Source organism: Sciurus vulgaris (genome assembly GCF_902686455.1).
Source record: "Sciurus vulgaris genome assembly, chromosome: 12".
Lineage (NCBI taxonomy): Eukaryota > Metazoa > Chordata > Mammalia > Rodentia > Sciuridae > Sciurus > Sciurus vulgaris.
Window position 1 is genome coordinate 77,320,326 of NC_136473.1, and position 72,089 is coordinate 77,392,414.

The 72,089-nt window shown below is 46.0% G+C and overlaps 1 protein-coding gene across 2 annotated transcripts; it reads right to left on the reverse strand.

The window, feature by feature from the left end:
- Positions 1 to 17,542: 17,542 nt before the first annotated feature.
- On the reverse strand, positions 17,543 to 60,219 carry MAPKAPK2 (MAPK activated protein kinase 2). Of its 2 annotated transcripts, none has more exons than XM_079107895.1 (10): positions 59,716 to 60,219; positions 21,691 to 21,830; positions 21,432 to 21,505; positions 21,078 to 21,157; positions 20,503 to 20,629; positions 19,743 to 19,818; positions 19,219 to 19,343; positions 18,791 to 18,876; positions 18,605 to 18,685; positions 17,543 to 17,958 (listed from the first exon to the last, which is right to left on the reverse strand). In XM_079107895.1, the coding sequence occupies exons 1-10, from the start codon at positions 59,998 to 60,000 to the stop codon at positions 17,815 to 17,817; spliced, it is 1,218 nt and encodes a 405-aa protein (XP_078964021.1). In that variant the 5' UTR covers positions 60,001 to 60,219; the 3' UTR covers positions 17,543 to 17,814. The 2 variants fall into 2 exon arrangements, with proteins under 2 accessions (XP_078964021.1, XP_078964022.1); XM_079107896.1 differs by having other exon boundaries at positions 21,441 to 21,505; positions 59,716 to 60,218.
- Positions 60,220 to 72,089: the final 11,870 nt, after the last annotated feature.

The window sequence follows — 72,089 nt, forward strand, 5'->3', positions numbered from 1 at the left end:
AGTCTCTGTAGGACTGCAGGATTACTAGAAAATATTCTTCTTACTCTTAAAAGCAAGGAAACTAGGCTTTTTTTTTTTTTTTTTCCCCTGCCTCTGAATGTTGTTCACAACTGAAGCCTGAAATCACTGAAGGACTCTGGCGACCATGAGGGTCTAAGCCTAAAAGGTTGAGTCAGCAGAAAACAACAAACAAAATAACAGAAAAAGGTAGGACCTTGATGACTTTGTCAAACCCATGATTTAGCTATTCCTAGATCAGAACAACCTCCACATGTTTGATATGTGTAATAATCATTTCCCTCTGACAGAGTCATTTTTAATTGGGTTTTTGGTTTCTTGCAGGCAAAAGTATATACAAAACAGATAAGTGACCTCTTGGGCTGCCAAGAGTGGGGCAGTCAATCTGGGGGCTTCCCCTACTCCCTTCCTTCTCAGCAGCTGAATCACTTCTGACTCATCCAGTGAACCCCTAATATTTGAAGGGGTTCAGGAGGCAAGGAGCCCAATCCCTTTCACCACAGGACATGACTCCGAGTTTTAGCAAATTTTCAGGTCAGTCCTCTTAGAATTCTTTCTTCTCATTTTACAGTTCTACAGAGTTACATATAGGCTTTGAGACTGAATGAAAGGTATGGGGAGCACCTGCTAGTGGACCTGGCTTCTCTCACACACCCTAACATAGGTCCCCTTCCTCCTGAGAAGGACCCTCCTCTCCAGCTCTTTCTAAGGTCCTGTCCATGCCTGTCATTTCTAGGAAGTCCTTCACCACAAGACAAGACCACATTCTGTGCTACAAATTTAGATGCCCACTGATATTCTGCAATGATTCTAATCATTCCCTGTGAGCTTGACATTGTCTGCCAATCCTGACTGTGCACCTTTGAATGCAGCCCCATGTCCCCAATAGTACCACACACACAGAGTCATTGAATAGAGGCTTAAGTTCAACTTCTCTATAGTAATAAAAATCACAGACATTTTGAATTAGATCCTCAATGGCTCTCTTGTCTAACTGCTGCACACAGTGATCCTACAGATGGACATCTAGCTCATACTTCAGCATGGGCATTGAAAGGATCCATTACTTGTGTGTCACCTATTTCATTTCCAGACAGCTGCCATTATTGAACACTTCTTTTAATTTTACTATTGGGGCCAAATTTACTTCCTTATAACTTGCCATCAGTATGTCTACTTATCTTTATGGGATAAAATAAAAAGATTCCCTGTGTTCACATAATAGTCCTACACTTACTAAAGTCAAATACTACATCTCTTCTACATCTTCCTTTATCCAAACTAAGGATAAATACTAAGTATTTTCAGTTAAGTTGTTCCCAAAAAAAAAGGTGTAGTTTCCAGATTATTTTCCATGTTTCTTGTATGAATTCCAATTAACCATTTATCTCTTAAAGCTTCACTTATTAAATACAGTTATCATACTAGACAAAGGCACCAAAAAACATACATTGGAGAAAAGATAGCCTATTCAACAAATGGTGCTGGGAAAATTGCAAGTCCATATGCAACAAAATGAAATTAAACCTCTATCTCTCGCCCTGCACAAAAATCAACTCAAAGTGGATAAAAAACTTAGGCACTAGAACAGAGATCCTATACCCAATAGAAGAAAAAGTAGGCCCAAATCTTCATCATGTCGGCTTAGGACCGACTTCCTTAACAAGACTCCTAAAGCACAAGAAGTAAAATTAACAATCAATAAATGGGACGGATTCAAACCAAAAAGCTTCTTCTCAGCAAAGGAAACAATCAATAAAGTGAAGAGAAAGCCTACGAAATGGGAGAAAATCTTTACCACACACACCTCAGGTAGAGCACTAATCTCCAGGATATATAAAGAACCCAAAAAACTTAACACCAAAAAATCAAATAACCCATTCAATAAATGGGCTAAGGAACTGAACAGACACTTCACAGAAGAAGAAATATAATCTATCAACAAACATGAAAAAATGTTCATCATCTCTAGCAATTAGAGAAATACAAATCACAAATCAAAACTACGCTAAGATTTCATCTCACTCCAGTCAGGATGGCAATTATCAAAGAATAATGAGTGTTGGCAAGGATGTGGGGGAAAAGGTATACTTAAACATTGCTGGTGGGGTTGCAGATTGATGCATCCATTACAGAAAGCAGTATGAAGATTCCTCAAAAAACTTAAAATGGAACCACCATTTGACCCAGCTAGTCAGCTCCTTTTTTTATACCCCAAAAAACTTAAAATCAGCGTACTACAGTGACACAGCCACATCAATGTTTATAATAGCTCAATTCATAATAGCTAAACTATGTAACCAAACTAGCTGCCCTTCAACAGATGAATGGATAAAGAAAATGTGGTACATATATACAATGAAATATTACTCAGCCTTAAAAAAAGAATGAAATTGTGCCATTTGCAGGTAAATGGGTGGAACTAGAGAATATCATGTTAAGTGAAATAAGCCAATCCCAAAAAACCAAAGGTCAAATGTTTTCTCTGATAAGCGGATGCTGATCCATAGCGGGGAGTGGGTAGAGAAGAACGAAGGAATTTTGGATTGTGCAGAGGGGACTGAGGGGAGGGGTGGGGGGATGGGAAGGATAGTAGAATGAGACAGATGTTACTACCCTATATGTATGTATGATTACACTACTGGTGTGACTCTGCATCATGTACAGCCAGAGGAATGAGAAGTTGCGCTCCATTTGTGTACAATGTGTCAAAATGCATTCTACTTTCATGTATAACTAACTAGAACAAATGTTAAAATGTTTTTAAAGTTTAAAAAAAGCTTAAATTATTAATTCAACAAATATTGATGAAGTTTGGCCTTGCGCTGGATTTACAGCAAGGAAGCAAGTGTGGATCTTGTAGTCCAGGAGAGAAGACCATTGAACAGTGACAATAAAGAGCAAGGTGTGCTAGGTCACAGCATCACATGCACAGCTCCCAAGGTGCCATTCACACATAGCACAGTGTAGATTCCCCGCCCCAGAGTCAGGCAACTTGGTAGCAGCCACAGGTAGGAACAAGCAAACTGTGGATCAGGAAAGGCCTCTTTAAAAGAAAGAATATTTAAGTTGATATCCGAAATATCGGTATCAGTTAATCAGGAGAATCAAGAGAGGAAGAGTGTGCTGGTCTAAGAATCCAGCATATGAAAAGACATAGAGGCAACAGGAAGGGGAGAGAGAGGAAGAAAGTGGAATAAAGCCAAGCGAGGCATGGGGATCATAGAAATCAGACCTTGCAAAGTCTTTTAGGCCATGTTAGAAGTTGACTCATAGACTGGGGTTGTGGCTCAGTGGTAGAGCGCCTGTCTAGCATGCATGAGGCACTGGGTTTGATTCTCAGCACCATCTTATTGATATAATAAGGGACTTACTGATATAAGTCAATCAACAAATAAAATAAAGGTTGGTCAAGAACTTAAAAATATTTAAAAAAAAAAAAGAAGTTGACTCATATCCTAAAGAGGGTGGGAATCCACTGGAGGGCTTTAAGCAGGGAAATAGCTTATTTGCATGCTGGTGGCTATGTAGAAAGTGGATTAGAGGAAAATAAAATCAGAGGCTGAGACACCAATTCAAAACCTGCTACACACATCCAAGTCCAACAAACAAATCAAGACAGTGGGCTGAACCAAGATAATTGCAGTAGAAATAAAATGTGAATTACATAAACCTCTTGTGAGCTAGTCAAAATGTAAAGTCAATTTGATTTGATGACTGACTGGATGTGGAGGATGAAGGAAAGAGAAATCAAGGCCCTCTGAGACAAATGGGCAGAGGGGCCATCGGTTGAAACTGGAAACCCAGAAGTATACCCAGGGTTCAGAAGATGACGAACCTAATTTTGGATATATTCAGTTGAGATACTTGAAATATCTAAGTAGAGACGTCTAATTGAATTCCAAGAGACATCTTCACAAGATACTGGAGTTATCAGTACTAAAGTGGAAACTGAAGCCATGGGAAAGGATGTCAACTCAGAGAAAAATAAGGACAATGAGAAGAGAAGGTTTAAACTACCAAGGAATATAATCACTTGCTGCTTGACTTCAGGAAGAGGTATCAGTAATGGAGGCCAAGGAGGAACAGCCAGAGAGATTAAAGGGGGGAAATGGGACTGTGGCGGCGTAGAAGCCCAGGGAAACAGGAAGAACCTGGCGTTGCTGAGAGTCCGCTAGCTGTGCTGACCTAGGAGGATCAGGAGGCCCTCCGTCCTCTGGGATTACCTGTCATGACACAGCCTCATTGCTCTGATGCAGACCTGTTAGCAGCACCCGCACCATGCTGTTGACCATTCTGCGTGAAGTAGGTTGAGCTGTGTCTCCCTGAAGTTCTATCAAGTCCTAATCCCAGCACTTGTAACTGGGATCTTATTGGGAAATAGGGTCGTTGCAGTTGTCATCAAGTTAAAATGAGGTCACACTTAGGGTAAGCCTTAGAGTGACGCGTGTTCGTATAATAAGACAGAAATTTAGGTACAGAAACATAAAGCACATGAGAAAGATGGCCACATGAAGATAGAGGCAGAAGTGGGAGTTACGTTGCCACAAACCGAGGAATGCCAAGTACTGACAGCCACCACCAGAAACTGGAAGAGGCAAGGAATTCCTCGCCTCCAGAGGACACGTGACCCTGAAGACACCTTGATACTGGATTTCCAGCCTCCAGAACTTAAACTGTTGGTTTAAGTCATCCAATTTGTAGTAATTTGTTAGAGCAGCCCTAGGAAACCAGTACCTTAGAGTCAGTTAAAATCTTGAATCTTCTTTCTTTGTGTTATGACCAAGTTATCTCACCTCATTCTGTATTATATGCTGAGATTTTTTTATACAGATGACACCACACTGGCATTGAGAGAAAAATGAAAAGCTGTTTTATTTGCATAATAAGGCTTTCTGGAGAAAGCAGGGCAGGCTCACCAAGCAAGTCTAAAAATGGCTGGAGAGGGCACAGGGAGGGGTGACTGACTTGGGGTTTGGAAGGGAGGGTAAGGATTCCCAGGTACCAGCGGGACTTTCATGATTTGAGCTTCCTACCAGTGCGTAAGGAGAGAATACTCCGACTTTCTCACCAGCTTTGTGGGGCAGGAAGGGTAAAAGGAGAGGTGGGCTTGAAAACTGTCAGCAAACACCAAAGATGGAGTCAGAGCCGATCACACTTTGTTATCGTCAATGCAGGGCTTCCAAGATTGCCCTTGGTTCCAACTGCACCCAGCAGATAAGGAAAGAGGAGATAGATGGGAAATTCTAACAGGTCCGGCCTGGGAATGGTGGTCGTACTGTTTCCACCCACCCTCCATTAGTCAGAACCAAGTCACCTAGATGCAAGGGGCTGGGAAACGTAACCAGCTTAGCAGAAGGGGAGGAATCTTGAGTGTGCATCAGCCCTCTCTGCCACAGGTGCACATAAGCAGCAATGGAGCCAGGTTTTCCAGGTCCAAAGTTTGAATAATTTTGGAGGCTGTCTTTAATAAATAATACAAATTACAGATAAAATAATTAGCAAAGGGTCATTGCAAGTCAAGGCTCTTAAGTTCAAGGTGCATTAGCTTCCCAGTGGAGGCCTCCTGCTATAAGTTATTACAGATGACTCCAAACAGGCCATTGCCTGCCACTCTTCATGTTCAGTAAGGACCAATCAAGAAAGGAATGTGGTTTCTGATGTGGCCATAGATCTCTTTACTGGAAAGGGACAAATTCTGGGATTGGTGGCCTCAGTTATAGAATCCATGGAAGTCTAGTCTAGATCCTATTAAAGAATTGCACATGTGCCACAAGAATTGGTAAATAATACTATTATATATTTTTAGTTAGTAGAGACAAATAAAATGTTACCTCTTTGCAACCTCAATACCTAAAGAAATTATATCTCCTTGTTTTTTGCTCTGTACGTGGCTATTCAAACAGTGGAGTAACGTCTGTTTTAAGTAACAGATTTATAACAGTGAAGTATGACAGGTATGATCCATCGGTGTTCTGTGATTTCAGAAAGTTTGAGAAACACCAATATCCCTTTCTGGGCCTCCAACCTTCAGGTTCTGTGGTTCAGAGAACCCAGCACATCAGTGCCTCAACCTACTCTCTGGCATGCTAGGTAGGCAGATGTGATACCAACCCAGAGGAGAGATAGGACCCATAGAACTGTGACACTCCAAACCCCTACAGGCCCCAGGAGCAGGGAACATGCCCCACACCTACAATAGGGTGGCAGGCCTAGCTTTCCCTCAGAATGGCTCATTGGAACAGGAAGACAGGGGCTGGAAAACAGCAGGGCTTCTGTGTCAGTGTTTCTGCTCTGCCCAGCTCCACTTGGGAAGAGCATTTTGCACTTACGTGCCTCCTTACATTTCCATTTTTATTTTCTGATTTTCTTTGTTCATTTGTTTGTTTTGGTACCAGGAATTGAACCCAGGGGCATTCAACCACTAAGCCACATCCCCAGTCCTACTTTGTGTTTTATTTAGAGACAGGGTCTCACTGAGTTGCTTAGCGCCTTGCTTTTGCTGAGGCTGGCTTTGAACTCGTGATCCTCCTGCCTCAGCCTCCCAAGTTGCTGGGATTACAGGCATGTGCCACTCTGCCCAGCTAATGGTTTTCTTATTTATATGTAACTGTATTGTAGCACATTGAATACAATTTTGGTAGCTTCCGTGTGGGGAAAAGTGGCATAAAATAAAATGCTAAATACAAATAATAAAGTTAAAAAATAAAAATTTTTAAAAAGTCAAAGATTGGTTTAAAGGATGCCCCTATCGTGTCCAGGCAGAGACTGGGTGATCGTTAACACTCAGCTTCCTTCATCCCCTGGTCCATTATCTATTGAGTATTATCTATATGCTTCCCTGCAAGACCAAGGATAAGGGCAACCTTACTCCAAGGGCAAACTGTCCTCCATGTGCCCCAGCCAGGCTACACAAGACTGTGGGCAATTTGTCTGCAGCAGCTCTTGCTTAGCCTGCCAGGGGTGGGGTTGGGGAATGAGATGGGTTGGAATGGTTAGTGTGGTAACTGCCACAGGACCCACTGAGGGCAGAGCAAGAGGAAATGGGCTGAAGCAGCAGCAGGGGGGATGGGGTGCGACAGAGGGAAGCTTTCTGCTTCATCAGGAAAGGAGGAGCGTCTCTGGCGACAGGAGAACTGAAAAAATCAGTGACATCCAAACTCCTCGGGAAGGTCTTCCCCAGTCTCACTGATCTCTGGGGACCTGCTCCTGGCCTATGAGAACACACTGCGGTCTCTAGCACATGCTTTGACACCTACTCATTCAGTACCTGGTATCCTGTCCATCTGCAGTCTCTGCAGAAGACTGGATGCTAGTAGGTGTCCACCATACTGCAGCACGTATTTGAGAGCCTGCCATTGTAGGTCCTGGGGATGTGTCTATGAATGAAGCAGACACAAAGTCCTGTCCTAGCTAACATTACAGGCATTATAAATAAGTTATGCATATTTCTAAAGAAAGATCAGATCTATAGGGGAAAACTTAAGTTGGGAAACTTTATATATATATATATAAAATACTTCAGTGAAAATGGTTTCTAAGAAGAGAGCCATGAAGGAGTATGGAAAGTGCTTGCATGAGGAGTGAGGGGAGTGTATTAGTCAACTTTCTGTTGCTGTGATAAAATACCTCAGATAAACAACTTAAAAGGAGGAAAGGTTTATTTGGGTTCATCATTTCCAAGGTTTCAGACCATGACTGCTGGACCCTGTGCCACACTCTGGGCCTGTGGCAAATCTGGACATCATGGCAAGGAACACATGGTAGAGCAAAGCCACTCACATCATGGTGTGTGGGAAGTGAAAGAGAAAGAGGAGGGTAGGTGTCCCAATATTGCCTTCAAGGACATGGCCTAGCAACCTCATTTTCCCCCTAGGCCCCATATCCTAAAGCTTGTACCATCTCCCATAGTGCTAAGGACTGACAACCGAGTCTTTAGCACATGGCCTTTGGGGACATTAAGATCCAAACTATAATGGGAAGAGCGGAAAGACTGCAATTTTAAGTAGGGTGGGCATCACTACAATTGTGACACATGAACAGGACTTAATACGATCTGTATGGGTATCTAAGAGAAGAATGTTCCCTCTTGGAGACTTGGGGGTGGACAATGTGGCTTACACTGTGCCCTTCTGGCCCTTTAGGCCCAGGAACACTGTAGGCCCCAAAACTGTGGCTTGGCCTTCACAAGGACAAGGGGCCCAGAGCTCCTGAGCCCTGGAGGCTTCTCCTCTTTGGCTATGGGAGGTGTTCCAAGAGGCTACACACTCTGCCAAAACTCGGGGTCCCATACTACCAAGGATTGTTTCCTAGATACTTAATGGAATTCACTCACAGTCTAAAAATCTACAGAATGGGGTCAATACAACTCCCTCGAGGGTCGTTTGGATTATTGAGGACAATAATTCAAAAGAGAAGCGCACAAACGGAAGTGGGCTTCCTGAACTAGCTGAGTCTCTGGGCATGTTTGCTATGTGTCAGGGCTGGGTCAAGGGTGAACCCTGCTCAGCTACCTCGGTCTCACCACACCCAGGCGAAGATGCTCTCAAGTCACTGTTTCACTCACCAGAACACTGCAGCCTCTGCATATTGTGGACTCTGAGCTGGTAAGTAGCAACACTGGAACCTGAGCCCCAATCTGCAGGACTCCAGGGTTCCAGCCTGTACCCCACTGTAGGCCTCTCTGGGTCTCTGGAGCCAGATTTTCTTAGGTGGGGTGAGCAGGAAGAACCAGGTTCTGAAACTCAAATTAAACACACCCATTCTCACATTTCCTTTAAGTCAACCCAAATCTCCGCCGCCTCCTTTGCAGGGATGTAACCTAAGAGTTTTCTTTGCCAAATTCTTAAAAGAGAATAATATCCCCAAAGCCTGATTAATTTGGGCAACCATGGGAGGAAGGGAAGGGGGCATTCTCAGAACCAGGGCTGGGGCCAGCGGGCTCCACATTCAGCTGGTTCTAGAGACCATGGCCTAGGGGTTTGGGGAGAAACCCTGTGACTCACCCCGGCCTCTGGTGATGTTTCACTGGAAGGCACACTCTTCCCATCATCCCCCCTTGCTCCCCCTCCGCCAGCTCCACCTGGCTACCAAGGTCCCTCAGCAAGCTGCCCATCTGCCACGCGGGTTCCCAGCAAGTCTACACCTCTGCAGGGCCCCAGTTCTCCCCGCTGGGCTTAACAGCCACAAGTCCCATGGGGTACATTTCCCAGAAGCTGACCCTTGTAGCAGCCTCCTTTTTCAACCAAGCCCATTTGTTTACAATAAAAAAATAAAAAATAAAAAGCCACACGGTGTTGTTAATCCCCTTCTCCTGTACTTGCAGAGTCGGGGCCAACCCAGCACATTTAAAGCGACAACTACCACTGTAATAGAATGGGAGACGGAAGAATGGGAGAACTCGGAGGTGAGGGAGCAGCGGAGGGATTCCCACATCCAAATTCCCTTAGAAATCCGTCTGTTCATGGTGGCCTGATAATGACTACTTCCTCTGGTGCTTGATAATATGGTAATAGCAGGTGCTACGTGCCAGGCTAAGGCATTGACGGGATTTTTTGACATGGTTTAATTATGCTGAGGCTTTTACATGATTTTTCATTTCTTCCTCACAATAACCCAAGAAAGCAGGTGATATTAACGTGAGTCTGGGTTCTCCATGAAGTAGACATCAAAATGGGATTAAAGATGCCAGGGTTTTATCAGTGGAAACATCTTTATTTGAGAAAATAGGGAGTGTAAAGTGAAACTGGGCCAGCCATCAGACCATGTCTCAGAGAGAGGGAGAGAGGGAGAGAAGGCACTGGAGTCCTCGACTGCCGTGCAGGTTGGGCACTTCCACAAAGTCGCAGGGCCTCCGGAAGCTAATGCTGGCCATCACTGCATCCTGGCTCTCCCAAAAATAGGAGTGCCTTGGGATCCCCATGGTGCTCATTGTTTGAGAGCAGGAGGAGAAAAGCATTTGACCATGGATTTCAGAGCACAGCAGCTGGGGCCCTCAGGCAATTAAGTTCCCTGAAAGAAAGTTTCATGGGTACCTCAACAATTATTCCCATTTTAGTGGTTGGTAAACTGAGGCTCGGAGAGGTCAAGTCACCTGCACGGGGTTTGAACCCAGTGTAGTGTGATTCCTGTGTGCATCTGAACTATTGACTGTGATATAAGCCTGACTCCTCAAACTCAGTAACCAGCAGAGGGCTAGGGCCACATTGAGGGTCTTATAATGGTTTCTTAGGAGGTAATGTGGTTGAGCTCTTGTAAAGAAGAAAAAATGCTTGTCTGTGTCTCCACAACAGCTAGGAGCAAGAACTTCTTGACCATATGCCTTTCCTGGATATCCCTAATCAAGGGGTGGTCCTCTCCCTACAGCCTCCCACAACACCCTGGGATCTCTTACACCCCCACGAGTCTGTCCAATGTTGAAGTTATACGCTCTCTTGTCATCTCCTTGATGTCCCCCAGGGTCACTGGCACTGCAGTGTGAGAAGCAGACCAAGTTGTCTGTTCAAGACAAACAGGTAAGAGGTTAAGGCTGAACCTCAGATTTTTGCCTTCAAGCCATTCTGCCAACATGCCCACAACATATGCAAATAACCATAATTGAGTGAGCAGAGTCACTGTGGGGAGAGGTTGAAGGAATCCCCTTCCCCTTTCTAGATAGGAATTTATCAGTTGCCCATGACTTGGCCGAGGTTATGCATCTATAGGTTTTGGGAAGTGCTTCCAATGTCTTCTTCCAACATCCTCTTATTCTCAGCTGACTTATTCTACCCCCAGATTGCTCCATTGCTGACGGCAAGTCCTTTCATAGACTTTTCACTCAGAAAGCGACGTGCAAAGTACATTCATGCATGAATGAACACTGACTTTTTGGCAGTACCTATCAAAACCTAAAAGATATATAACTTTAAATCTAACTATTCCACTTCAAGGAATCCATCCTACAGAAATCCTTACATGTGTGCTCAAAGATATTACATATCTGCAACATCTATATGATCATTAAAAAAAAGAAGTAAGAAAACAAAATACCCAACAATAGCTGGGTACTGTGGTACATGCCTGTAATCCAGCAGCTTGGGAAACTGAGGCAGGAGGATCACTGAGCTCAAGGTAAGCCTCGGCAACTTATGGAGGCCCTAAACAATTCAGCAAGACCCTGTCTCTAACAAAATACGAAAAAGAGCTGGGGATGTGGCTCAGTAGTTAAGCACCCCTGGGTTCAATTCCAGGTACCAAAAAAGAAAAAAGAAAAAAAATACACCAATAGTAGATTTAAAAAAAAAAATTATGGCACATCCATACTATGGAACACTCTGAAACTATTAAAACAGAAAAAAAAAAAAAAAAAAAAAAAAGAATATGAGGACTTGGGGGAGGGGAGTGTGGCTCAGTAGTAGAGCACCTGCCTAGCATGCATAAGGCCCCAGGTTTTATTCTGGAACTGTAAATCAAATAAATAAAAAGGAAACAATAGTTCTATAACCTTAGTCACAGAAACTCCCTGAGCTATGCTAAGTTAAAAAGCAAGCTGTGGGCTGGGGATATAGCTCAGTTGGTAGAGTGCTTGCCTTGCATGCACTAAGGCCCTGGGTTCAATCCCCAGCACCACGCACGCACACACACACACACAAAAAAAAAAACCTAAGTCGAATGTTGTTTAACAGGTAGGAGAAAATCCTGGGTGTTGGTTATACACCACCATAAATATGCTATTGATCAATACACTTAAAAATAGTTTCAGTGGTAAGTGTGGTGTTGTATTTTATTTAAAAAAATAAATTGCAGAATAATATGCCTAATTATTCCTGTTATACTTGTTATAAACATCAAAGAAATTTATCAGCTGTGTTCATAAGTATGTTATGTATCTGGCTAAATTAACCAAAACTTCTTAAATAAAAATCAAAATAAAATCAAACTGTTAAAAGAAGTTAACTCCATGAGTGTGAATTGCACTGTGGGGTGAGAAGTTATAAAGAGGAACATTCAGACATCCCTCTGTGTCTATCAAAGTGTATGTGTAATTTAATGTTTGAATTACTGATATTACTTGTGTTCATTTCTCTTTAAAATGAATTCATTCATCCCCCAGACACCAAGCACCTATCCCTAGTCTATCCCTAGTTGGTCCCTAGTCGCTGTCACTTTCAGGACCTGGAATAATCAGGTAAGATGAATTTCTCAACTCTCATTCTCCTCTTCCTCACAGAGGGGGTCAAAGAAAGGCCTGCCCCCTCAACCCTTGCCCCTCCCATGGGTAGGTGGGCGGGTGGGGTGAGAGGTAGATTTCTAGTCTCACTATGAGGACCGGTTTCCTTAGAACGGGTTTGTGACCAGAAAAGGAGACAGTTGAGTGCCAGAAAACCATAGGCCCCTCTGGGCCTTACTGCAAACACCAGCTCTATCTGCACCACAGACTCCCGCCAACCAAAGTCTAGGTTGAGATCGTGGTTTCTTTGAAAAGTAAACCTTTGACTGGTGAATTCAGAACCACAGGCCTTCAAATCAGAGGCTGAGGGCTGGGAGAATTCAGCTCAATCTGAAACTTGAGGCCTTGTTACCCCAAGAGGCTATAGCTGTTTGAGGAACAAGAGAGCCACAGCAGCCTGGTCCCAGCAAGGAGCAAGATCACGTTTCACATGGACTCAGCCAGCAGTGGTCAGACAGGGTGCTCATTTGCACAGCCTTAGTGGACACTTTGCATATCTATCATCCTTGGGATCAGAGAGGTTAAGACTAGTTAGAATTGGGTCACACAGGGTCTGAGGGACAGAGAGAAAGGAGGAAGGTAGCAAAGGGGAAAATCTAGTCCTAAGATTTCACTTGCAAATCCAGGCAAGTGTGTGAGATGAGGGTAGGAAACTTTACTGACCCTGAGACCAAGAAAATTATGCAAATGAATGCATTTGCATGACAGTCCTGGTCCCTAAAAATGACTTCACCCTACACAGGTTCCACTGCCCCAGAGACCCCACCTGAGATCCCGTAGGCCTGATGACCACAAGCCTTCCTGGTCAAAGGTTCTGGGTAGCAACTCACCTTCAGAGGAAAACCTTCCCCTTCAGAGGGCACAGGTGCATTCCACGTGGCCCAGGTTTAATATGTCAGTGTGTTGAAAATAAAAAGGATGAAGCTTAAGCACATTAACGTCAGAATTTGCCCCCTGGAGACTCCAAAGGGCTTCGGATCCATTGACAGGCAGTAGAGGGCACACTAGGACAGACCGGGAGGAAGGCAGCAGAGAGGTGTGGCTTTTTAGACTCAGAGGAGAGAGAAGCAGGAAATGGGAAGACCAGTCCCCCACTCTCTTAGGAGGCCTCCGATGCCACCTAGAGCCATTCTTCTCTATAGTGCTTCATAAGATGGAGAACTACAAATGATCTGATTTTTATCTTAGATCATTTAAATGATCTAAGTATCATTTTGTAATGCTTTTTCAGAAAAATGAGCCAGGTGTGGTGAGGCACACGTGCAATCCCAGCAACTCTGGAGGCTGAGGAAGGAGGATCACAAGTTCCAGACCAGCCTCAGCAACTTTGTGAGATCCTGTCTCGAAACATAAAATAAAAAGGGCTGGGGATGTAGTTCAGTGGTAAAGCACCCTGGGGTTCAATCCCCAAAACTAAAAGGAAAAAAAAAAAAATGAACTGAAAAATGGATGGGGAAATCCCTGTCAGAGTATGTTCCCAAACTTGAGTTTGGGGAGCAGACATTCTTAATGAGGGTAACTCAGGTTAGAGAGTCAGGAAAGAGAAAATGAGCAGAAAGACTAAGGATACCCCACTAGGAGGGGCAAACCAGATTTCTCTGGCTAGAACCCATGGGGGTCAAAGGTTAAGTGAAAGAGCTGAGCAGACAGAAGTTCAGAGCAGAAGACAGAAGGGGCGAACCCACAGTCGAAGGAAGGATCTGGCTCTAGCAGAAAGAAACCAGAAAGCCAATGGGAAAACCTCCACCATACTGTTCCACCATCAGAACTACCACCTCAACTGCCAGCTCAAAGGGCTGCTAGGAAGCTCCCCTGGGTCTCTGACAATAGGTTCGCCTCTGCACCAAAAGAGCTGCTGCTGTTTGGACAGCTTGGTTCTGACAGAGTATGTTCATCCACTCTCGTGCACTGAGCTCCAGGAGGACCACACCCTCTGCTTTTCCTCATCTACATCTCCCCAAAGTCCTGAGCACCGCACAGCAGGTGCTCAAGATGAACAGAATCGAAAAGTGGTATCTTTACTCTTGGATGTGGCTGGAAGTTTTCTCACTGAAGAGGCCACACCACTGACGTGCCTAAAGGGTTATCGGGAGCTCAGTGGGAGCAGCCCTAACCTTACCACCCAAGAACAGGGTTTTTGAAGTCTTAGCACAACTTACTTAATTCTCGTGTACCTGGTTGGGGCCAGGAGCAGCATCACCCTCAATCAAGGCAGAGATGTGAGGGCTCCATCCAAACGGAGGACGAGAAGCCAGGGTCCCCTTCCTTTGACTTCATTTCTCCTTCCACAGCCCTAAGAGGATACAGTGCCATCTGGGGAGGAAGACACGCCCCTCGCTGTTTGGAGCAGCTTCTGTGTCCAGACACATGGTGCAGGGACAGGGAGGGCAGGCTCATTGCTGCACACAGGCACCGTCTCCCGACGGCTCCTCAGGCCAGACTGGTCTTGCACCTCCTCTGTCCCCAAGCTCAGGGCTGATATAAGAGCTTGGATGTTCTGTGATATAGGACATTGAGTAGCCTCCACACTGGCCTGAGTGCAGAGGGAGGAGAGGTGGGGGAAGTCACCAAAAAGGTCCCCAGAGCTGGCGCCTGATGTCTCTTCTAAAGAGGAGCTACTCTCAAACCCAGCCAATCTCACCATGGGGCATCTGAGGCATCTAATTGTAGATATCAAGAGATGGCAAGGTATTCTGTTCTCTGGGCCGAGGGCACAGAGGCTGCCCCCAAATGTCTTCGGTCTCCACTCCTCTGGGTCCCCCAGCAGTCCTCGGCAGAGTTTGTTTACATCCACCGCAGTGGGACACCCACTTTCCCCAGCCCTACCAACCTCATCCTCCTCCCTTGAATAACAATTTTCTTCACACCTTGAGCAGACTTGACCTACCCACTCGTCATTCACAGCCCTCTGCATTTCCTGTCTCCAACCCAAAGGAAAACCCCAAATTTACTGTTATTATTTACCAACTCGATTGCCCCCTTACCCTAAGGTATGGAGACTCACCCCTGCTCTCAGCAGGAGGATGGGCCCAGCCTGGATCACTGCCTCTACATTTACTATGGTAGCAACAGGGATATAATAGCCTCTGATTAGAGTGTACCTCTGACAATGTCCTTCTCCCTTCTCTCCCCACCTCCCCCACCTCTCCTTCCTTCTTCCCCTTGGATTCTTATCGCTCTGATACTATAAATACAGACAAAAACCTCAATTTCTCTGAAAGTTAAAGTTCCAGTTGGTTGATTCTGAGCAGCGCTCTCTAGAGTTATGGGTATGTCTCCAGGCAGAAATCAACCTCCGCCCCCAATTCAGGAATCACAAGCTGAAGGGTGGGACATGATAACTTTAGCCTCTCCTCCAAGGAAGACACTGGTGGAGCAGAGAACTTCCAGACCCTGGGATCCTGGACTGGGTTCCAGTCCATACCAACAGTTATGTGACCTCCAGTATCTCCCAGTCTCAGATCATTTCCTTGCCCATGAAGCAGAGATTAAAAACCCATCCTGCCTGGTCTTTCCTCCCCTGCCAGTTCTGAGGATAGGGTAAGTCAAATGATCTGGAAGAGAAGCAATGGGGTCAGTAGACCAGGTTCTACTCTAGGTCCCACCATAAATCAGGTCATACTGTGATTTTTGAAGAGACTGCGTGGCTGGAACAAAGGTCTCTTTCAGCCCTGAGGTAGGGTACCTAGATTTCTGCCGGGGCCCTATCGCCCCCTCCTGGAATTATCAGGTATTACACCAACCTGCTCCCTTGGTCTCTCCCAGGATTGAAACCCAATTCATCACCACCCCTTCCTCCCAGGGCCCCACATCGGTGGTTCCCCCCAGATCGAGGATGCCAGCGCCTGACTGTGGCTATGAAGACCAAAGAATCATGTGCTGAAAAGCAACTCAACTCCTGAGTCAGTATTTGGCCAAAGAGGAAGGGTTTCCCAATCCTCCTTGTCCCCCAACCCCCAACCCCCAACCTGCCTCCAGCTCTCAAAGAGGCAGTAATCATGGCCCCCACACCAGATACCTTCCTAGGCCCTCCCCTTCCCAGGCACCACACTCTGCCCCCAGCGCATAAAACCTCTCTCCACAGGTTGGAAGAACAGAGGTGAGCAACACGGGCCTGAGCCTCAGGAAGAAAGAGGAAAACAAACTCTCAACTATTAAATCTGTTTAGTAAAGACAAATTCGTTCATACAAAACAACAGTTTACAACAGTCTGAGTGCTTGACACACCATCACAGACAAGGGCGGTGTTGTAGGCACCCAGGGCCCTGCCCCCAGGCCCAGAGAAGACCCAGAGGCCCTCCACCACCAGCCCCTGAGGGAGCCGCTCCCTCCTCCAGGGGGAGGAAGGAATGTGGGACCATGGCACTGAGGACTCTTCCCACGATGCTGCTCCTCAATACTGGGGCGCCCCCTCTCCTCACAGGCCGAGTCAGGGGGGATACAGTGGCTAATGGGCAGGGGGCAGAGTGGGGACATCTTTGGTGCGAAGACTACCCCCACCCATTAGGCCACACAGTGGAAATTTGAGGGAGGGCCACAAAAGTGGTCCTACCCTTGCCCACAAAGAGTAGCTGGCTGATGCCCCAGAGCCCAGGAGACACCTGAAACACAGAAGCTCTGCAGTCTGACCTACCCGGGCTCACCCATGTGACCTGAGAGGCTGCCCACTGAGAAATAACTAAAAATTTAAGAAAAATAAACAAGAATGGGTTAATAATGGCAAGAAGGGGAAACAGAGGCTATTCTGGTAGGTCAGTGCCTCAAGAGGCCCGAGGATCAGCACTACTCAGGCAGGAGTCCTGAGGGTCCATCTTCACTCCTTTCTGCCTCCTGGAACCCAGCTAACAGGCCACGGAGGCCTGGCTCTGGGTCTGGACAGGCTTCCCAGGCACTTCGGCAGGCTCAGCACAGGCAGGGACGGGAGGTTCTGCAGCCCCGCCTGCCCGGCCCCTTGAATGCAGTCCCAGGCACAGATGTGGGCACGCGCACATGCGCGCGCACACACACACACACACACACACACACACACACACACACACACTCCTATCTGTCCAGCACACTGGTGACACCTGAGGGCTCTCCAGTAGAGGAGGTGGGTGGCAACCCTTCCAAGGGTAGCCTTGAGCCCCCAGAATGCCTGAGCCAGTGGGGACCCAGGACTGTAGTGAGAAAACCGGGAGGGCAGAAGGGACAACACAGGGACACTCCCTGTAACAGTTTCCACAAATACCCTTGGACAAGCCCCAAACCTTTGCAGTATCCAGAGGGGAAGGTGTCTGGTAGAAAGGAAGGGGAAAAAGGGAAAGGACAACAAAAGAGGTTTCATAAAAACTCTAAGTCAAATCGCAGATAAAATTGCAAAATGAGCACAGGGGCGAGAGCTGCTTGCTCCCTCTCCACAGCCTCCCAGGCCCTCCCTCTCTGGGGTGGCTGGGACCAAAGGCAGGACTCAGCTCCTGACGCTGTCCCAGGCTCCATGCAGCTGCAGAGGAGAGGAGGCAGAGTGGACAGTCTGTGTCTCTTCATTTAAAAAATAAATTCATGTTGAGTTATTGCTTGTCCTCCCGTGGGCAGGAGGGCTCAGCGGCTCAGTGGGCCAGGGCTGCAGCCTCCAGGGCCCGAGCCTTCTTCCGCCTCTTCAGAAGCAGAGGGTTGGATGCGTCTTCAATCTTTTTTATCTTGATTTGCTCATAGTCGACACGCATTGTGGCCAAGGCACTGGTCATCTCCTCCTGAGGGCAGGGGCAGCAGAGGAATGGCACCAGGAAGGGAGAGAGAGAGCAAGCCAAAGGGCATGACGGTGCGCACAGGAGAAGTGAGAGGCAACAGACGTGAGGCCAGGCAGGATGAGGGTGCAGGGGGTGCAGGGAGCGAAGACAGGCCTGTTAGGGGGTCCACACTGCTCACAGCAGCGTCACCCCATGCTGGGTTAGCAGAGCCTGGCTACTGCACTGCTGCTCTCCCAGGATTCCTCCTACAACCCTGCAGAAGATGGCAGAGCCCTAGGCCTGGAGTCAGGAGCCCTGGGTCTGGTCCCAGTCAGTCACCAGCTATGTGACCTAGAACAAGTCATTCCCCCTCTTTGGGCCTGTTTCCTCATCTGCAAAATGAGGAGATCATACCAAATGGTCTTTAAGGTCCCTGTTAGGGACTGGGAGTAGAGGGTTTGTAGGAAATAGCTGCAGTGGTGTCTGAACAAGTATGCAAAACTTCTGCCTACAACCCTCAAGGAAGTGGCTCAGAGTCACTGCTCCTGTTCCTGGGGAGACACCCCTGGGCAAGAACGCAGAACCTCTCTGCCAGCCAGGGCCACTGCTCACACTGGGCACTTCCTGCAAGGGGCCTCCCTGAGTCCTCCCACCCAGGTTCACCACTCACCTTGACATCCTCCCACCGTTCCTTGTCCTCCTTCAGGACTCGGCTGGTGTGCAGTGGAGTTTGAGGGACCTTTGTTGATTGCTGAGGGGAGAGAAAAGGGATCCAAGTGAAAGGTAAAGTCCTGCCTAAGGACCCGTCCTAAGGGATAGCCCCTTAGACCCAGGTGTCCCTGCCTGCCAGGCTTACCATGATCCAGGGGTGGTTCATAAACTCTGTGATGGTCATTCTCTGAGTGGGCTCTGTTTTCAGCAGGTTCCGGATAAGCATCTTCACTGTGGGGTGGGGCGGGGACAGAGACAGCTCAGGGTTCACCACCCATTCTTCTCCTCACTTTTCAGAGGAAACCAGGCTCAAAAGGGGGTCCCATGGAGGCAGATTGCCCAACAGCAAAGGCCCAAGGATCACTATGCTGTACCACTTGACAGGCCCTACCCAGCCCCACAGCCCTGGTCCTGCCCAGGCCCATCACACGGGCTGGCCACACCCAGCAGGTATAGGCCCAGATGCAGGCCCACAGTGCCACCGTCATATGAGACAGATGCCCACACATGCACATGCATGTATGTACACACACACACAGGCTCTTCCCCTGTCCCAGGAAGCTGGGTTCCTACCTTCCTCTGATACTTCTGACCACTCTGGATTGGGAAATTCATATTGGCCCATTCGGATGCGAGTCTTCATGCCCGGAGAGATAGCAAGGCCGTGGTTGGAATAGAAGGGGGGATAGCCACAGAGCCTGTGGCAAACAGAGACAGGAAGAAAGGGAGAGACTAGCTGTTATTTAGAGGCCCTGTGCCAGGAACAGAGTGAGAAACAGGCTCTTCTTCTAAAGGTCACAAGGGACTCACTGACACAGGCACAACATACAAAGCCAAGGACAGAGTCTGGGAATCCAACACACCAAGTACCTTAACCACACACATCTAGCCCTTGAGTTAGTTCCTCCCCACCACACAGCAGTCAGAACCCACTAAGCACCGAGAGAAGGGGCATGCAGGGGATTCCCAGGGAATCTCCCGTCCACAGCAGAGTGCCAACATTCACCTCTTCCTCTTACCCTGGAGAGGCACAAACCTCCCTGGCTCCCTGCCCTGCTACAGCCCAACCCGCCCTGGCCCCTTCCCAGCACACTCACAGAATGTACATGATGACACCTAAGGACCACATGTCACAGGACTTGTCATACTTCTCTGGGCCCAGCACTTCCGGAGCTACAAAACAAAGATCAACATGGATGGGAACAGTGTGACCTACCCGTTTCTGTGGGTGATGCTCCCCATACAACCCTCTGGCCCAACATGACAGGACAACAGTGGGAGTGGGAGGAGGAGAGCAGAAGACTCCCCTCCAGGCAGGAATGAACCTGCAGTCAGCACCCTGACCCGAAAGCATTCCCAAACCACAGACTTCCAGACTCATGCCGGCCAGGTGACTTTACAAACATGCCCTGGGAGCTTATTCTGTGCCTGTGAGCTGAGCCAAATCTGAGTCCCAGACTCCACCAACAACCTGACGGAAGTGATGGTTTTTCTCAGGGACAGAGCTCAGGCACCAAAATCCTGCCCATGATTCCAGGCAGATGATTTCCACTATACCTTGGTCCTAAATGAACTGTGGCACTCCTATTGTTTTTTGTTTATTGGTTGGTTTTTTGTTGTTGTTGTTGTTGTTGTTTGGTATTTGCTAGGGCTGAGGATGGAACCCAAGGCCTCACACATGGTGGGTAAGCACTCCACCACTGAGCTACAAACCCAGCCCTGAAAACCCTACTTCTGATGGGATCCTACCAAAACCAGCATCAGAAAATGTTGAAAGACTCTCCCAGAACCTCTAAGAGGAGGGGTTGAGAAAAGTTCTGGGGAAACACTAGGTACCTGGCTCTCCTCTGGACTTACCCACGTAGTACGGCGTATAACAAGGAGTGGTCAAAGAATTATGGCTGGTGGTTTCCTTGGCAAAGCCAAAATCAGTGAGTTTCAGAATGGCATTGGGCCTTTTAGAGGTGTATAAGAGATTCTCGGGCTACAGAAAGAGAGACAGGTAAGTGACCACCCTCAGTGAACCCAGGAGGTGCCGTCGGCATCCCAGAGGGTGATGCCTGCTCCCTTCCACCCACCCAAGAGCCACTCGTCCAGCTCCAGTGCTGCACACGTGGGGACACAGAGCTCACAGACAACACCAGGACAGGACGGGGCAGCATGAACACTACCAGGACAGAAAAACCAAGGTACTGATAGGGGCAGCCCAAGTCTGAGTGTGACCAGAGAGGGCTTGGCTACTGGGTTTGCGGTTTGTCTATGGGCAGAGAAAGCAGGACCTCACCGGGGACAGAATGACACGCTGACCCATTCCACACTCAGAAACCAGGCAGCCAGGGTACAGAGTGACTCTGGCAATCCTCCCAGGGGTCGCCACGGTCCTGCCCCACAGCCTGCCAAGCACCCAAGCATGGGACACAAACAGCTGGTACCTTGACATCCCGATGAGCAATGTTGATTGAGTGCAAATACTGGATGGCCTCACCAATGCTCTTCATGATTTCTGACGCTTCTAGAGAGGAGGGGTGGAAGTGTGGAAGAAAGTCTCAAAGATATGTCATCAGGTTTGAAAACCCCATACATCATCCCACCCATGCAGCCTGAGGCCTCACACCCATCACCCACCCCCTGAAACAGAAACCAGGAGGTGTCCTCATCAACTGAAGTGACACCTCTGGCAGTGAGCTGAGGAGGCAGCAGCCTCAGCCTCTTTCCCAAAAGCAGTTCCTGCAGAGGCCCTCGGTCCCGCACTGCCCTACCCACCCAAGCCTGTCCCCACGACAGACCCTTTCTACCTCTTTCTGTGAACGCTTGGTCTCCTCGGTCCTGGATTCGGCTAAATAGTTCTCCACCATCCAAACTGAAAGAAAACCCACCTTCAGATCTGGGGAATGCAACAGCCCACTGCCACACTCCACTGTCCCCAAAGGAAGCCAAGCATGTACATTCCAAGCTTCAGGTGCACACTGGGCTGTGCTCAGAGGGAGATGCGCCTGAGCAAGGTGGGGACAGGCTGGGCCAGAACACACAACGGCAAGTGCTTACCACTCCATGACAATCAGCAGGCACTTCCTGCCTGCATAGAGGTTCTCGTAGACATCCACGATGCGCACAATGTGTGGGCACTGGGAGGCACGCCAGTGCAGCTCCACCTCCCTGCGGGCCTTGGGGCAGTCCTGGAGCATCTGCAAGAGAGCACCTCCTCAGTGATGCAGGCTCTGCAGGGGATGCCCCCACCCCAAGCCCCAGCGTTCCCATGCTGCATCGCAAACCCCACACTCACCACCATCCCAGTCCCACCCCAAAGGCATGGCAGCTTCTCCTGGATCCTGAAAGGACTCTCCACATGACCCCTGCAGGGTCTCAACAGTTAGGTGGAGATCAGCCCTTGGGCCAAGCAAGAGCACGAAGTCTACAGAAGAAGGCAGCCGTTGGGTATCAGAGGACCACAGTGAAGGAAATGTGGGGAGAAAAAAAGACTTGAGAAGAACCAATACAATAATGGGAAGGGGCCTGGAGAAGAGAGACTCCAGAATCAGCAGGAAAAGGCACCCCAAGATCACTCACACCTGCACACCAGATCCAGAAAAACGTCTTTTTACCCACAGTTGACTCCACTCAACCAGCAGATGGCCTCCAGAGTCAGCCTATTGTTGGTCTGAATCCCCATTCATACCAGCTTTGCAACCTTAAGCAAGTAACATAGCTCACTGAGTCAGAACCCTTTTCTTCCCTGGACCAGGTGTCTAGATACTAAAGGAAGCCGCACCTTCCCTAGCCTCAGGAGCTGAACTTTGGCTAGTCTGAGTCAGTTCAGTCTCACTGGTTCCATTCCTTTTGCTAGTTACTGGCTTGGGAACAAGCCTAAGACCCAAATGACCCAGAAGAGCTTGAGGAAATCTACTCAGAGACTGCCACCAAAGAGAAAAGGATAAACCAACATGCTGAGGAAAGCAAACAGGAAAATGGTAGCTACTTAGATCCCTGTTGACATCACCAAGAATTCCTCATGACTCTTTTTCGTAAGATAAAAAACTTTCCTAACTGTTGAAGTTGTTTTTAGTAGAACTTTCTTACTGTTCGGAGCCAAAAGTATCCTGATATACCTCTCCTGTGTAAAGTGGGGGTAACAGCTTCTTTTTCATAGATATGTTGTAAGGGTCAAATATTTCTGCAAAGCACCTAGCAGAGTGTCTGACATGTGCTCAATAGCTGTCATTTTTATTACAGATGCCAAAATAATTGAGGCAAGGATCCTCATGGGCTTCTCATCTTCATGAGAATTCAAGATCAGCCCTTCATAGTACTCACTTCAACTGCTTTGGACTCTTCAAGGGCTGGGGTGTCAGGGAGACAGGGAAGCTGGGAAGCAGACAGACAGGCAGAAGGAAGTCACCCAGTCAGGCGAAATGACAAGAATCAGGCACTGACTGACCAAGATGGAGTACAGCGTGGGGTGGGTGAGTGGGTGATGCAGCAGAGAGGTCCAAGAGGCCTGCTGGAAAGCACATGAGGCCTGGTAAGTAAGACCAGATGACCAAGATGGAGCCAGATTACAGTGAAAGGCAAACACAGGAATTTGCAACAATAAAACCAGCATGCATTTACACTATGGCCCATGATACCCTGGGCCTTTTCTAGATATATAACAATTACCATTTTATAGAATGAAAAAACTGAGGCTCAGAGAAATAGTATTCCCAAAGCTGAGTTTCTGGGAAAAGAAAGACCCAGAACTGGAATCCAGGCCTGACAGATTCCAAAGTCCAAGCTTTTCCACCATACTACCCAGTTTTGCTTTGCTTTGTTGTTGTTGTTTAGTACTACAGATTGAACCCAGGGCACTTAACCACTGAGCCACATCCCACTCCTTTTTATTTTATATTTTTAAATTTTGAGACAAGATCTCGAAGTTGCTTAGTGCCTCACTATATTGCTGAGGCTGGCTTTGAACTCACAATCCCTCCTGCCTCAGCCTCCCAAGTCACTGGTATTACAGGCGTGTACCACCATGCCCATCTTACTACCTGGATTTTAAGAGGAGGCCAGAAGCTGAAGCTTTCCAGAGTGACTTCAGACAGACAATTCCCCAAACAGGTATCCAGAAAGAATCAACTACATAGCTCAGTCTTCCTTGGAGTACTCAGAGCCAGTAGTTGCAGGAGGCAAGGTCCCCATGGGGTAACACTGCCACCTTGTGGCCACATGGGACACTGCACAGGTCCTGAGTTCTACTTTTTACTTCATTCATTTGGATCAACCAAGAAAGTTTATTTCACTTTCTTATGCTCTGAGAAGAGTAGGCTGATTTCATGTGTCTGTAATTCAATTCAACAAGCATTTACTGAGCTCCTACTGCAGGCCTTGCTGAATGTCAAGGCCAAATGGTGCTCCAATCTGAAAGTTCAAACCAGTTGGGTAGAGGAGGACATGAGAAGAGGGAGACACAGTAAGTGCTCATTATCTGGCCCTCTCTTCCTGTTCTCCATCAAGGTGTGGGACTGAGGTAAAAGGAGATACCCACGCAGAACACATCCCCACATCTGCAGGGGAAACAGAAGGGTAGCTAAGGCACTGCCAGATCCTCTGGCATCAGGAAGAAAAAAAAGATGGCCACCCACTACACCTGCCATGGGGCCAAAGTAGAAGAAATTCTGAAAAGGCTAAAGGTACACGAATATGTTAGGAAAGAATTTCTCAGATAATGGAAGCTTTGATTTGAGATCCCAGAACACATCCGTCTGGGGATCAAATGTGACCCTAGCATTGGTTTCGATGGTCTGGGCTTCTAGATAGTTCTGGGCAGGTCAGGTTTCAGCATCACAGACAAGAAGAGCAGGACAGGGTGTGTTGGGGCCAAATACAGAATCAGCAAAGAAGAGACCATGCGTGGTTCCAGCAGAAGTAAGATGAGATCATCCATCCTGGCAAACGAATTCCCATTTCTATCCAAAAAGACCAGTAAAAAGTTCTCAGTGAAATGCTTTCTTTAAAAAATGCTTATAACTCAGTGAGCTAATGTACTATAAGAGTGCTAAGTTCAAAGGGCTCAGGGGCAAATGCCTCCAGAGCCTAGCAGGAGAGATCTCTGTCGCCCTCTACAGGCACAAAGGAACAGAGGCCCAGAGAAGAGAAGTCAAAAGCTGTCAAATTTACTCAGACGCAACTGTGGTTGTGGATTTACAGCCAGGAGAGACTTGGGCCCTGATCTGGAATTTGTTAATACCTGGTTGCACAGCCTTTCTGAGCCTGTTCCAAGTCTAGAAGGCATGGGGCAATGAGACCTGCCTAGCTTCCTTCTCACGAAGCCCTTGTGAGCAGTTAATGAAATAAAGCCTCTAAAGGGTTTTATTATCAGGAAGACACTCATCACTGCAAGTCATAGCATTGCTGCCACAGCAGCGGGGTCAAGGCTGAGCTGAGGCCAGAGCTTGCAGGATGGTAGTAGCATGGCTTCTGTCTTTAGCCCAGTGGCTTCCACCTGGGCCTCACCTCCCTGCTCTAACAGCCAGAGCTATGCTCAATGAGGATGCACCAAGGCCAAGCCTGAGTGCACATCTCTGGCACCCCTGAATTTGGAGCACTCAATGCAAGTTCTACTCTTTCTGCCATTGACAGGTGCACAGCATGAAGCAAAAGAGAATTTGCCATCAGAAAGTCTGATTCACAGCACACTTCCAGACTTAGAAATTCTTCATCTGCTAGAAAGGGCAAGTTCGTGTAGCACAACGAACCTGACCTGACCTTTGAAACCCCGTGCAAAACTGCACGCATTTGGAGTCCCAGTTCCGCACTTTTTGCTTTCAGGAAGCAAATCTACCTTGCTGATCATCATCTGTCAAACTACATATAATTTTGTGAAATAATGTCCTTAAAGGTACTTTTTGCTTTTAAAAACCATTTTACTATTTTGCATATTTGTGCCTTATCTCCCCAACATTTCTGAAGGGCAAGGTTTCCTATTATTTCTGTTTGACCGCTCCCATCTTCCCCTCACCCAGGGGTATATGGATTGTTTAGTTTTTCCCTACATTAGGGAAAAGGCAATCCTTGTCCTGTTGCTTCTTCTCTCTATGTGTCTAAACTCTGTCCATGGGGGCCCCCCACTAAAGGGACTGTGAGAGGGGCTGCAAGAGGTCTATCCTCCATGAAGTGACTTGGAAAGCAGAATATTCTTTTTTTTTTAATATTTATATTAGTTGTTGATGAACCTTTATTTATTCATTTGTATGTGGTGCTGAGAATTGAACCCAGTGCCTCACACATGCTAGCAAGTGCTCTACCACTGAGCCACAATCCCAGCACCAGAATATTCTTAATTCTTAAACAGAAGAATTTTTCAAGAAGACTGGTAATTGATATCTCTCCAGGCACATGTTTATCAGAAATCTATGACTGGATATGAAAATCAAGCAAGCCATGAAAGCAAGACCTTCCAATTGGTCAGTCAGGTTGGCTGACGTCACTGGGCAGAGCTATGAAGTGCCAAAGATACTTGCAGACAAGTGTGGAAGACAAAAAGCCTGGAAAGAGAAGTCAGGAATGTGCTAATCTGGAATTCAGAACTAAGTAAAGAACAGCGGGGGAGGTGGCCTGTGCTCCCAGCCAGAGGGAGATAGGGAAAGTGCACAGAGCTCCCAGGGGGCTGCCAGGGGCCACCAGCAGAGTGAGCAAGGGCAGCAGGTAAACAACCAAAGCCAAGAATGTCACCTGGGAAAAGTCCTCTGGCATGGACAGCAGAGGCCAAATGGCCTGGGACCACGATTCTAGGACCATGGTTCTAGGGACCATGGATCTGAGGACCATGGATCTGAGGACCATGGACGAGAAGAAGGAAGGATCTTCCTACTAAAAGTCACAGGCCTTTAGTCACAAAGTGCCTGCAGGGAATAAAAAGCATGAACCCCATGCTGAGCCTGGAACTAATACTGTGACTTGCCTCTGTCCCACAGAATCTGCGTCTGAAATTCTCCTGCGCTAGAGAAAGGTTAATTGCTACATGTGCTACACTGCAGTGCAATAGCCTAAGGTCACCTGCCAAGTGTGGCAGGGGTCAGGACCAGGTCACAGAGCCCACTGCCTGGGGACTCCAGTACAGTGGCAGTGAGAGAGACATAGGAGCTGCCCAAAAATAGTTCCCGACTTCTCCAGAAGGGAAAGGGACAGGGCCTTCAATTCAGGTTGTACCTGGTCTCATTTATCTCCCCTCCCACTTCCATCACAGGGTCCCCTAAAAAGACATTCTAAGCCAAGCTGAAAGCCAGAAAAAAAGGAAGGAAATCAGGGAGACCTGGGCCCCCCTACTCACCAGCTATGCAGATAAGAGGGTAGAACTGGAAGAACAAGCCCAGACCCCAAGGATCATCTCTCACAAGTGCTGCTCCTCACTAACTGTGTGGACTCAGATGTTTTTAGCCCTTGTGCCTCAGTTTCCTTATGGGTCAAATGGGATAACAGTCCCTACCTCATTTGATGGGGTCGCCATATTAAATGAGTTAACGCACACACATTATGTGCACAGTAATCACTGCATTAGCTGGCTTTTATTAATCTGCTCCCCGCTACCATGTGTTAGTCACACTGGGTGGGCAGCTGGGATCCTGATCACGTCCATTTCACTGACAGGGTTATTCATAGCTCTGGGCAGTGCTGGGGACCCAGGATACAGGGAGGGAAGCAGGCTTTGGCATGGTAGCCCTAAGCTTTTCCTCCCTATACACTACCTGAGCTGGGCAGCGAGAGATAGGGTGTGTATACAACAAGGGAAGGAAGACATCCCTTCCCAAGACTGATTCTGATTTGGTGCTAAGAATGATGGTCTGATTCAGGAACCAAGTGCTTCAGTGGGGTGTGGTGCCCACTGTTCCACAGACCTCTGCACACACACACCCAAGGCAGCTGGGGTCAGGAAAGCCCTGTGTGTTGAGTACTAAGCTCGCTAGCTTTTAGATCAGAACAGATACCTCTTCTTCTGTACCACATGAAGGATGGCTGGCCTGGATGCTTTGCAAATGTAAAGAAAAGAGGAGGCTTTGGAGGGCAGCCACTGCTAGCACTGTCCTGAGCACAGTGCTCAAGAGGGCAGCATGTCCAAGAGGGGGTGGCAGCTCCTTGGGAAAAGGCTAGGTACTTCTGGGGGGTGGGGGACAGCTCATCTGCTCACACCTATCCTAGATGCCTACTCTGGGAGGGGACATCCTATTTTAAAACTAAGATAATTTGCTGTAGAAGGATTAGTTCAAGGTCTTTCAGCCAGTTGTCTGTAGCAGGGCTGGAATTGGAACTCTGCTCGTGTAGCTCCTAAAGCCCCTTCCCACCACCCCATGGTAAAAGGTAGTTTGCCCAAGACTATCCATGACATCAGCGGCCAGTAATGAGCTGAGAATGCACTAAGTGCAGACCCTCTGCTGTTGAAATTCCACTTGGGCAATTTTATCCTAAAGTACTAATCACAGGTGCAGCTTTAAGGGGATATAGTTCAACAGTAATTCACCTTAACTAGAAATGGCTGACAACTCAATGCCCAGCAACAAACAGAATGCTCTTTTAAAAAGTGAGTGTATCAACATTTCAAACACAGTGTATGTGGCTCTAGTTACTAAGTGCATTACAGGCTGCAGAGGAGCACCTGTTAGCTAGACTAGGACTTCTCTTACCAGATGCTGAGCAATGGCATTGTTCCAGTGGGATGACTCCATGCTGCCCTCTGCAGGGCAAACGTGGCAGACAGCGCACTGATGGTGTCACCCACAGAACAGTGATGGGGATGGTGCCAAGTTCTTACAGTTGTCACAGCCAGTGGTTCTCAAAGTGGGGTTCGTGGCACCTGTTATAAATGCAGAATCTGGACCCCACAGGGTCCTCTTGAATTGGAAATTCCAGGTTGGGTACTAGCAAGCTGTCTTTCAAACCCTCTAGGTGACTGGGATGGAAGCTTAATTTTGACAGCCATTGGCATTAGCTGTCCTGGGGTCTAATTTGTTGATTTTCTCCACCACCAGAATCCTAGTTTGTTGAGCTTAAGTTTAGTTTTTTATATATATATATATATATATATATTTTTTTTTTTTTTTTTTTTTTTAAAGACAGACCTACATTCAGCTTGAGAAGCAGAGGACCCTATAAATGTGTATGGCCCAAGCCAAGAGCTGCCTAACAAAAACCTTTGTGCTTAAGTAGTTAGTAGTACATATATCTTTTTCAGTGGTATGAAGAATTTATTTTGGCTTGCTTGTTTTAAAACACCACAATGAATGCATGATTGACAAGTTGGAACATTAATATGTTGCTGTAAGGGGAAAGTAATTTTAGGATTGGTTCCCTCTTATCCCATCTGCTCTAGCTGTTTCTGTCACATGAGTTCCTACCTCTGCTGTTAGTTAACCTGACACATTTATACTTAATTCTCACAATAAGTTAGCTACCATAATCTTGTGAACTGATCTTTTCAAGATTTACACAAACTCTGTCTTTACAAAGTTCAAAAAGAGAGGTGATCCTTCAGCTAATTGAAATAGTACTCTCTGGGAGGTCAACATTCCAAGAATGTATTAAAAACTACAACCCTGACTACCACTTTTATTATCCTTTTACATATTAAACAAGTTAAGAACAACAAAAAAAGTGAGTTTCTCTATTGAATTCATAGTCACTGAAATGATATTTCAAAAGAATATTGAATGAGATAATGGATTCCCACGTGTCTATTAAACTCTCAGTCATCATCACTGTCACTGCCTAGCATAGCACCCTGTTTTTTCTTTTGCAGCACAAATTATAATCTGTAAATTTATTTATCAGAAAGTAGCTGAAATAAATGAAAAAAACAAGTTACAAAACTTTATATACAATATAATCCCAGTGCTATATGTATATTTATTCATATCTATATATATAACTAAATCTATTTATACATACACATACACACATTATATATAAAACAGCAAGGACATTAATACTCAGGAAATTATTAATAGTAATTATCTCTGAAAGAATCAGTACCAAAAGCCTTAAAACACCCTTTTCCCACTGCTCAGGAGATGGGGCCTGCCTCTAATAGGGGTGAGCATCCCTGTCATGCCCCAGCATTCTCAAGATCCCCCAGGGTGGTCACAAAGGACTGATGTTCAACAAAAGAGGCAAGAAGCTGAAAAGTCACACAGAAAATGACAAATTTTCCTAATTTTTCTAAATATTTGCAGCACATGGATAAAAGGCTAACTTGACTCTAGTGAATCAATTTAGAAGATTAACAGCCCAATATAAAAATGGCTAAAGGATAAGAACAGGCAGTTCAAAGAAAAAGAAACACAGATGGCCAAATGAAATATGCTCAATGTAACTCATTAAAAGAGAAATGTTTATAAAAACAAGGATGATAATTTCACCAAGCTGGCAAAACTGTTTTAATGTTTGACCAAAACAAAACTCTAAGATTTATACATAGATTTTAGGAGAAAAGGCACTTTCTCATATACTCACTGGTTAGGGATATAAACTACTCTATTTTGGAGGAATGTGGCCATATCTATCAAAATGGTAAATGTTCAAACCTTGGACTCAATACTTACCCAGCTAGGAATCCACCCTACAAATTACATTCATAAAGCATTTTAATGGCAAAAAATTAAGTAATAACCTAAATGTCTACCAGTGAGGAACTAGTCAGAAAAATGACAGCAAATCCATTCAACAGAATACTGTGCACCTTTATAAAAGGTGAGGCAGCTCTGTACCCACTCCTGTGCAAAGAGCAGACAAAGAACAAGGTGACACTTTGGCTTTATGTTAATGCTCTAGTTGTTTTGTTTTAATGGAACTGAATTCATATTTCTTAAGTAAAGTTTTAAGTATATTCCTACAAATAAGAAGTAAACACACAAAAGGTTAACTAGTGGTTTACTATAAATGGCAGTAATATGGGTGACATTTTCTTCCTATGTATATTTTTTAAATTTCCAAAAGTAAGACAGGAAAGTACTGAATAGAATGTATAATTCCATTCGTGTGGCTTTATTGTTGTTATTGTTATTGTTTTGTTTCTTAAGACAAAGGAGAGAAGATACATGGATTCATGAATGCTTAAATTTTTACTGGAGGAATTAAAAAGAAATTAACAATATTGACCATCAGGGAGAATGTACTAGAGAGAAACATGTATTTTTCCTTTTCCTCTTCAATTTAAACTTTTATTTATTGATTGAATCTTCACCATCTGCATGAAGTTTTTTTAAAATGAAATCAAAGAGCTTGGATTCTGAGGTGTGGCATGCCTTGGGTCTCACATAGAACTCCTGGCCTCAGATGGCGACAGTTACACATGCCCCAAAAGCCAGTTGTCCTCCTAGCTGGAGAGGAGGGAGCAGAGATGAAGGATGTCATGGGGCTGCTGAAAAAGACAGGTCTGGTCCAACTCTTGGCCAGAGGGTGAAGGGCACGGGGCAGAAGGCTAGGGGGCTGAGGCAAAGGCCTGCATCTTCCTAGAGGACATAACCAAAGGATGATTAGGGCAGTCGAGGCCTCCGGTCACTGCTGCTAGCTGCACAGCGGGAAAAAGAGACATTTTCCATCTGTACCGCACTGATCATGTGCCAGGTGCACTTTATATATAGAAAACATTGCTATATTTAAACCTCCCAACAGCCCTATAGAGTACAGTCAATTGCTGGCTCCTTGTACAGGTGTGGTGACCAAGCCCCAACGAAGCAATTTGCCCAAGGCCACCCAGCCAGTGAATGATAAAGCCAAGATTCATACCCCATTCAAACTCATCTCCAAGTTTTCCCCACCCCTCACAACAAAGGCGGCGTTAACAATAAACTCTGTTCTGCTAATATTAGTCTACTGTTGACCTGTTTGGCCTCCTAAACGTCTCCTCTGGTTCCAGGCCCGCCCCATTTATCTCTACATCCATCAGGCCACACTCAGAGCCTGGCACAGAATAGTCAAAATAAACACTTGCTGATTAAATGGGCAGACTGTGTTGCCCAGCAGCTTTACAGACCACAGCTCCTAACAAGATACAAGGCAGCCTCCCTGGAAGACAAGGGAGACAGCGGGAGGGAGGCAACACACTAACTCTCCAAGTTGCCTTTCTGTACCAGATTCAACTCCTGAGAAGTCATCTAATTAAGACAGAAGGAGCCAGGCACAGTGGCACATGCTTATAATCCCAGTGGCTAGGGAGGCTGAGGCAGGAAGATGGCAAGATCAAAGCCAGCCTCAGCAACTTAGTGAGGCCCTAAGCAACTCAGTGAGACCTTGTTTTTTAAAATAAAAAATCAAAAAGAGCTAGAAGATGTGGCTCAGTGGTTAAGTACCCCTGTGTTCAATCCCTGGTACCAAAAAACAAAACAAAAAAAAAAAGGACAGAAGGTCGGTAGCACTGCTTTCCTGCCTAGGCAGCGCCTGTCAATCTGGTCCCGCATGACTGCCAAAGCAAACTTAAAATTTTAATTTGAAGTAATAAATGCAGGCTCATTTTTATCACTCCAATTTAGTGGGATGCGATTCATGGCATGTATACTAAATCAATAGATTTGGTGGGAGGTAGAGGGGCAGGGAGAGAAAAGGTGGAAGAAGAAAATGAAAAAGTATTGTGCACACACACATGCACACACACATACACACATCCCTGTTTACAATTCCACACACCTAACACTGTAGCAACAGCTGGTGAAGAAAGAAGAAAAAGAACTGGAAGACAAATCAGTATGATGGTAACATAATATAGGAAAATCCATGGTCAGGGAGAAGATATGAACCACTCTTTCCCACACTGTAGCAAAAATGGTCCATGCACAAGACAGCCAACATGAGGACATCTATGACAGAGAGGTTAAGTCTTTCTGCTAAGAGCAGGACACCTGGCAAATTCTTGTCTTACCTTACTTAGTTCCTCAAGGGAACAGTTACTTTGAACTAAATTCTGACCAGGAAGAAATTGAATATTATCTTTAAAATACACACATACCTTAGCTAGTAAACCACATTAACAAGAACACCCCACGTGGGGGAGGAGTAACCTTGTCAATTTAGAGTTCAAAGGAGAGAAGAAAAAAACCTGAGGACAAAATTCTTAGTTGTAGCTTAGACCAATCTATACACAGAGATCTCAAAGGGAATGGTCCTGGAAAGATCCAGTCTGTGTCTCTAGGGAGTGAATTCTGACCATCTAACATAATCATCCCCTGAAGAAGAAGGCAGGAGGCAGCAGCCACAGGGGATCGGGCCACAGCACAGGGAGAACTGAGGCTAAATAATGTGTTTAGACACAAGCAAATGCCCATAGGTAAGCCAGGGCACACCCAAAGCCGGGGCAGGAGCTCACAAGATGGAGTGAACAGAGCTCATGAAAATGCAAGGACTCTCCAAGCCACATCCAAAGTTAAGATGCCCCAAGGAGGCAGTGGCCCCCTGCAGGGAGCAGAGGTTCCTCTATGAAAAAGAGAATGGGGAAGTTCATCCCTATTCTGTCCATCTTTTCTACCAAGGTGAATGCTCTTCAGACCACAACAAGCTGAACATTTATAATTACCTACAGCATGCACATGCTCTCAGGGAAAACCTCAAATACAGACTAGACCAAGAACCAGCTTACAATCACACTCAGTGACTCAGTGAAAAGATCACAATCTTAGAAGAATCACATCCCAGGATGCAGCAAGAAACTGTGGTGTGATTCCAGAGCCATTGCTAGTGTGACAGTCAGCAGCCCTGTGTCCTGCTTTGGGGCAGAACACTTCACTCAGAACCTGCTGTGCTCCAGGTCCTAGACTAAGTGCCTGCAGTTTCAAGGGTTCACAGTCAAGAGGGAAAATTAAACAATATGTAGACAAAATTGTTAATAGAGTAAAAGCATGCAAATAACAGGTCTGGCATTCTTTTGTTGTTTGTTTAAAGGGAATGGAATAAATAGGATGGACTGCTTAACATAGTAGTGGTCCCTGCAAAACTCTAGAGCAGATCACGAACTGGACCTTCACATGGAAGGCGAGCCTGGGCTCCCCACAAAGCCATGGCAAACCAGGTTCATTTGCTTCTTAGCAGAATTACTAAATTATAGCCCAAAAGAATGCCAGACACAGGGGCCTTGACGGATATGAGATATACTGACACAGTCTTCTTCCTGCCAAGCCTCTGGGATGACAATGAAAGAGCAAGTGAAATGACAAAGCATTTAGATAATATTCACAGTTGCTATAAATGACCAATAATAAAGTGTCAGTTAATGGCTTGAGGACAGGCTGCTGAACAGTCGCCAGACTGAACTCACTGCCCCTCCAGTTTGCTCCAGGATCTCAGTAAATGGCAATGACATCACCATCTAGCTGGGTTCCCAGATGTAAATCGTGAAGTCCTCAACCTCACTTTCTCTCCCTCTTTTCCTCCCTCACCCACAGAACCAATCCAACTGTGTCTCTGGAAAGATCTCCCAAATCCACCTTACCTTTTCCAGTCTGACTTCCCCTCATTCAGTAGCAGCCCCTTCCTCTTGTGTGTGTTCTAACTGATTTCTAGATGGTAGACTTACTCTGTCCCACTACATCCAGTTACCTTCTGAAAGGCAAATCTGCATAGGACATCTTTTCCATTAAACATCTCCATTGGATAACATCCAGGACAACATCCAGGTCCTGAACTTGGTCCTTCCCAGCTCCTACACATATCATCTCTACCCTCATCTCCCAAGAGCCCCTATACTTAAGCTACACTGAACTTCAGGACTTCAAAGAGCCATGTCTTTTCATGACTATGTCTTTGTGTTCCCCAAGGACCAGCACAATGTCACTTCCTCTATATAGCCTCTCTGACAACTTCAGGCAGAGTTCACCTCTTTCTTCTGTTCCCATAAGAGTTATTAAATTTCTAAGTCAGCACTCTCTGGTGTTATTTACAAGACAGTTCTTCCTCCCGCTGTAGACCTCTTGGGGGCTGGAATAACATCTTATTCATCTTCTAAGTCCCAACCCCAGTATGTAGCTTTTAGGAGGTACTCAATAAATAGTGGCCTGTTGAAGAGCACCTACAAGCACAAAACAAGCCTTGCCTAGTATTCTACCAACAAGCTGCTGAAAACACAAGAGCCAGCAAGTTTATCAAACTTGCAAGTGACAAAAAGAAATAAGGGAGAGACATTCACTGTGCTAGGTATTAAATGTTTATTAAGGAGAAATATGGGCCCAAACTAACCCCCCAAAAAATCGTATGTGAGTGTCCAAAAACTCCTCCACAACAGCACAGGAAGAGAGCGAACTCTCAAGTCAGATCCAAGTAACAAGGGAGGGAGCAAAGGCTCCAAAGCCAGCGTCCCACCAGCTGTGGGGCCTGGTAAGTTCCCTAACCTCCTCAGCTTCCAGCTGCCTTCCTGTAAGACAGTAACAATAATATCCACCTCATAGGGCTGTTGTTTAGTTAATAATAATAATGCAATTGCACTTAGAATTAGGCCTACTCAATAAACTCTTTTTACAGTTTGTTGCTTTTGTTGTCGAAAGCTGCTTTAAGCAAAGGGAAAAGAAGGTGTAAAGCACTGTGGCTAAAGCAGGGGCTCTGGGACACCACCTGCAGCTCACAGCCTGCCTGGCCTGAGTTGTGGATAAGTTTTTTGAACTCTTACAAGTGATATTTTTAGGAGTTAGTCTGGGCTCACATGCCTCCTATTATAACTTGATTTCAATGTATCTGTAAAAACCTTATCCAGAGCAGTCTGAATAACGCCTGGCTTCTCACTAACGTGCACAGTATTGAGAACACCTTTCCCATGCCTTCCATGCCCTCCCAAACTATCACACTCCTTTTGACTTCACCAAATGTCAACTTCTAACATTTTATATCCTTTGTGCTTTCAGTGTTGTGAAACATCTCCAAGAGGTCTGTTGATGTGACACTTTGTCCCAGTGTCACGTCCTCTGGGACTCTTCCTCCTTTTTGTCAAGACCCTTTCCCCAGTGTCATCAGTGTGCTGTGTTCTCTGACTTTCCCCATCTGCACGGGCAGAGTCTTGGATGGTGACAGTGTCCACATCCCCACGTCAGCTGTTCATTCTACAATTCCATTTATGTTTTGCTCAAACTCCACTTCCAGCTTTACTACTTTTCATTTCTTTGTTGAAATTTCATCTTTCTTACCCAATTTCCTCTATCGATTGCCTATTTTTATAAAATGTCACAAGTTTCTCACTAGGAGACAAAGGGACAACTAAACTACACACCGTCCTGGGAGTGAACTCAACAGATGGACAGTGACCAATCACCAACTCACTCTTAAAGAACAAACATGATTGGTCAGTGACCATAATGAGCATCTGTTATGTACATAGTGATTTGTAAACTGAAGAGCTAACAGCAAAGTTTGTACTCTGTGCAATGACTCAGAGCTAATACACCATGGCAACTGACATTTGAGCCATGCTGTTGGGGGCCTGGTGTTATTTAATCTGTGGTAACAGAAATTCATGTGTAATAGAATCATGGAAAGTGAAGCCTGTGCAAAGAACATAACCTGGAAGCATATACACAAAAAAGTTAAGAGTGATTACCCTTTTGAGAAGAACTATACCTTGGGGATAGTTCTCAACCTGGGCTTATTTTGTCCCCTAAGGGACATTTGGCAATTGTCTGGCAAAATTTTTATTGCCACAACTTGGAAGAACAAGTAGATGGTTGCAAATGGCATCTAGTGAGTACAGAAGCCAGGGAACCAGCAAATTCCTACAAAGCACAGGACAATCATCCACTTCAAAAACATACCTGGTCCAAAAGGTCAATAATACCAACGCTAAGACACACTATTTTAAACGAAAGCATTTTATTAAGCTAATTTCCATAGTGCCTTTCTCATCGCGTAGTGACCAAGATGAACGAGATGAGGGCAAGGAGGAAGAATGTTATCGGTACTGTTAACTTGGGAGGTTTAAGAGGACTTCGAGCTGAGCATTTCCACACCACCTTAGATCTGTGAGTTTTTTAAACAAACATTAACTCATCTGATTTGACATTATGATGTTACTGCCAAAGAGTTGATATTGCCTTCAGCTCACTGACAGATCGAGTACCTGGGTCAAGAAAGGGATCCAAACCCAACCACACTCTACACTTCTCACACACCTAGAATCCGAGTGTAGATCACAACTAGATTCCAGCGCTCAGTTCTTGGCGACATGTTTGATAAAGAACTTCCAGAGGAGGACATCAGGATGTAACAGATCTGAGAACCATGACACGCAAGAAATAGTTCAATAAACTAAGGCAATTGGTCTGAAGAAGGAGTTGTCGAGGGACTGGATATGGTAATAGTCAGAAAATAATATCACAGGGCTGTCACAGAAAAAGAGTTTAATTAGTCTTGTCCTGTGTGGTTCCTCAAAGGAGGGATTTAAAGAGATATTCCACAATAGCAGGAGCCCTGTAAGGATGTTCCCCTCCCTGGAAATAGTCCTGCAGAGGCAGCCACATGGGCTTTCAGGGGGAATCTTACTTAGAACAAGACATTAATCCAGATGAACAATAAGACACTTTCTAATACAACCTTGGGTGTGGGATACAGTCAGAGGGCAAGGCAAAGAGTCCAAAAGGAACAAGAAGCAACAGCCTCCCAAGCCTGGCAATCAATCACACTCCCAGGTATGTTTACCCAGGAGAAAAGAAAACATTATGTCCACAAAAGACTTGTGTGAGACTGTTCTATAGAGCTTTATTCATTGTGGCCAGAAACTGGAAACAACCAAATGCCCATCGACAGTAGAATGGATAAGGAAACCATATCACACCCATAAAGGGAACACTACTTGACCTAAAAAGGGACAAACTGCCAATACATGCAACCATGTGGATGAACCTCACACATAAAAGTTCATATGGATTATCCTACATAATGAAGTTCCAGAACAGGCTAAATCTATGGTGAGAACACATCAGAAATGTAATGATTTATAAGGGGTTAGGGGTGGGGATGGCTGGGAAGGAGCATAAGGGAACTAACTAAAGTTTAAAAAAAAAAAAACGAAAACTTTTTGTTCTGTGTGTTGCAGAGTTTGGGGTCATACATATGAAGGTATTTATCCAAATTCATCAAATTATGACTGAAAAGTTGTGCATTTCACAGTTACATAAATTTTACCATGGAAAAAGCATACAAATATTGAACTCCAATTAATTCCCGTATACACTGAAGTGTTTGAGAGTGAAGTACATTGATGTCTAGAAATTATTATGAAATGCATCCCCAAAAAAGATAGACTACAAATGGACAGAGAGATTGAAAGATGAAAAGAGACAATAAAGTAAATAGAGTAAAAGGTGAATAGTAGTTGAGCTTATTGGTGTTTATTGCATAATTCTTTCAAGTTTTATCTGGAATGTTTCAAAATAAAAAGTTGTGGGTGGAAAGTGACAGCCAGGAGCAAGCACCAAAGGGAATGGAGAGGTGGCTCAAGGTCATGAGAAGAGAGGGCAAGGGGAAAGAGAGGGCCAGTTTCAACCTACACAAGGACCTCAAGACCAGAACTGCAAAAGGCCTGGCTGGCCTGGGAACAGGTGATCTTGGCCAAGATGGAGCACATGTGAGGCTAGGGCTCACGTCAAATGCTTTTTACTGTCAAAAGCTTTTCACGGGACCAGTTCCTTCACTATGGGACCGTGTGGCCAGGGGCAAGTCCCTGCCCCTCTAGCCTTGACCAAAGCGATCAACATATAAGAAAAAGATCAGTGTAAAGGATCCCAAGTACAGTCTACTATTCCAGCATCTCTGAAAACCATTTTTTAGACAAGAACCAGAGAATGCAAATGCCAATCATGGCTTCAGTGAGCTCCAGTGGTTTCATAAAGGCAAAAGGCAAGAAGCCTGCTATTATATCAATATATACTCAAAGAAGGAGCCTAGGTGCAGGCAAGTCTCAACCATCTGCATGTGAATGATCCATTCTGTAGATTAGCCACAGCAAACATTGAATCCATTAGCAGAAGAACCCTCCCTGTTCTGTCCTCCCACACACCCAGCAGGTTTCTGGGACACAGAAGGATTATGGAAGCCCAAGAGAATTAAGGAGATACCTTTGGTGGAGAAAGAAAATTCACTAATATGCTGAAAAGCCCGATTTCAATATTTTAAGATTACCTACCCTCTTACCATTCCCCTACCCCCAATGAAAAGGATTATTTCAACTTCATTACAAACAAAACTATTAGATTTTCTTTGGTATGGTTTAACTACTCCATAGCTCTCGACCTCAAGGACACATGCTGAAGTTTACCAAGTGACAGAAGAATATGCTAGAAAGTATACAACCCTGGATATAGCTCCAGTTCTACAGGTACTCACTAAGTATCTATAGACAAGTCACTGTACTCTGTCTCCTTTGTACAATCTAAGACAGCCTTGCCTGCTGAGTAGAGCCTGTAGAGTCTCCAGAAAAGGACCCAGGGAATCCCTCCTAGACTGCAGCCAGCCCCTTCTTTCTGTGACTCAGCCACTGGTTTCCAAGGCAACTGGAGTGTCTAGTGCTTCTGGCCACAGATCTTAAAGAAAAGGGATACATACATGCTTCTCAAACCAAAGGCCATTACTTCACAAACCAAAACAACCTCTGGCAGGACTTCCTTCCCACCACTCTTCCCTGGGGGCAGGTGGAGAATGGGCAGGCTGCTCAGAGATCAAGACTCAAAAACGGAACCTGGAGGAAGTCTCCAAGTGCCTGGGGATAGGGAAGTTCTGCTTTTCCTTAGGAATAACTGTGACCAGTCACCCAGGGGAAATATGGGATCCTTTCATGCAGGACAACAGGACACCTTGTTTAGGTTCAGATGTGCCATAGCTGCAAACAGGGTCATGACAGGAAATGGGAGCCCAGCAAGCCTAAGACCTATGGGCAAGACCAAGTGAGAGCAGTGCCATCCCCTCCCCAACGACATGCCTACCACACACTCACTACAACCACAAGCCGATCTGGGCCAACGGAAAGACAGACAAGAGGGGAGCAAGACAGGGAGCAACTACAGGGAACTCAGTCACTCCTCTGCCTTCCAGCCTTGAGGGACAACAGGCAAATGGCTTAGCCCACAGTGCCATGACCTGGAAAAGTTGAAAATTCTTCTGAACAATAATATAACAGGGCCAGCGGGTGGGTAAGAGAGAATTTCCATCATGACCAGTTTGTCTAGAAAAGACCTGAAGGTCTGTTTTCCCAGCAGCAGTGATGCATCCCCAGCTGATGGGGAAGGAGAGAGTCATCGCACCTCCTCTCTTGTGCCGAGGCCCTCTCCACCCTTACCCCACATCCACCTCAGTGAGCTCAGAGGTTCCTGGCAAGGACTTCCTCCCTGGGAGCCACAGCAAGTCCAGAGGGTCATGGATACTGGTCCCTCTAGAGATGCTGGAGCCTGGGAGTCTGAGAGTACAACCCTGGTTGGCAGCAGTGGCTAATACAAAGCTGGACCACCCAGACTTCTGGGGGTAGGATGCTGGGGAACAGTATCAGTGCTCTTTTCCATTAACAAAGGCAACCATCCTCAAGCTGGGTTTGCTCCTCCCTCATCTGAGTGATGGGGCCTGACAGGGAGAAGGCCAGAGGGGCTGGGAAATGAAGGGCACCTTGTCCTACTTGTTGCTGAGGACAGGTAAACTACTTCTCTGTTGGGAAGGCCCAAATCAAGCAAGCAAACAATCAAAATTAAAATCAGGCAAACTAACAGAGCTAGGAAATCCTGGCCCTTCCTTAATTACACTGAGGTCTCCCAACACTGGAAGTGTACAATCCCCTGGACGAGGGACTGATTCTCACCCACATTGCCATTTGTTTCCAACTGCCGATTTCCTTAAAAATAACCATGGTCTCCTGCAAAGCCTCACCAGAGGGCCTGAGGCCTGCAACGGGCTCCGGGAATCCCCTAGCCCTGGGTCTGTTCCAAGTGAAGATTCCAGTGAGGCCTCCCAGGCATTTCTCAGGAAGCCAGCCATCCAGGGGACCATTCATTCCTACCCAGCTCCCGCCACCAATGGTCTAAAAACAATTCAAGCCCAGGCTCCTAAGTGTCAAAATAATTTCACAAACTTCAGTTAATCTATTTCACAATTTTGAATCCTTCCTTAAATTTAAACTCAAATGCCTTCATCTCCACTCCCCGGGGAAAGGAGAACTAAGGATCTTTCTGCCTTAGTCCACACTCTAGAGCCTTTGGTGGGTAGAGAAGAGAGAAACTTCCAGCCCACCTGCTTCCTCCCAGCTGCACCCTCCATGGTGAACACCATCTCCCCCACGGGAAAAGGAGAATGCAAAGAGACAGGGAGCTAAATCTTGCTTTCCTCTACTTCCAGGATTAGTAAGCAGCTGCCTCCAGTCCCCAGCCCCTCCCTTCTCCACTGGCTAGGAACTCCAGGCAGCCTGGGCCTCAAGCGGGGTGTCTGCTATTGCTCCTTCACCCCTCACACTGCAAAGTGCCCAAAGTGCCGCTTCCCAGGCATGACAGATGTAGCTGCTATTCAGTGTTTTAAAGCCAGGACAAAAGCACAAAGCCAACAGGGATGGAGACAGGGCCAACTTCAATAGAAGCCACCTGCCGGGGCCCTTCTCTGCCACACCCCCTAGCAAATGCACAGACGCATGCATGCGCGTGCGCGCACGCACACATGCACACACACACACACACACACACACACACACACACACACACCTTTTTCCAAGTTCTCAAACGTGCTGACCCAAGTCAAGTGACTTTTTCCCTGATCCACTGGACATTTCTCTCAAAGGAAAGAGATTTTATTGTCATTTCTCAAGTAGTACCCTGTAGGAAGTTAATAAATAATGTGTAAAAATGGGTCCTATAATCAGAAGCACCAGGTTAAACAAAGTTAAACAGATTCTGTTATTGAAGAACTTCTCAGAGCCTTTCATGTGGCAGTGTACACTGAGTGTGCCCCATCTGTGTGATCACAGAGCATCTCAGGATTGGCATCAGTGCTTGGAGAAATGAGTGTCTTCTTCCTCCATGTTCCCGCAGCCCCCTATATATGACTCTTCCACCATTCAAGTATATAAGAAATACCTTGCTTACATATGTCTGCCTCCATAAGCTCCCAGCAAACGGATGAAAGAATGGATTAACAAGTGCACACGCACACACGCTGTCGGCACATTCAGGTCCAGTGCTGATGCAGCTTCTGAAAGCTTCACTGAAGTTCATGAAAAAAGGGCAGAACCTGTGCCCCACTCAAGGCACTCTTGGTTTTTTGGCTTATCTGTGTTTATGTCACCAATAAGGCTTTGACCCCCAGATGAGCCAGCAGGGTTTAGTGCCTTATCAAGTCCTCCCCTGCCCAGATGTCACCAGTTGTTTTAGACTTGGCTATAAGGGTAACTGGTGGCTGCACTCAATGCACAAACTTGGGTGGGTGAATGAGAAGTCACCACCATAACCATCATACATGGTATGAAAGAGCTCAGTCACCAGCACCACGAAGCTAGCAGAGAAACCTGAAAGGACCAGCAGGAAGGCCAACCAAGCTCAACCAGCAAGGGGCGCTGGACACACTGCTCACCCAAACTCCCTCCCACCACAGTAACAATGAGTAGAAGACACCAGACATGGCATAAAATTCCAAAATCTCCCAGAAACTTCATATTCAAACTACATGTCTCAGATTTTCTTTTCAATTTCAAAGTAGCACACCTTGCCCCCAAAGAAAAAGTATATGCCAGACAGACCCTAACTTTGGATTGGAAAAATATAGCCACTGAAGCTTTTGGGTGAATCTGCAAAAAGTAGCCTCTTTGATTTTCCTACGGTGGGCTTTTTGCTTTGTTCCTAATAAAGCAGACCCTGAAAGGGTGTCTCCCACTGAACTCTGCAGCTGAGCCCAAATGCAGGTGTGCCTGCCACCCACACAAAGGTGGCAGGGCCTTCTCCAGCCACACCCCCACACACAACAAACACAAACAGGAAGCCTCCACCTCTTGAGCAGGCTCCCCTTGCTCTGAAGCCACTAACCAGACCGCTCTGGCAGACTGCTTCTTAGAACGATAGGGTGAAGATGCAGATTGTGGTTAGTCCGGGTACCGACTAGAGGCTGGGGAATTCCTCGCGCCCTGGTTCTGACCTAAAAGGAGGAGCCCCTTCTCTCCTACCCCCAGTAGCACCAGAAGAAAACAAGAAGAGATCCCCAGGGAGTGCTAAAGAATTTCTTTTAAAATAAAAATTAATTACTTTAAAAGCATGTGTTTTAACATCTTAGAATAATGGCCAGAATTTTTTCTTCCCCTATCTTTCCCAACTTCCCTTCTTGCCTACTGGCAAAATGAGTCCAACCTGTAGACACTGCCAGTCACTCTCATGAAGCCCTTCCACCCACCACTCCCCACAGCCCCACCCACCCCAGAGACCCAAATCATAAAGGTCCCTTCCCTGCGGCTGCCAGCCAGGTCTGTCCCCTGGGCTCTTCTCAGGGCTGGGGAGAATTCTTTTGCTCCACTCATTATTCTAATTATCTTCCCTAACTGGGTGGAGATATGTCTGGAAGTGGCTGCTTCTGAAGCTGACATAGTAATGCACGATTTTTAAAACGTTATTGTTTAACTAATGGTTTTGCCTTTAAGGCAGCCAAGCCTCATGCCCTGCTTGTTAATTACCAGCTGCTAAATAGCACTTTTCTCATTGGAGCTGATGAGCTCTAGGCCACTGAGGGGAAGAAGACTGGTGTATAGAAGGAGGCTGCAGCTCCCCTATGGCTGTCGCATCAGCATCCAAAAAAAGACAAGCACTCCCAGAGGTACGCACTGCAACTAGGAAGTGCCAGGCACTCTGCCTGCACCTGGGGATACCAAGCCAGTGAGACCATTGTCCTTATTTTCAAGAAGCTCGGTCTATCAGGGGAGGACATGGTGGTGACTGTATAATTCAAATTCACAGCAGCCATGCAGGCACTGCCAATAGCACATCTAGTACAGTTAACTCTGAGGGCATGGGTAGATAAAATCTCCCATGAGCCTTGAAGGATAAATACAATTCAACCAAAAAGGGAACAGAAGAATGACCACATGGAAGGTCCAAGAGGAAACGAAGCACCCCCATACGCATGGCAGGGAAGGAAGGACAGGTCTTCCGGGAGGTAAGGGTGAATGGTGGGTTGCTCAAATACCATGTTTAGGAGTTCGCGTTTGACACTGGAGGTAAGGGAAAGTCTACCCAAGGTCTCTAGACAGAGGTGATATTTGTGACCATTTCTAACCAGGAACGGATGGTAGAGTTCCTCACAGAAAGCCAGGTGAATACCCTTGAAGAGTACATGTTAAACACACAAACAGGAGGAGAAGATAGAAAGATGAGAGGCACACACAGCCCACACCAGCTGGATGGTCCATGGGACTCCCCCACTAAGAATCAAATCTTTCCTCAGTCTCTCAGAAAGGTGTGACAGTTGGAAGGATCCTGGGAATGATTCAGGTCCTTTGCATCTCCCCAGAGCAATGAGGCACCCTGAAAATATGCCTTGACTCCAGGTGTCAGGGACCATACCACAGCATGCTTGAACATCTGCTAAGATTAAGTGCAAGAGATGGAAGGGACACATTCCGTGAGGCTCTGGAGAAGGCAAGGAGCACCAAAGGATTTTATCTGCTCAGGGAGCCAACTTTTTGACTCAATAAACTTAAAACAACATTTTTCTTTTTTTTTTCAAATGGCAAGGTTTTCTAGAAAAAGAGTAAGCACCCTGTGGCTGGTCAAATGTGAGCATAGGTTAGATAAATGGGTGGTTGCCAAACCCAGAGAATTCTTACTTGGGAGTATACGAAAAATACATATTCCTGAAAACCAACACTGTAGAATTGTGGTCTCAAAAAGATACAAGAGAGTGTTGCCCAAAGTTGTACCTTCTAACACTACTCAAAAGTGAATCTGAGATTCCTCAGAAAGCTTGGAATGGAACCACCATTTGACCCACCTATCCCACTCCTCGGCCTACACCCAAAGGACTTAAAATCAGCATACTACAGAGATACAGCCACATCAATGTTCATAACTGCTCAATTCACAATAGCCAGATTGTGGAACCAACCTAGATGTCCTTCGATTAATGAATGGATAAAGAAACTGTGGTATATATATACAATGGACTATTACTCGGCCATAAAGAATAATAAAATTATGGCATTTGCAGGCAAATGGATGAAATTGGAGAATATCATGCTAAGTGAAATAAGCCAATCTCAAAAAACCAAAGGACGAATGATCTCACTGATAAGCGATGATGACACATAATGGGGGGGTGGAAGAGGGGCAAGAACAGAGGAAGGAAGGACTATATAGAGGGAAAAGAGGGGTGGGAGGGGTGGGGGGAAAGGGAAAAACTAACAGAATGAATCAAACACCATTACCCTATGTAAATGTATGATTACACAAATGGTATGCCTTTACTCCTTGTACAAACAGAGAAACAACATGTATCCCATTTGTTTACCAAAAAAAAAAAAAGTGAATCTGACTACTAACCTAGGTTGGGAGCCACAAAGCTAGATGACCATCTCATGTTGGGATGTAGTCCTGAACAAGACAAACTAAATGCTTTTAAAGATCCTTTTCTAAATGATTGCCTCTATTTGCCCTCTTACCTGGGCTCAAAACCTCTCCTTATGCCCATCCAGTAAATCCCCTCCAGCTCAGATGAATCTTCACCAGGGTGTAGAGCAATTATCTCAGAATCCTGGGCCACCTAAAAGAATGTTCTGTGATGATGGAATGTTCTCCATCTGCTACACAATACAGTAGCCAGAGACTAACTACTGAACACTTGAAACGTGTTCCTGACACAAAGGAAGAACTGAATTTTAAATTTTATTTAACTTAGTATTAATTTAAATAGCCATATTTGCCAGTGGCTGACATATAGGCCAGTGCAGTTCCTTTGGGAAAAAGGTTCATGTGTCCACTGTGGGATCCGGAAAACAAACTCCTGCTCCACTCTCTCCACCATGGCCCTGCCCTCCACCCTGCCCTCCGTGAGCTCATCTCCAGCCAGAAGACAGGGAGACTAACCTCAAAGAAAACATCAGGAAAGGAGGAGCTGTGTGTCAGCTGGGCCCCAAGCAACAGGTACAAGGAAACAAAGAACTCAACAAAAACTCTCACTGGTAAGGACTTCACCCTCTTCTGCCCAGGAAAGCAATTAACACCAGCAGCTGACTTTCACTTGCTGCCATTCCCCAGCTTCCTCAGAGCAAAGAGATCTCCCCAGGGATGACCTGAAACATCCCTTAGGAAAAAAGCTGGATTGTACAGGAATTTTTTGGCTGTACTAAGTTACAGAAAGCCAAGGAAAAGGAGATGAATCTCAAAAATAAATAAATAAATAAAAAAGATGAAGTTAGTTCCATTACGTTTCCAGACCTCAAAAGTTTTCATCAGGAAAATATATCAGCTGTACATTTCCAAATAAAACTGGATCCTTGCCCAGTTTCAACACACAGACCAAACTCAAATCTGACCAAGGACTCCAGATGAACATGTGTGGTCTTCCAGCCTTGATTCCCGCCTCCCATACATTTTTTTAGCCATTTTTCCCAGCTTCTGCCTTCACAGTCTGAATCTACCAACAAGGTAAACCTGAGTTGAAAAACAAGTATTTTCTCAACCTTCTGGGATACCAAATGGACAAAGATTGAAGTGGCAGCAAGACGCCAGGTGGATATCAGGAACCACCTGCCCTATTTAAACAGCTCTCCGCATCGGCAGAGGTGACCAGCAACTGCCCAGGTGTGTAATGATGTAAGAGACCTTTCTGGCCTGGAGGCAATGGACAAGCTGCTATCTCAAGGTTCCCGTAATTCTCATCTTGGCTACTTCCCTTAATGGAGATCCAGTTAGACTGCTGCAGGGACATAATCTCTCAGCGGAAGGCAGACTGGACAGTGCAGATGGGGAAGAACGACAAAGAAAAACTGCACCTGGGCTGTAGCTCAGTAGCAGAGCACTTGCCTAGCACATGTAAAGCACTGGGTTCGATCCTCAGTACCACATAAAAAATAAACAAATTTAAAAAAAAAGGGCATGCTGTCATCTACAACTACAAAAAAAAGTAAAAATAAACTACATCTGAAAGGCACTATGGGGGAGAGGGTAATAACGGTCCATCAAAGGTTAGAAACTTTTTCTGAGGTTTACTGGAAGGGTTTTTTTCCCCTCCTCTCTCCTTATTCTATAAAAAGATAAAGAAGAAGGGCGGGGGGAATATGTTGCAACTTCCTTTTGCTACAGCACATGCTCAGGAAAAACAGACCCAACCATTGCTTCACTCTCCCATCTGCACTATCGGACAGCTCTTCACAAGCCCTGACCTCTGCTCACCCAGCTCCTGAGATGCAGGAAGGCAAGATGGTCAAATCTTAGGGCCACAGAGCTCCCCAGTCCCCTCACCTGCAGTCTACCTGTTCCTGCACCTAGGAAGCTAAATAGAAGAAAGATGTGATTCTTTGGAGCGAGAAAGGAGTCCTATGAAGGCTCAAAGGAAGGTAATAAAACGTCTGCCACAGCATCAGTCCAGCCATTTCTTTTTCTATCCACTTCTATATTCCTCCCTGGCTCTTTGAGATGGTCCCAAACATTTCCTATTAGAAAACTTCATGGGGAAATATCTCTCCCTTCTCAGTCAAACGAAAGGCCAGAGCACTCCAAAAAGTCCCTCATCCTTCCTAGAAACTATTCTGCTGGCCATACTTTCTTCCGCACTCTCCTCTGGGTGTGTTTCAAGTGTGTGTTCAACAAAGCGATCCCACCCTCTCCCCCTCTGCCCCTCTGCCTTGGAGATCTCACCAGGTGAGTCTGCATCCTTTCTTGGCTATCCAGTTGCCCTGATTTTGCCACTCATTTACCACAAGCTCCCTGAACCTTTCTCTGGATATAAAACCAGGTACCTGAGCACCTGGCCTATGAGGGTCAAATGATAAAATGTCTGAAAAAATATAATCTGGATATTGGGGTGATCACCCCTTCTCTAAACTCTAAGTCCCAAAGGCAGGACCTACGACTTATTCTTCTTAGTGTAGCAATTTGTACAAAATAAGCATTCCATAAATATTTGATGATAAACTGCTAGGTCAACTAAGTACTGAATTATAATGGGATTATGAAGGAACCATTACAGAGGCAGGACTGTGAGTGGTAAAAAGCAAGGTCTTAGAATCAGGCGCACTCAGCATCAGCAGCCTCTGACCCGTGCGCTTGTTATTTCTTCTGCCTAGTGCTTCCTTCCCCTTCCCCAAATATTCATCTTCAAGGCTCACTCAAAAGTCCCCTCCACAGTGAAGCCTTTCCTGATCTGCCATTTAAAACCACAATGCCACACCTATACTCCCAGCATTCCAGGGCCTCCTCCCCTCTTTATTTTCTCCTTTGTACCTATTGCCATCTGACAAAAGCTGTGCCATTTAATCAATCACGTTGTCTTCCCTAGCTGGAATGCAAGTTCCAAGCACACGGGATTGGTTTTGTCTGTTTTATATACTGACACATCCCCAGAGCCTAAAATAATGCTTAGCACTTATTAGGCATTCAATAAATAACTGCTAAAGAATGAATTATTCTGAACATGTTTGAACATGTTTCCTCGTCTGTAAAAATGGGACTTTGTAGTATTATTTAAAGGATTAAGGAGGGTAGAAGTAAAAAATCTAATATAATGCCTGATACATGGTATCTGCTCAATGAGGACTTGTTACTAATCAAAGAAACCTTGGGAGTTGCTGAACCAACAGTGTGTTGAATGACAGAAGACTGTTACATGTATCAAAGTCAATCTGTTGTTCTGATCCATCCTCAGAGAAGCTGTAAAAGTCACTGCTAATTAATTTTCTTGAGTAGAAAGATGACTTGGATCTCAGGGGGATAGAAGTACCTAAAGCAAATCCTGTTTGGAAAGGCAGGGGTCTAGTCTAATCTGCTAGAAAGAATCAACCCCCATTGTTCTAAATTCCTCTCATCTCATATAGCAGAGGTATTAAAGGGGTCTAAACCCAAGGGGATGACCCCAACTACTCTTCCATTCTGTGCTAATCTTGCCATCTGGACCTCCTGATGGCCAGTCAGCAGGGAAGACAGGAGGCAATCATGGAGGAGAATAAACGTTTATAAACACTGGATGAATGAATAAAAATACTGCAGTCAACACAAGGGTGAATGACACTGGTCTGCAGAAACAGAAAGGATGCCCTCTGTCCTGGAAGCTCTCTAGGATCCAGGTTGGCCACTTCTTCCCAGCATCAGGTCACTTTCCCAGCAGCAGGGATGTAGTAACAGTGATGAAGAAAGAAAAGCATCCACGCAGAAGTCCTTCTGGTCAAGTCTGAGCCCTTTGACTTAAAATGAGGAAACTAGCCAAGCACAGTGGCACATGCCTCTAATCCTGGTGACTTAGGAGTCTGAGGCAGGAGGATCGAGAGTTCAAACCCAGTCTCAGCAATTTAGCAAGGCCCTAAGCAACTCAGCAAGATGTTGTCTCTAATAAAATATTTTTAAAAGGGCTGAGGATGTGGCTCGGTGGTTAAGCGCCCCTGGGTTCAATCCCTGGTACCAAATAATAATAATAACTACTACTACTACTACTACTACTACTAAAATGAGGAAGCTCAGTGAGATCCAGACAGGTTCTAGGGCTTGCTCAGAGTCCCATAGGTAGGGTTGGGAGCCAGGTCTCTGGAGTTCTGCTTCCTGTACAAATCTGCTGTGCATGGAGATAAGCAGCCTCATAAGGTTCAAACCTATGACCTCAGTCCCAGGAACTTGGTGCTCAATGCTAGTCCCCCTTGCAACACACAAGAGTGAAGCCAGCAGATAGATAACCCTGGACTGCATCTGTGTGTCTCTGTTGTGTGTCTGAAGCTAACTAGGAAAATGCCAAGAACTGTACAAAAGTTGGCACATTTCATATCTTCCTCCCTCAGTTCAAGTTCTCCAAGGGGCAGAAAGGTCATCTTCATAATGGAGCAGAAAAGGGAGGGCCCCTAGAACAGGGAGGAAAAACATCAATTCTTGCAATTCTCTTACAAAAATGAGAATGAGAATTCCGTTCACAGAAACACAAGGTGCCTTCTTGAGTCAGCAGATCTGAGTAGGTGGAGGGAAAAATACACCAGCAGACAAAACAGTGACAGACACTAAGGGGGATGAGCTGCCATGCCCCACCACCCCTGATTTTTTTTTTTTTTTCCAGTACATGGAAATAGGAGGATACCAAACAATTGAAGATGTGAGTCTTTAAGGAATTTACAATCCAATCCAATATCTAAAGAAACATAGGCAGTTAAACATGGAGGGATGGGAAGACTAGCTTTTTTGTGTGTGCTGGGCACTGAACCCAGGGCCTTGTGAGTACCAAGCATAAACTTGACCCACACCTACCACTACGCACCCTCAGCCTCAAGACTCACTTTTGGCATGAAAGGCTTCCCAGAAGAACAGCCTTTGTGTGGGAATGGATAGGTATAGGCAGGGCAGGGAGGAAGGGACAGAGAAGATACAGATGGACAGATGCAAAGGTCTAGTAGTGAAAAGCAGAGTTCTATTAAGGACAACAAATGTAAGTCACTTAAGCTTAGGTGGAAAAAGAAAAGAAAAAGCATGCATTCAGAAAAAAAATGTAGACTGGAGCCGGACCTGGGAAAGATCTGTATGTCTCATATATTCACAGCCAAAGGAACCCACTAATGGATTTACATGCGGAAGCTGCATGATCAGAGCTGGACTTCAGGCAAATGATCCCCCTCTGTAGGCTGAGGAACTGCAGGGGCAAGACCTTCACTGCACCTCAGGGTTCTCAAAGTAGGCCATTTCTACTGCCCACCATCACCTTTCTCTGTTCCTTCCTTCTCTAATTATACCTTGAATCCAACTTTATTTTCTTTCAAAGAATCTCAGCCAAAGTAATGAGTCCAGACAGTCTGTGACCCAAGAGAGAGGGTGCTGCCTCCCCTCCTCCTCCTGAGAGCACAGGGGAATGAGAACACGAAGGGTATAAAATCACTGAGAATCACAAGCAGCTCCGCTAGGGTGAGCCTAGCGGTCAGAGGGCATAACACCACCATGAAGCACTTCTGTGACATAAGTATTAACAAAACAGTTACTTTATGCTCATTTTCTCCCTTTGACCTTCCAATATGCCAGCAACCTGGGCACCTGTCCTGAGAGGGAAGAAAGGCATAAGATGACCCCTCGTTAGTTGTTCCAGCAAAGCTCCAGGGCACACGTGGTCCTGTCACCAGTCTACCTGCATTCCTAGAATGCTCTGAGTTCCATACACCACCCTCTGAATGCCCAGGGCTGCCCCTCCGCTCCCCTGCCCCAAGACTCTGCGTTCCACAAAAACCAAGCATGACAAGCAAGCTGCAGACTCTTCACTTGGAGAGCTCCTATGAAGTCAGGTTTTTAGCATCCTACTGCCTTCTCCAAAGAATGAGCCCCAAGGAAGGAGGCAGGAACAGGGACAATAGAGAGAGGGTATGACTATTTCAAGGGCAGGGACTCCTTCTGTCAGAGTTAAAAATAAATTCTTAGCAACTACATCCAACTCCTCCCCTCCAGGGACCAATGGGCCTTGGCAGATAAACCTCTCCCTGCAGAGGAAATGAGGCCCCAAGAGAGAGACTGGGAGAGTCAGGGAGTCTGGGTATATAACTCCACTGAGGTAGAGGGTCCCCCAAGTCCCACCTCATGACTCCTATCACTCTTCCTACCACCAAACAAACTTTAATCCCAAAGAATGGACAGAGTTCTCTTGCACCATGATTAGTACCAACACCTGTCCAGGGGTTGGAAAAATCAAAAAGAAGAGAATGCCAAAGTAAAACTGAAGGAAACACTCTGCCCAGCATCCCTTAGCTAAGCAGATACTCTGGCTACCTGCATCCACTTCCTTAACTTGTTCCACAGGTCTCCACGGTCCCCAAGCAGTAGACACAGATCACCAATACCTCAGCCCCTGATGTCAGAGGGTAAAAGAAACTCATGCTCAGGGTAACATTCTGCAGGTGGCTGAGCAGGGAGGCCCAGAGAGCCAGAACCCAGTTATTCTTGGAAGCCAACAGGATGAGGTCACACTTTAGAATGCAGTAACCTGAAGCCCCACACTGTGGAGGTGGAGAGTATAACTTAGCAACGGGGCAGGAGTACAAGCAGGTAGCAAGCTTGAGGGATGGGGCAGAAGATGCCCCACCTGGGGCTCCCCATTCATCCCACATACCCTCTGGCAAGGAGGCCCACTTGGGAGATAAGAGTTCGGAAGACCCTAGAACTAAAGACAAGAACAGAAGCCTTGTTTGCCCTCCTTTATCTAACCTTTTCTCACTGGAGAACAGGCAAGACTGCTTCACAGAGCCTCTGTTCACGTGATTCTAGATGCCTGGAGAAGCACCAACCACAGCTCAACTCCCAGAACTCAGAATAACGAGCTAGCCAAACTGCCGACCAAGCTCAGGCTGGAAGAAAAAAGGGCAAAGTGGCAGGGCATGAGTGAGAAGTGAGATAAACCGGTCAGCAGTGGGGCAGGAAGACCTGGGACAGATATCAGGCCTGGCTGTGAGGGGAAGACTGCAGCAGTGGCAGGTTTATTTTTAGCCATTGGGACAGAGGGGCTGAGTAACAGTCCTGGGTCCTGGGCAGGAGGCCAGGCTGTCAATGTCCACTGTGGCCTGGGAGCCTCCTAACAATATGGATAATCAAAATGGCAAGGTGATCAACCCAATCATCTGCCATGGAGAGCAGGTAAAGAGTCCTGCAGGAGGAAGAAGGTGTAGGAGTTGGCACAGGGGCAGTCTACAGACCCCCTTTTAGCTCCTTCCAATTCCCATGATGGGAGAGATCTCACCTTTGCTGCATGTTCAGAAGAAAAATGTCATTGAGATGAGCAAAACAGAAAGAAGGCATCAACAGCTCAAACCACCACCCCCCCCCCCCCCCGCCACCCCAGCTTCCCATCTTCTTTAAGACAGAAAAGGCCTCCAATGAGCAGTCACAAAGCTTCTCCCTGCCTTTGGTCACTACTCTTCAACTCCCAGATGAGTCCCAGATGGACACTGGCCAGGAGATGCCTGGAAATGTCCCTCAAGAATAAGATGCCCTTTAGAATGACCCTTTTGGAGAGCTCAGGTTCCTAGTGGGAGGAACACACAGTTTGGCTGCTCTTGGAGAGGAATATCACACACAAATGGGGGGTGACCTTGAGGCCATGTCCCAGGCTCTACCACCTGCCAGCTGGCATACAGAGGTGTTTACTGGACCAGAGAATAAAGTCCCCAAGAACTCTACAATGCCACAGGCCAAGTCCAACCTCATGCCCCCTTCCTCTGTGCCTCTGCCTCTCTTCCTTGTCCAACTAAATTGAATGGCCTGATACACAGACCCCTCAGTCCAAATCCCCAGGATTGAAACATGGTTCTCACCATGAGTGGACAGGCAAAAGAGGAAAGAGAGCATTTTCTCCCCCAAGCACCCCCTTCTCTTCTTGCTTCCTCAGACTCCAGGTCTCACTTCTTACCCAGCTCTCTCTCTAGGGCTGAAAAGAATTGAACATAAATCCTAATTTCCTTGTCAGCTCTGGGATCAGCCCAGCTGTCAGCTCAGAACAACCCACCCAGAACTATGTCTGCAGGGAACAGCCACATAGACAGAACAGTCTTCAAGTGTCCCATGACTTCAGGTGAGAAAGGACTATGGAGTAGGGAAAATAAAGAATTCCTCATCTCTACTTTGCACCACAACTACACTAAGATCTCAAGAGAAGAGAAGACACACACCATGCTGAATTACACAGCCCATCTCTCTGCAGAGTCACTAAATGGAATGCTTTCCAAGTCTTCATAGAAGAGGAGGAACAGCTGGTCAGTGATGATTATTAATTAACTGGACAGAGGCCACCCTGGAGTCCAGCATTATGCCTACCAAAGGGCATCACACTGGCCCAGATACTGCTGACAGACAGACACGGAGCAAGTCAGCACCTATCCTACAGGCCCTGGCCTTGCGCCTCCAACACCGCCTCCTCTGCTATCCCACACTGCCAGTGCTTAGGAGCTACTGGAGCCAGACCCTGTGATGTAGACACTGAGGCCCAGGAAGTTTAACTGGCCTATTCAAGGTCATACATGAAGTTAGCAGAGCACAGAGGCTAGACTCATTATTGTTTTCTTAGGGGTTTTTGGTTGTTGTTTGGTTGGTTTGCTCTTTGTTTTCTCATCTAGCACATAACCCATAGAAACAGATTCATCTCTACTTATCTATGTGTGTGTGTGTGTGTGTGTGTATATATATATATAATATAGCTATTGACCTATATCTTAAAATACAAAATATCAGTATTTTCCTACAGACCAGAAAAGGCATAGCAAACTGATTAGGTTACATACCTGGTACATATTAAGGGGGGGATGTCCCCTTCTCCCTATTGATGCCACCATTTACAAGGTGACCTATGTGGAAAGATGGGTGAGTGGAGCTCAGTTTTTGACTGCCATATTTATCACCCCAGTACTACCAGCTCTAGCAACCAAAAAACAAAGAAACCCAGACCAAAAGCAGATACCAGTGAACCAGGTCCCAAGACAAGGCTCTGATGCTGATGCCAAGTAAGACCTTGGACATACCACAGAACCTTTCTGCACTGATCCAGCCTTTTCCTTAGTGAGATGGAAGGAGGCAAGAAAGATGACAGGCATCAACTCCAAGTCACTATTAGGTGTGGGTCCCTTTACCCCTGGACCTGAAATCATTACCAAGAGCAGCTACAGGTACTTCATACAACAACTCTGTCCTGTCCACTCATCTTCCTCCAGAACACAACCACCTGGAAAGACTCAGTACAGGGAAGAAGGGGAAAGAGGCCTCACATGACCCCTGGAAGGGCCTGAAGCAGAGGAGGAGGGAAGTGTGAATTCCTGTGCTACAGATATCAAACCACCAGGGAGAATCCTGGCTGGGAGCATGGCAGAGTTGCATGGGAATTGTGAAACAACTCAGATGCAGATGCTCTTCGCCACTGCTCTTTGCCACCTTGGCTGATATTCCCCCTGGCACGGACCCCTCATATTCCTGGGCTCTGTGGGTGACAGGAACTTTACCCTCCCCCAACCCCAGGATTTGGTCAGGAATTAAATATGCCTCCAGCAGTCCTCAGGCTCGGTTCCTCCAGGCCCTCCTCCAAATCCCCAGCACCTGCTTCTTAAGTTAAATTGTAAATGAATGATGGCCCAACCCCTCAGGTCCCAAGTGGTCAAAACATCTTCTCAATAATGGATACCAATATCTTCTTCCTCCCAAAAAAGGGGTCCTTTATTTTCCAGACTCTCATCAATATGTGGCCCTGAGGCCCTGCGAGGGCTTTTCTCTCCCCTCCTAGCAGCCACTGATCCCAGATCTTAGCTGGTGATTATTTTCAAGCTCCATCAAAACCCAGAACTCACTAGTGAAAAGGGACCATGAGCCGACTCAGCTTTGATCCTGCGTCAGTGATGCCAAGAGCTCTGGTGTAATAGAGAGGGGTCAGGGACAAGGCCAGGGGGCATATACCTGGAGGCTTCCCTCAAGAGAGGGACAGGGTCTCTGAAAGCAGAAACCAGACCCTTCCTTCCAAACTCCACAAACCCCAACCTCAGTGATTCCAAACATTTCTTTATAACATCCTCAAGCCCCCCAAAAACTCAAAACCTGCTTTGACATGAAAATGGATTAGGTTCAATTCTGAGACCCCAAAGTGACCAACCAGGTCTCCTACTCCTCCCACTTTAGCTTTAGACTCATCCAACCTCACTAGGTCCTCCAGTAGACCTGCTCATTCAGAGGCCCAGCCAAGTCTCCCTGTTACCACACAAAGCTTCCCTCAGTTCCTTTAGCTCTCACAGACATCTCTTTTAAAGTTCCTCTATTCTAACCAACAGTTTAGCCCCTAGATCAGCAAAGTCTTGTAGAATTTTCTACAAGGATGAAAATGTTCTCCATTCTTCAACTTTGAAGCCATCAGGCACATAAGGCTACTAAACACTTGAAACATAGCTGGCTTCAAACTTGTGATCCCCTTGCCTCTTAAGTCGTTGGAATTACACCACTATGCCTGGCAGCAACTGAATTTTTAACTTAGTTTCATTCCTTCCTGTTCATTAGTTTTAATAGCCACACATGGGCAGTGGCTACTACATTCCACAGTGCAGGCCTAGACAACATTTGTTAATTTGCCTTCACCAAATAGATTTCTCGACTGGCCCCATCATCTCTGCCCAATTTTATAGGCCACTTAATATGACTAGATCCTCCCAGGGACTATGTATGTGGTAAGTGTTCAACAACCTCCTAGTTGACTGGATATAAAAGAGGCTGCTTTGGTCAGAGAGACTTTCCTTACCTTGTGATTCTACCTATCAAACTCCAATGTAAGACACTATCTAGCCACACTGTCCTCTCTCCCACAGGATAAGGTGTGCTGGATAGGATGCTGCCTATACTGGGAGGATGGAGGAGCTCTGGCATTTCCCCCAGATCACATGTGAAAGGCTCTGTCTCCTCTTCATGAAGCCAAGGGAAGCCACACTGCAGTGGCACTTACATGACCTGCAAAGGGAGACCCAGGTGGACAAAGAGAAGAAATTACATTACTTTGTTTCCTCTAGTCTATGCAATGGAAAGATAAACAGAGATAAGTTATGGCAACATTCTATATTTTGTAAAGCAATAACATGCTTCACTTAATCAGTGTTGCGTAGCAGAGGAGGACAACAGTATGAGCTTTAATTAAATTTATTCAGTTAATACCTGAAAGTCACCATGACACAGTGAAGCAAGAAGCAGCAGAGGAACCACATGGGGAATCCAACTAATTAATATGCAGATGAATTGAGACTTGGTGTCCCTACCAAATAAATAACAGAATTCCCATTTTGTTGTACAAATAATAATAATATTTCTACCAGAACACCCTAAAAAAAGTGGGAGAGGTGGAAAAAAGAAAAAAAGAAAAAAAAAAAAAAAGCAACTTGTTAACACAGATCCAAAACTCATGAAGTTACTGAGTTTGGAAACTGTTCCTCCAACTTGGGAGATTGTGGTTGGAAGGTGACAGACACCCACCCACACCCACTGGCAACAGCCAAAGGAGGACCTGTGGTCAGAGTAGCTCCCCAGGTTCAAGGCACCCTGGAGTTACAGCCAGCCCCAGGCTCATCAATGTCACTGCAGTTAGGAAATAGGGAGAAGCCCAAGACTAGGACTCAGGCGGCCTGGGTCTAACCCTGCCTTCGCCAGGTGAGTGGCTATGTTATCGAGCAAGGCACTCCTTCACTGTGGCCCTTGGTTTTCTCATCTGCAAAATGAGGGGATTGGATGAGAAGACCCCAGAAGCCCCTTCAAATTCTGCCTGAAGTATGGGCATGACTCAGAAGTTCATAGGAGAGAATGATGGGGAGAGATCACAGCACCCACTAAAAGAACTGAAGCATCTGCTTTCCAAGGTGAAGGTAGAGAAGCAGCAGGGACCATGTTCAAAGCACTGATTTCACTGAACAGGGCAAAGAGGTCACCAAGCCACAGGACATCCGGGCAGCCACCACCTCCCATCAAAACTCTCAGGGCTACAAGATAGCAGATTTCAGAAACCCTGTAGAGCCCAGCTGCTAGCCACAACCTGACCTAAGTCCTCAAGAATGGACTCAGCACACCATGTGAAGGCCAGGTCTCCTGCCTCTTTCTCAGGTACCTTCCCAGTGGGGTCACCAGTACTGTCTGTTCCATCACATCTTCCTCCCTTGATTGGTAATCAAAAGGCTCCTGGTTTTAAAAATCATTTTACTATTCAGCACCTAAAATTAATCAAAATCTAAGATCTGGAAATCTCTTTGGTGTGTGTCTCTGGAACAGGATTCTCTGAACCCAGATTCCCCCACAGCTGTAATTATGTCTTAGCCAATATTTGGATATGAAAGTGCTGTTGACACTGCTGTCAGTCTCCAAATGCCTCATCCCTCCTTTCTTCCTCTATTATTAAGTTTTAACACAAAGCTGTGTGGGAAATCTACAATTTAACAGTTGAGTCAACTTCTAAGATCTGGAAGCAGGCTGCCTGTCAAAACAGCCTCTGACTTCAATCTTCACCCACTTCTACCTGCAGAAAGATGAACTATAAGTGTTATTTAATATACTGGATTTCCTTTCAAAAATATTCTAAGAAAAATTCCCAAACTTCTCTACTATTAGTTACAACACAAATCTGAATTGCCAGCCAAAAGCATTTTAGAGAATGGGTATTGGGGGGGTGGGGCAGTGTCTACTAAATAGAATAAGAACAGACATTGAGAACTTTTGTTCTGAAGTCTTTATATTATATTCCAACCAAGAGAATGAACAGCCAGCGTCCCCAGACTGCTGATGGGTGAAGGCAGATGGCATCTCAGAAGATATATAAAACTCTGCTGGAAAAAAATGTCTGTCACTTCCTCAACAGCACAGGTTAACTGTGGTCAAACTGTATTCATTCACCTCTAATCTCCAAGGTCAGAGCCATGGTCCATCCAAATACCTCCTCTTCCCTCCCCTTAGGTACAAGTATGGAAAGGGAAGTCAAAGGCACACATATTACAGTGGTCAAGACACTGATAAATTCCCTCTCCAACAGTCAACATTAAGCAACAACTGAGATCCCAGGGCAGAAACTTAAGAGTAACAACCAAACAAATCTGACAGCCCTGAGGAAGACAGCAGCAGAAAGAGACCTTAAATTCTAGAAATTGGACATGCTTGCTTTCTACATATCTATTATACCTGATTGTATGCCTGTCATTTCACCACAACTCATATCTGAGTTTAATGTTTGATAATTGAAATACAGCTAGCTGTGTGGGCAGAAAGGGAAGAGAAAAATATAACACAGGAAGTATTTCCCTCCTCCAATCATTAAGACGCCCCAGGGGAAAGAGGCCTGCCCTGTCACCTTTAGAGATGTGGTTGGACCTGAAACCCTTCTGAAAAAAGAACCTTTTTGGTGACCCTGAACAACTGGCTCACACTTCACAGGGATCCACCCCATCACATCAGACCTCCAAGTCCATTCTGTTTAACTTCTGAAGTAAGTGGTGTTACACAAATCCTCATTTTCTCCCTACCATTACCCCTCAAAAAAAAAAAAAAAAAAAAAAAAAGCTTGGGTTTCCCCAGTCCAAGAATAGAGTTTCCTCCTGCTGTCCATCACTCGCCAGAGACCCGGACCTAAAGAGGCTGTCTCAGGTTTGCGGAATCAGCGCCTGGCTAGGCTGTCGCTCACAGACTGGGTTTACAATGATCAATGGAGCTATGGAAACAGCAGACACCGCGCCGGAGCCTGCTGGCCTCCCATCTGGGGCCTCACAGGCACTGGAGGTAGGAGGGGGCCTGCTCCCGGATCAAAACAATCCCTCCCCCGCGCGCGGAGGACGGTGTCCCCGCGGAATCTCCAGCCTTGTGCCTCCTGGGCGGGCGCGCCCCACGGCGGCACGGCCGCCCTCGCAAGGCCCAGGGAAGTGAAATCACACATTCCGGCTCCCAAATAAGGAGCGAGGCTAAATAAACCTCTGAGATCCGACTTCTCCAAACCAACCGACCAACCAGCTCAATGAGTAATGGGTCTTTTGTGCCCTCAGAAAGAAAGGAGAGAGGGAGGGAAAGATTTGGAACCACAAGCCCCGAAAATCACTTCCTTGAGACAGTGAAATAAGCAGAAGTGGTCCCGAAGCCAACCGTTGCGACTCGGCTGGATCCCGCTCAAACCCCAAAATGGCAGAGTCCTCACAAGTCCTCCCGAGTCCCCGCCACTCACGCCCGGAGGTGACCGGAAACTCGGTCTCGGCGGCGAGGTCTGCTGGGACCCGACCTTCGCCGCCACCCTCCCGTCCCTGGCCGCGCACCTCCGGGTACCTCGGGCGCCCCGGCGGGTCAGCCCCGCGGCAGCCCCTCCGTCGCCTGGGACGCCCTGTCCGAGGTGAGGGTCAGCAACCAGCGCTGACGGCCCGTGCACTGCGGCCACTCCAGCGTGCTGGGGAACCCCTCTCCGACCGTCCTCCCCTTCCCCGGGCCCCAGACCTACTTTAAGGGCGAATTTCTCCTGGGTCCTCTTGTTGAAGATCTGCAAAACTTTCCCGTTGATGCCCAGTCCCAGAACCTGGCTGGTGACCTTGTAGTCGTCGATGATGGCGTTCTTCTTGATCTGCAGGCTGGACTTGACGTGGAACTGGGGGAACTGCTGCGGGGGCAGCGGCGGCGGCTGGGCCGGGGGGTGAGGCTGGGCCGGGGCGGGGGGCTGCGGCGGCGGCGGCGGCGGCGGGTTAGGGAACAGCACCGGCGGGGTCTGGCCTTGGGAGTTGGACAGCATGGTGCCCGGAGACGCGGGCGCAGAGGCGGGAGGGCCCGCGGCCGCCCCCTCCTCCGGCTCGGGACGGGGTCCCCGCCACCCCCCGCCCGGCTCCGAAGTTTGCTCCGGGCTGGAGCCGGCTTCCCCGCCCCGGCCCGGCTCCAGGCTCGGCGGGTCGCGGGGCTCCGTGGGTCCCGCCGTGCGCCGCTGGCGCCCACCGGCCCTGTTCCCTCCCTCCCTCCCTCCCTCCCCCCGGGGGCCTGGCGCTCCGGGGAACGCGGGACGGCGGGGGCCCGGCCGGGGGGAAGCGGCCCCGCGACAATGTACCCAGCCCCGGGGCCGGCGGCCGCGTCACAGGCTCGTCTGCGTCCGGGGCCGGTCCTTAAAGGGGAGGGTCAGAGGGGTGGGGCTTGGGGAGGCGTGGGTGTGGGGGAGGGGCGCGCCTTAAAGGGGAGGACGCGAGGCTCCGGGAGAGAAGGGGATCGCGGGCTGGGGGCTAAGGGCTGGAGGCTGGAGGATGGGGAACTAGATAGAGAGGGAACGAAGAAATCCTTTTACAGAAGACACGCAAAGGAAAGGGAGTCGTAGAAAAGAATCTAAATAATTCCGATGGAAATTCTACTGTTCTTCAGTTGTCTGAACCTTTTAGACAGCAGCAACGAACAGGGAGAGGGACTGTATTTTGAAGGAGAGGGATGATTGGTAAGAATCCTGCTAGATAAGATCTCAGGGGTGAGCTGGAGTTGCAGAGGTCATTCATCCCAGGAACAAGTGTCAGGCAAACATTAAGTTGTTTTCTTAACTGGAACATTTTCCTCTAAGTTTTACATCTCTTTTCTCATTAACTGTTTTCAGTAAAGATTTATTACTGTGTAACCATGAACAATTTAGTAGTTGTGCCTTTGAACATATTTTTATGTAAATAAACTAAAAGGAACACAAGCTGAGAAAAGGATGGGTTAAGATTGAGACTGCCTGAACTCCAACCCCAACCTTCCCCGCTGATCTGCTGTGTGATCCTGAACACCCCTGGCACTTCTCTCTGTGGGAAGATCAGCTATATCTTTTCACAGACTCCTGACAGAATTCGATGGGATAATGTGGCGTAGGGGAAGGTCTGGGAAATGGTCTGATTTCCAATATGGAAAAATTAGTCCCAGAACCTACAACCATAAAGAGAAGTGGGTATTTTTAAAGAGGCCTACTTCTAGACTGGGTTAGCCCCAGGTCTCCGAGGAAAATACCAAGTATCTAACATAGTCCAGATCAGGGAGGGGGCTGGGGAGACCCAGACTGTAAGCTGCCAGAGCATCTCTACACACATTCTGATGGGGTTTGGGGATGATCATTAAATACATTCCTGCTGGCCTCCCTGCTTTAATAGAGCTGCTGAGAAATGAGACAAAGGAATAATACAGGTGAAGATAAAACCTCAGCTTAATTATGAATCCTGCCAAATCAGAGAATGAGGCTTGACCTTTAGCCACACATGGCCCCTAATACATCCCAACAAAACTCCAGAGAGAAGAGAGCATCCTTTAAAAAGAGCCCATGAGGACACAGTCCTGGTGGGTAAGGCACAGGTGCAAGTGTCTCCTCCCTCCTCAGGGAGTCAAGAATGAGGGATGGAGTGAAGAGTCACCCTCCCAGTGCTGTCCCTTCCAGGGGCGGCAGGGCTTACTCTGTGGACCAAGGAGAGAAATGATTCCGCTAATACAAATAGTTGCTCTTATCAAGTAGCACTTATTTAGTGCCTACTGCACACAAGGTGTCATTCTTAGCTGTATGGTTGTGAACGGTGTTGCTTTGATGGGGAAGAAGACAGGTTCCAATGGACCGCACAGTCAGACCTGGGAGGGGAAGGCGGAGGGATTCAATTCTGTCTTCCGCGTCGGAAGACAGAGAGTCCGCCTAGGCTGCAGGATAGATAGGTTCCAGGGCTCCGAGATTCCCCTGATTCTTCAAAGATTCTAGCTAAAACCACAGGGAAAGGAAAAAGATGTAGCCTCGCCAGGTCTGCAGGATTGCTGTTTCCTCCAGGAAGCACACAAAAAGATGTCCCAGGACTGAGAAAGGAATATAAGGAGGAGGAGGAGGAGGAGGAGGAAGGCTCCAGCTATTCAGGCTCCTCCTCAGGTGGAAGGGGGTCCCTGGTGTGTGTGGTCTGCCCAGGGCTCTGAGTTGGTCCTTCACAGAGGTTCGCTGGGGCCTTCCTGGTAGTTGACATAGAGCTAGCTCCTCTCCACAAGGCTGGAAAGAAAATAAGTACATATGCCCTTTCAGAGGAAGCAAGGCACAGTGGGAAAACCACAGAACCTAGGGACGACTGAGCAGAATGGTCTCCAGACGAGTTACCTTGAGAAGCCACTTAACCTCTCTGTATCTCAAAAAAAGTGAGAAAACTAATAAAATCTACTTTCAGGACTGAGTGAGAATTAAATGAGAGTATTTATGAGAACTTTTCATTAAGCATAAACTATTAGTTTTCATTCTATATTAAATATCGCCATTGCTCAGGCATTACTGCCTCGCTCCTCTACTCTGTGCTCACTGCCTAGAGACCTGTCCCTGACATCAAAGCCACCTTTCTACCTATCTGGAGTTCTGGGAGATGCTTTGTACTTCTGGCCTGTAGAAAAGTATTTCATTTATCATTACAATAGCGCTGCATGGTAGACCAGGCAGATGTTATTGTCACTGTTTTATAAACAAGAAAGAACAAACGGAGGGGGCTGGGGAGATAGCTCAGTTGGTAGAGTGCTTGCCTCACAAGCACAAGGCTCTGGGTTCAGTCCTCAGCACCGCAAAAAAGAACAAACTGAGGTGCAAGGAGCTTTTACATACCTAACCAATATCAGAAGAGAATTTACCACTCAGGATCTCTTGCCAGGGCTTCCTCCTTTATTTCATCTCCTCAGGCATTAGCACTGTTATGTGCCAGGCACCTCGTGCTTCTGTGTTGTGTTTTCTGGGCACTGGATGTGCAGACTCCACACACTGCTTCATGTACCCTCAGAGTCCTTCTGTGGCCCATTCAGCCCTTGCTAACTCCAGGAGGACTGCCCAGCTGGGCTTCAGTTGTCCAATTATTCCTAAGTCATCAGGCTTCTGCATCTCTGGGCCATCTGTAATGTACTAGTTTAAAAACTTCCAAAGTCAGAAGTCTAGGTGTGGTGGCATACATCTGTAATCCCAGCAATTCAGGAGGCTCAGGCAGGAGATCACAAGTTCAAGGTCAGCCTCAACTTAGTGAGACTCTATCTCAAAATGAAAAATAAAAAGAGCTGGAGATGTAGCTCAGTGGCAAAGCATCCCTGGGTTCAATACGAAATAAAAGTTGCAAGTCAGAAAGGTGATGTAGCTCAGTGGCAGAGCCCATGCTTAGCACATGCGAGGTCCTGGGTTCAATCTCCAGTAGCACAAAAAAAATAAATAAATAAAAGTTGAAATCTATGCAAATAGAAAGTATTATTTTTGTCTACTGTTGACACACAAACACACAAGCCATGCAAGAGAGCACACAAAGCAATTTAAGAAACTCAGGTATATGGAAGTAGATTAATTATAATCCGCAATTCATAGCATACCATGGTCATTGGATCATTGGTCTATTTAGTTAGTTTTAATAATGTAGTAGGCACCTGTGAACCCACTACTCAAAATAAGAACCAGGGATTTAACAATAGCATAAACAGAAGGAGATGATTCCTCCACACTCAAGCCATCCTTGTTGATGTTACTCAAGATAACCATCATCCTGAATCCTATGCTCATTTCTTCCCTTTTATGTAGTTTTAGTTCATAAAAGATGAAGTTCAGGGTTGGGGTCGTGGCACAGTGATGGAGCGCTTGCCTTGCACTTGTGAGGCCCTGGGATCGATCCTCAGCACCACATAAAAATAAATAAATAAAATAAAGGTATTGTGTCCATCTACAACTAAACAAATATTAAAAAAAAAAAAAAGATGAAGCTCAAAGTGTCTTAAAAAGGGAGATAGACCAGCAACTTAGGCCCTTACCAACTTAGGGAGACCCTGTCTCAAAATAAAATATAAAAAAGGCTGGGGATGTGGCTGAGTGGTTAATAATCCCTAGGTTCAATTCCTTGTATCAAAAAATTTAAAAGAAGAAGGACGAGTGGCTTTATCAGCAGGATGCAGTTAAAGTAAGGAAACATCTTGTCAGAGTTTCAAAGTATCCTCAACCTTTTCATGGCAACAGTAATGATGATGGTGACAATGATTATTGAGTAGCCAAGACTGTGTTCAGCTCTCCAGTTGCCTTGTCTCCATTAAATCTCACAAGGATCTGTAGCTGAGATTGCTAGATGCCTGGGCTAATGCCTATTTTTCCTCTCTTTGACCATGAAGAACCCCCAATATTTAGCTAAGCACGTGTCTACCTAGACTAAAACATATCTCCCAATTCCTCAAACTCCATTACAGCTGGTTGCACTCATGAGATTCAAATTCTAGCCAATGACTTGTAAATGGAAATAGTTGAGGAAAAGAGATAGGTCTTCCTCCTTCTCTTCTTTCTCCTTCCTGTTGTATGGAAAGAAACTTTAATGGCTAGAGCTTGAGCAACCCTTATGGTTCATGAAGTAGAGACCACAGGTCATGGATGACAGAGGAAAAGGACAGAGGAGCCTGTGCCATGGTAAGCACAGATCCATCTTATCAGCCCTGAACCCTACCCAGACTTTTATAGAAAAGAAAAATAAGCGAAGTGACTGATGTTCTAGGTTTTCTATCACTCACAGCTAAACCTTATCCTAACTAGACCCCAAACCCTTGAGGTATGTACTTTTATCCTCATGTATCTATTATTTAAAGGAGAAAAACTGAGTTCTAGAGAAATGAAATAATAATTCTCAATGGGTCATTCAGCTATCAAAGGACAAGATTCAAGTATTTCTGACCTAAAGTCCCTGCGTATGGTCCCTACTTAAAATCCTGAGCAGACATATAACCACATATTCTTCTTGATGTCTGAAATATGTACTCATCATTCCTGTGCAGGAATAACCTAAGAAATATAGGATGTACTTTCCGTATTACATCAACTGTCCCCAAACCTGATTTCCTTCAATCTTGGCCTAATCTATTCCTAAGTTCATTTGTATGGTTGGAATCTATTACAGGAATCCATGATATTTTCTCTTCTGAAGCTTCCCCACGCTGTCTTCACACCATCAAGGAATACACATTTCCTAACTTACTATGATGTGGCATTATGAGTGGATAATCGAGGGTGGAAATCTGTGGAAGTGGATTTCTTGAAAATGTCCAGATAGCATCTCTGGATGAGATAGAGTCATTCACAGGCTAGTGGCCCTTAGACAAAATACTGCAGGCGACGGTGTCCTCTGCAAACTTATCCTTGAAAAGGACAATGACTTGACACCGAGGACAGATAAGCAGTCTTCATGTCAAAGGTTAGTATTTCTTAGAGAAAATGAGAAAATTTTCAAAGCAACAGTGAAAGATATATAAGAATCGTTAGTCACAAAAATTTCTGACCCAGAAAACAACTTCAAGACTTAGTCTCAATGGCATCTGTCATCCCTTCCATCACACCTTTTCTGAAGGTGTTAAGAGCTTGCTGCCCAAAGTGTCATCAAAAACGCCCTTCATGAGAACATCCTGGGCAAAGAAATGCTGGGCTCTTCCACGGGCAATGCCCTTGTCTGTACCCATCTTTTTGACAGTGTAAGCCACAGCAAGGGAGCAGCTGGAGCAGTGGTTAGGAATGAGAAAGGAAAGAGAAAGAAGGAAGTACCCCAGGGGGAACGGAAACTTCACCTCTGCACATCAACAGACATTGCATGGTCTAAAGGGACTAAAAATGGGACTAATTAGGACTACAGGATGCCTAATTCTGAATCCTGCCCTTTCGTATGAAAAGTATAGGTGAGAGAGGCAAATATCCACTTGGATTCCAGAAGGTGCAAAGTTGTGTTCCTGTACTACAGGTTCTGCCCCTGTCTACCCTGTATCTGGTACATCATTTGCCACTCAGAAGAACATGCAGCCTGAATAATGAATTGGGGAAGGGAGAAAAGAAAAGGGAACTTGCTGTCAAGGAACACAACCAGGGTGGTTCAATCCAAAAGATCAGTCAGCAGGTCTTTGCTGGGTGGCCTGGTGGTGCCTGGGATTTTTCTCCTTTCTGGAAGTGGAAGGGTAGAATAAGTGGGGAAGAGGTGTCCAAGTGTGAAATGGGTATGAGCAGAGGTTTCCTAAGGATATCACAATAAAGAGCTACACATGAGAACATAATTCTGAGGCAGCAGAGTATAGGAGAATCAAGCTCAAGATTTTCTTTTTTAATTTTTTTTTTTTTTTTTTAGTTATCAATGGATCTTTTATTTTATTTATTTATATGTGGTGCTGAGGGCTGAGGTTGTAGCTCAGTGGTAGAGTGCTTGCCTTGCATGTGTGAGGCATTGGATTCAATTCTTAGTACCACATATGAATAAATGAGTAAAGTAAAGGTTCATCAACAATTAAAACAATTTTTTTTTTTAAAAACTTCACTATTTATATGTGGTGCTGAGTATCGAACCCAGGGCCTCACACATGCCAGGCAAGAGCTCTACAACCCCAGTCCAAGCCCAGGGTTCTGATCCTAGCAGCACTGTGTCTGACCACACTGTGTCTTTTTTATTATAAAGGAGATCATATTCCCTATATTTAATACAAGGACAACATTTTGAACTGTTCTTGACACATGGTAATTGGCCTCTATAAATGTGAGCTATTGTTATATGATAGGTACTCTCATAAGAATCATCCCATTCAATCCTCTTGACAATGATCTAAGTGGTATTATTTCTGCTGTTTTCATCATGAAAAATACTGTGGTTCAGATCTGGGTGCAGTGGTGCACGCTTGTAATCCCAGCTACTCAGAAGACTGAGGCAGGAGAATCCCAAGTTCAAGGTCAACCTCAACAACTTACTTAGACACTGTCTCAAAATTAAAAAATAAAAAGAACTGAGGATATAGCTCAGTGTTAAGAATTCCTGGGTTCAATGCCCAGTACTAGAATTAAAAAAAAAAAAAAATGTGGCTCAGAAAGGTCAAGTAATCAGCTATCATAATTTGAATCTTGAATGTCCTTCAAAGACCTATGTAATGCTTGGTCCTCACCCCTTGGTATTATTGAGAAGTGGTGGGGCCCTTAGGAAGTAGTCCTAATGGGAGGTTTTGGTTCACTGGGGCTGTGTCCTCAAAGAGGATTGTGGAACCCTAGTCTTTTCCTCTTTCTCATTCCTTCCAACCACAAGGTAAACAGGTCTCCTCCATCATGTACTCCCCACCCTGATGTGCTACCTTGCCTCAGCTCCAAAAGTAGCAGGGCCAACCACCAGAGACTGAAACCTCCAAAACTGTGAGCCAAAACAAACCTTTCCTTTTTTAAAGTTGATTATCTCAGGTATTTTTTTAGAGTACAAGAAAGCTAGCTATCATACCAGCCAAAGTCATCATACAACCAGAAGGAATGAATCAGAATTCCTACCAATGCTCTTTCTATGTGTCCCAAAACCCATGTTCCTAAATGCTCTTGTATGTGGTCCAGCTACTGACACCTATCAGTCTATGCGCATGGCTCAAGAGAAGGAAACACAGTTTGCAATTGCAAATTACTCAGAGCTTCCAGAGACTCTATATCTAAATGAAGAAAGTCATTTAAGCAGTAACAAATGTGGGATCCGAGCATTGGTAAGCTTTTGAAGAAGGACCTAAATAGATGAGGTAGATATTACATATACAGGTTGCACAGCCCTTATCTGAAATGCTGGGGAAAAGAAGTGTTTCAGATATAAGAGAGTTTTTTTGTTTGTTTGTTTGTTTGGATTTGGGAATATTTTCAGTGTTCCTAATCCAAAATCCCAACAAAATCTACAATATTCAACAATCTGAAACCTTTTGAGCATCTTGACAGTGCTCAAAAAGTTTGGATTTCAGATTTTCAAATGAGGGATGCCAACCTGTACTATTTGTTTTGTTCTTGCTCATCCCATGACAGGTAAGGTAGGAGCTAGCTTTTCCCCACATTTCTCATAAGGCTGTGAAAACTGCAACATTGTCGAGAGTAAAAGGACACAGGGAGATCTCCTGAACTGTCCCCTTCCTCCGAGGACCACATGTATACCTTCATACAGGCAGGTGTGTGACCCTAAAAATTCTAGTCTCATAAGACTTCTGATGCTTTTTTCCACCACAAAAGGAAGTTCTGGTTTTTGTGTGGCCCTTGTACATGTTACAGGCTTCATTCCTGGAAATGCACTCATTGATTTTGGGGAGGGATTGACCCACAGTCCTGGACAGATGACTAGAACCTCCACCAGTTGGGCAGTCGTAAATGTCCTGCACGAGAGAAGTTACTATGTGGGCTTAGCCTAATACCTGCATCTACCCGCAACACACCCGTCAACTTTCTGTTCCCTTCCATGGCAACAAACATTGACTGAGCACCAGTGAGTGCCAGATATGCTGGGCATGGGAACACCCACGGATCTGTGATGCATGTGTCACCTAGTGGAGGTGCCAGACAACTCTAAGTGCCTTGAGAAGTTTTACACACACACCATGCACATATGTATATATGGTGGTCAAAGGTGTGTATATATGTAAACTATAACATAAAAAAGATCATGTAGCCATTTTCTTTTTATACCTATATATCTCTTTATTTTATTTATTTTTTATGTGGTGCTGAGAATCAAGCCCAGTGCCTTGCACATGGTAGGCAAGTGCTCTACCACTGAGCCACAACCCAGCCCCTACCATTTAACCATTTTCAACATACAGTTCCATAGTATTGAGTTCATTCACATTGTTATGTAACTATCACTACCATCCATTTCCAGAATTCTTTTCATCTGGCAAAACTGAAACTCTGTACCTGTTAAACAATAGCTTCCATTCTCCCCTCCTTCCAGCCCCTGGAAACCACCATTCAACTTTCTATCTCTATGAATTTGCATAGTTAGCTCAGATAAATGAAATCATACAATAGTTGTCCTTTTGTTTCTGACTTTTTTCCCAATCCATCCATGTTGTAGCCTGTATCAGAATTTCCTAAGGCTGAATGGTATTCTGTTGTATACATATACCATGTTTTGTTCATCCATCAATGGACACTTGAGTTGCTTTTACCTTTGGCTACTGCAAATAATACTGTGAATGTGTATACACCTCTCTGAGTCTTCCCTTTTAATTCCTATGGGTATATCCCCGGAAGTGGGATTGCTGGATCATGTGGCAATTCTATGTTTAACTTTTTGAGGATGCTACCTAGTGTTTTTCCATAGCAGCTGCACCATTTTACATTCTCACCAGCAGTGCACAAGGATTCCAATATTTCCACACTTTAGCCAACTCTTATTATTCATTTTTGTTTGTTTGTTTTATTAATAGCATTCTAGTGGAAGTCGCCTTGAAAAAGATCAAGCACAGTGCTCCAGAGCTCAAAAATGGAAGAGATTTATCCAGGAAGGCCACAAGAGTGACATTCACCTGGGCCTCTAAAGATAAGCAAGAATTCTTCAGGCAGAGAAGGAAAATCACACAGGAGAAAGAGCTTAACATGTGCATAGAAATGAATAGAGGCAAAAAAAAAATTGTATGGCCTATTTAGAAGCATAAATGGGGTTAGCACAGCCTGGGCTGGAATGTAGTTTATAAGGCAGAATGTCAAGATATAAGGCACAAGACAGAGTCAAGGGCTAGAAATTCCACTCAGGCTTTGGGACTCTGGAAAACAGGGAGCTATTGGTAGTGTGTATGACAGTGCTGTATAAATTGCAATATATTTTACGATGTAAGAACTCAGAAAGATTAAATATACAATTGAGCAGCGTTATTCCCTCCACATTGTGTGGCCCTCACCACCATCCATCTCCAGAACTCTTTTCATCTCGGAAAACAGAAACTCTGCCTGCTAGACAACAGCTCCCTTTCCCCACTTCTATGATTCCCAGGAAGTGCTGGCAGCTTCTGGCCTCTACCCTATAGGACACCCTGGTTCCCCAGGGTGCTGACACTGGTCCATTCCTTCCCTGTTGGCTCCCAAGTTCAAAGATAAGTGAGCAGCACAATGGTCTGCCCCTGACGATCTTTCAGGGTCAGGAAGGGATACTGCTGTTCCTTACCTGGGAGAGTTGTCACCTTTCAGGCCAGCAAGGACCTCCCTCCTAGCTGATGGCACACAGCAACGGGGCCCCATGTTACAAGATTCTGAGTCATTCAGACTCAGAAAATCTTAAAGCCAAGCTGCTACCCACATTTGACAGTCCCTTCTAAGCCTAAACTTGGTCCAGAGGATGACTTCCTGATGCTGTTGTCTTGCTGTCCCTTCTGCCATGAGGACAGAAGCAAGGAGCTGTTCTCTATATTTGACCTACAAGAAATTTACAAAATCATAGAATTCTTTTTTTTCTTTCTTGTGTGTGTGTGTGTGTGTGTGTGTGTGTGTGTGTGTTGTGTTGTATTGTTTTTAATTTTTTGATACATGCTCATGGTACAAAGTGCAAAAACTCAAAAAAGGGTATATAATAAAATGTCTCCCTCTCTCCCACCCTAATCACCTCCACCTCCAGTCACACAGTTCTCCACCCAGTTTCTTCTTGTATCCTTCTAGAGAATTAAGCCTGTCCAACCGTTCACCTAGGAATTAGCAGAGATTATGTTTGGCCTAAATCCCAGGAGATCTGATCCTATGGTCAGAAGTCACATTGCTAAGAGGAAAATCTTGGTCCAGGCCAATCACGCAAAGTCAGACAACTCTATAGCCTGTGGGCCAGCACCAGACTCCAGAGCAGCACTCGTTCTAGAGTTCCTAAGATCAAGGCAACCTCACAGTAATAAGAGGCCTCTCCTGGCATCAGTGAGAGAAGAGTACATGAGAATTCTCCTCATGGAGGGATAGCCTGGCAGTTGGGCACATGAGCAAGGAAGAAGGGGACCGAATTCTGAAAAAGGAGAGATAGGGAAGGATGCTACTTTGGTATCCGCCCAACTGATTAAACACTTATATTTGAAGATCGACTTGGTGCCAAGGCCCCACTAACTCAGGCCAAAAATGACCAGGAGGGAGCAAAGAGGGGTCTGTGGGCAGCCTCTGCTCTGGGCCGTCCCCAGGCAGGTCAGGGCTGAGCAGAGGTGTTTCTTCATGTCTTGGTGTAATCACAGCTGCCTGGCCAGAGCTCCTGCACGCGTCACTGCCCAGGAATCTGGTTCTTGTTTACCATGAAGAACTGTGGTTATTACAGAGCCTAGCGGCCCTCCTCCAGCTGCCCAGAGAACTTATGGAAGAACCCAAGGCCTGGGAAGGGGAGCCTGGCCCAAGGAGAAATGATGAGTGGAAGAACCAGTGAACCAGCTCGGGTCCTAGCTCTTCCAGGGCTCCCTCACCAAGGCAGAGACTGAAGGGATTCCAGGACCGTCCTCCACCAAGACACTTAGGGCCTATCTTCCTATAGAATTGGGAAAAGAAAGAACAGGGAAGCCGGAGAGAATGAAGTAGAGAATGGACAAGGAACCAGGAAGAATTGAGTTCTGTGACAGTACCTATGTACTCTATTGTTAGGCAACAATAGGCTTTGGGGGCATAGTTCAGTGGTAGAGGGCTTGCCTCACATGTGTGAGGCCCTGGGTTACCACCTCCCAAAAAAATAAATAACAGAAACCTGGAGAGGGGTAAACTGTGAACCCTCTAAGATTTATATTCTGCTAACTTCGTATCTACCTATCCCTACGAATGTGCCAAATGCCTGTCACAAAATATGGCACGTGTACTTTTGCTGGATGGATGAATTGGAGGCTGGTGGATGGCAGACAGAGAAAGGTAAATAAATAAAAAGGTTGAGGCAACAGCTTCCATTATGCTTCTGAGACGACTGTGGTTCCATGTGTTGACTCCATCCATGCTCTAGAAGAGCCCTACAAGGTGTTACTAATATCCTTCCAGTGGCCCAGACCCGGACCCTGAGGCCCAGTGAATCTAAATGCTTTCAAGTGAGGCCTAGAGAGGGGATCTGAAAGCAGGAAGCAAGGACCCAACACCTGTCTTCTTAGCTACCATGTTCTCCAAATAGGAAG

Coding starts and splice junctions, on each gene's coding strand:
- MAPKAPK2 (XM_079107895.1), bottom strand. CDS start 60,000: ATGCTGTCCAACTCCCAAGGCCAGACCCCGCCGGTGCTGTTCCCTAAC. Junction 21,158..21,431: donor CACAGAAAGAGGTAGAAAGG/GTCTGTCGTGGG, acceptor CCTCCTCTCTAG/AAGCGTCAGAAATCATGAAG. Junction 19,344..19,742: donor GGTGTCATCATGTACATTCT/GTGAGTGTGCTG, acceptor TGTTTGCCACAG/GCTCTGTGGCTATCCCCCCT.